Below are 72089 nucleotides of genomic sequence, written 5' to 3' on the forward strand. Positions count from 1 at the left end.
CCTCCCCCCTAATCGCTTATGATAGCCCGCGGAGTGCCAAACCTTGTGAAAATATTCTTGTTCAACAACGCCACCACACTTCTCGCCTCAGTGTTGGGTAGAGCAATGGCCTCAACCCATTTAGACACATAATCAACCGCGACCAAGATGTAGGTATTTCCACAAGAACTCACGAAAGGACCCATGAATACAATACCCCACACATCAAAGATATCAATCTCCAAAATGGTGGTGAGGGGCATTTTATTTTTCTTTGAGATTCCACCGGCCCATTGACATTCATCACATATTTTCACTAAATCACTTGTATCCTTGTAAAGAGTGGGCCAATAGAAACCGCAACTTAGTACTTTGGCCGCCGTTCTTGCTCTACCATGGTGACCGCCATATGGCGAAGAATGACAGGCCCCAAGAATTTCACTTACAAATCCAAAAAAGGTATGGTTTATCCCAATAATAATCTTGACAATCCTGTTTGAGCTATTTCCTTTGGTTTGAAGAGAATTCATCCGGGATGATTCCACACACAAGGAAATTTTCTTGATCTGCGAACCATGGCACCTCCTTCATTGAAATAGCTAAGAGTTACTCATCGGGGAAGGAGTCATTGATTTCAAGGCCACCATACGGCCTCCCCTCCTCCTCCAAACGAGACAAGTGGTCCGCCACTTGATTTTCACTCCATTTTCTATCTTGGATGTCAATATCAAACTCTTGCAACAAAAGCACCAATCTCATCAACCGAGCGTTCGAATATTTCTTGCTCATAAGATAACGAAGTGCCGCATGATCCGTGTGGATAATAACTTTTGCACCCATCAAGTACGGTGAAACTTCTCAATTGCAAACACAATGGCAAAGAGCTCTTTCTCCGTAACGGTGTAGATGACTTGGGCACCATTCATGGTCTTACTAGAATAGTAGACCGGATGAAAAATCTTGTTGATACATTGCCCCAAAACAGCCCTAACCGCTACGTCACTAGCATCACACATGGGTTCAAAAGGGACACGCCAATTAGGAGCGGTGATAATGGGAGTGATTGTCAACTTGAACTTTAACAATTCAAAGGCTCTCATGCAATCATTGAAGTGAAACTTAGCATCTTTCTCTAGAAGCTTACACAATGGGTTCACCACCTTAGAGAAATTTTTGATGAAACGCCGGTAGAACTCTGCGTGGCCTAAGAAACTCTGCACACCATTCACCGAAATTGGAGATGAATGTTTAGAAATAACCTCAATCTTTGCCTTGTCAACTTCAATTCCAATCTTTGAGATCTTGTGGCCAAGGACAATGCCTTCCTTGACCATGAAATGACATTTCTCCCAATTTAGCACCAAATTCGTTTCTTCACATCTTGTTAACACTTTATCTAAATTTGCAAGACAATCATCAAAGGAATCCCCAACTACCGAGAAGTCATCCATGAAAACTTCAAGGTAGTATTCCACAATGTCCGTAAAGATAGGCATCATACACCTTTGAAAAGTCGTCGGTGCATTACACAACCCAAATGGCATCTGGTTGAAGGTGAAAGTACCATAGAGACATGTAAATGTTGTTTTTTCTTGATCCTCTGGAGCAATAAGGATTTGGTTGTAGCTCGAATAGCCATCAAGAAAACAATATAAAGTACGGCCGGCCAACCTATCAAGCATTTGGTCTAGGAAGGGATGTAGAAAATAATCCTTCCTTGGGACTTTATTGAGCTTGCGATAGTCCATACACACTCTCCAACCAATCACTGTTCTTGTAGGAATCAACTCATTCTTGTGATTGGTGACCACCGTTATGCCCCCTTCTTTGGGACACATTGAACCGGAGAAGTCCACGAACTATCGGAAATGGGGTAGACAATCCCGGCATCCAACCACTTGATAATCTCCTTTTTGACAACTCATCGCATAGCCTCATTTAGTCTTCTTTGATGTTCAATAGATGGTTTGGCATCTTCCTCCAAGTTGATCTTATGCATGCAAAATATGGGGCTTATCCCCCGAATATCCGCCAATGTCCACCCAATAGACTTCTTCCTCTTATGTAGCACCGCCAATGTAGAATCTACTTGCACGTTAGTCAAACAAGAGGAAAGAATAACCGGTAAAGTAGAGCAAGGGACAAGAAATTCATACCGAAGATGTGGAGCAATGGCTTCAACTCCAAGGTATGAGGCTCTTCAATGGAAGATTTGTAGGAGGAGTTTCCTTATTTTCAAGATCCAAGGATAGTTTTCGGGGTGCATAATTGTACGACCACATTCCTTTCAAAGATTTCACATTCCATGAAGCCATCCATCTCGTCATCATCAAGGTTGAGCAAGATGGCCTCCAACATATCACCAACATTGATTGTGGCACTTGTATCATCAACAATAACATCGGTCACCAAGTCCACAAAAGAACACACCTCATTGCTATTTGGTTGACGCATGGATTAGCACACATGGAAAACCACTTTTTCATCACCCACTCGGAATGTGAGTTCTCCGGCTTCAACATCACAAAGAGCCTTCCCCGTAGCAAGGAAAGGTCTTCTAAGAATAATCGGCACCTCATAATCAACTTCACAATCTTGGATGACAAAATCCGTCGGAAGAATGAATTTATCAACACGAACCAAGACATCTTTAATAACTCCCAAAGGTCTTTTCATGGTCCGATCAGCCATTTGCAATCGCATAGAAGTGGATCTTGGTTGCCTAATTTCCAAGGACTTGAAAATCGAATATAGCATCAAATTGATACTTGCCCCAAGATCACAAAGAACTTTAGCAAACTCCGCGCTTCCAATTGTATAAAGAATTGTGAAAGCACCGGGATCTTCCAATTTAGGAGCCATTGAGTGCACAATTGCACTCACTTAATGAGTGACCTTGATAGTTTCAAAATTCATTGATCGCTTCATTGTCACAAGATCCTTCATAAACTTTGCATAACCCGGCATTTGTTCTAAAGCTTCAACTAATGGCACATTGATTGAGAGACTCTTCATCATTTGAATAAACTTCTTGAATTGGTTTTCACCATTTTGCTTGGCAAGCCTTTGAGGGTAGAGGCTTAGGCAATGGTGCCTTAACCTTTTGCACTACCGGTTCCGGTATGTCAATAACGTGATCCCTAGACGTGTTCACTTCCTCTTGAGTCTCTTCCACATTATCATCAATATCAATCCGAACTTCATCATTTGTTTGCACCACATCGTTCGGGACCTCTTCTTCTTGTACCACTTGCTCATCATCCACAAGTTGCCTTTGACTTGAGGTGGGTGCATTCCCACCTCTTCCACTTCTTGTAGCAACGGCCATGGCATGCCCCATATAGTTCCCACTCTTTGGGTTCACCACCGTGTCACTAGGTAGTGCCCCCTTAGGATGAGAATTGAGAGTTTGAGAGATTTGCCCTATTTGCACTTCTAGATTGCAGATCGAAGTGTTGTGTGATGCAAGTTGAGCATCCGAATCGGTGTTCTTTTTCATCATTTGCTTGAACATGTTTTCAATATGCCTCATTTCATTTGTTGAAGTACTGGGACCATGGGAAGGATAAGGAGGCAGGTTGCTCGGTTGTTAATACATCGGGGGCTTTTGAAAGCCCGACCCTCGATTGCCTTGATTAATGTTCCATCCGCCTTGGTTGTTACCTCCCCAATTTCCTTGATTATTGCCATTCTAATTTCCTTGATTGTAATTATGCCAATTTCCTTGATTGTTTCCACCACTTCAATTACCTTGGTTGTTAGAATTCCAATTGCCTTGATTGTTTTGAAGTCGCCATTGTTGTTGATTTGGGCCTTGGAAATTATTTCGTTGCCCTTGAAAGTTGTTCACATATTGCACCTCCTTTTCTTGGTCATTGTAAGAATCATCTTGATCAAACTCATTATCTTCTTGCATAAAATTGTCCACTCGTTGTTGCACTTGTGTACCCTTGGTTTTCTATTTGTTCACATCATGTTTACTCCCTCCATGGCATTGACTTGCCTAGGATTTTGCACCTGTTGAAGTTGAAACTTTGCTAGTTGATTTATTGTGGTAGTCAATTCGGCTATGGCTTGCCCATGGTCATGCAACTCTTTGTGAAGGTGGATCATGTTGGGATCACCTTGTGGAATATTAGCCCAGAATTGCCACGCCGATGATGTTTCTGCCATTTCATCTAAAATTTCACACGCCTTTGCATAAGGCGTAGTCATAACATTTCCACCGGCAAGTTGATTCACCACACATTGGTTGGCCGTGTTAATCTGTGATAACCCGATAGGCCATCTAGAGTTTTCAACCTTAAATCTGTGTTTCAAAGCCTCTGATATCTCCTTTAAGCATTCCTCAATTTACGTGCATAGTCTGGGTATTTTTCCGAAAGGCTTTTATGTTAAAAATTGATAAAAATGTGAAATTTTGCCTTAAAATATATCTGAGTTGAATTCGGTCAATATTTTGAGTAAACGGATCCGGATCCATGTTTTGACGGTCCCAGTGACTCCGTATTGTGATAAGGGACTTGGGCGTATGCCCGAAATCAAATTCGGAGGTCCATAGCTTGAGTTATCACAATTTGTTGAAAATATAAAGTTAAAAGGTTTAAAGAAGTTATAAATTGGACTGATGTTTGAATTATTTAATACAGGGTTCGGATTTTGGTTCTGAAACTTGGTATAGGTCCATTATGATATTTATGACTTGTATGCAAAATTTGGTGCAAAACGGAAGTAATTTGACGTGATTCGGACGTCCGGTTGTTAAAATAGAAATTCTAAAGTTTTCTTGAAAACTTCATTTGATTTGGTGCGTGATTCGTAGTTTTAAGTATTATTTTGGTGTTTTGATCGCGCGAGCGAGTTCGTAGCAGGTTTTTGGTCTTGTGTGCATATTTTGGTTTGGATCCCTGAGGGCTCGGGTGAGTTTCGGATAGCCTACGGACCTTTTAAACTTAGAAAGTTTGCTAGTGTTCCCTTCTTTACGTTCGCAAAGGCACTCCCGTGAACGCGAAGAGTGAACTGGGCTAGGTGGGATTTTCTTCATTGCGAATGCGGTAGCTGGGTCGCGAACGCGGAGCAATGGGGGCCTTACCCTTCGCGAATGCAACCAGCTTCCCGCGAACGCGTAGGCTTGTGACCTGGGAATGGGGGATCGTTGTTTCTTCTATGTGAAAGCGAGCATTGGCTCGTGAATGCGAAGGGCTGGGGGAGCAGCCTTCGCAAACGCGTGGGAGGACTCGTGAATTCGAAGTCCATTTAAGCTGATGCACTTCGCGAATGCGGTAGGCCCTTCGTGAACACGAAGAAGGACTGACGCCCAGACCTTAAAACAGACCAAAAACGGGATTCTTGCATTTTTTTCATAAACTCTCCATTAGAGCTCGGCCTAGAGGCGATTTTTAATGGAACACTCAACACCAATTCATAGGTTTGTACACTTTAACTCATTTTCTTCCATTTCTAACATCACTCATTAATTTCTAGCCCTAATCTTTGTTCTTCCATGGTAGAAAACTAGGGATTTAGGAAGAATTGAGGGTTTTTGCAAATTAGGGATTTAGACCTCAAATTGAGGTTGGATTCCAAAACTAATTACATGATCGGGCTCGGGGATGAATGGGAAAATGGATTTTTTGTCCAAACCTCAGGTTTTGACCAAGCGGGCCTGGGGTCAATTTTTGACTTTTTGGGGAAAAGTGTGGAAATCCTAAATTTATGCATTGTACTTGATTCCTTTAGCAATATTTGACATTATTGAGTTAATTGTGGTTAAATACAAGTGATTTGGAGACGGATTCTAGGGGAAAGGCTCCGGTAGAGCTTTGAGTCGATTTTTGGAGCGATGTAAGTGTCGTGGCTAACCTTGATTCGAGGGATTAGGATTTGTTTGCCTATTTGCTACTTGTTTAAATGTTGGATACAACGTATATGTGAGGTGACGAGTACTTATGCGTTGTTATTGGGTTAAAGCATGCGGGTGGGACTTGTTTCTTGTAATTTCTTTCTTTCTTTGATCATGATATCTATGCTTAGACTAGTTAATTACTAAATTGATCATTCTTTCTGCATTTATGGGCTATCTGGGATAATTGAATATTGTTCCTGAAGAAGAGATTGGTGTTGTGGAACCATTATTGACATAAGATTTGATCTTGCTTATTCTATCTCCCTGTTGTTATATGTTCATTGTTACATGGCAAGGGAGAGTATTAATGCACGAAGGGTGATACTGTGTCGTATTTGAGTGTTAATGCATGAAGGGTAATGTCGTGTCATATTTGAGAGTAGAAGCAAGAAGGATAATGTCGTGCCATATTTCTCATCTTATGGTGAGATTGAGAGTAAAAGCACGAAGGGTGATGCCGTGCTGTTATTACTGTTTCATAGTGAGGCTGAGAGTAAAAGCACGAAGGTGATGCCATACAGTTTTATTCATTATGTTTGTTCATTTTGTTGATTAAAGGTTTATTTATTGTTTCTTATTATCATTCCCTGTTGTAATTATCGTATCTTGTACCCCTTCGCATGTCCCCTCCCACTAGTACTTGTTAATTCTTTATCTGTTGTTACTTTGTACGTATATTTCCATCTGTGAAGGTTTATTTACGTGGGTGCCCTGTAATTGAAGGGTGATGTTGTGCCGTTATTACTGTTTCATAGTGAGGCTGAGAGTAAAAGCACGAAGGTGATGCCATACAGTTTTATTCATTATGTTTGTTCATTTTGTTGATTGAAGGTTTATTTATTGTTTCTTATTATCATTCACTGTTGTAATTATCGTATCTTGTACCCCTTCGCATGTCCCCTCCCACTAGTACTTGTTAATTCTCTATCTGATGTTACTTTGTACGTATATTTCCGTCTGTGAAGGTTTATTTACGTGGGCGCCCTGTCATAGCCTCGTCACTACCTCGTCGAGGTTAGGCGCGACACTTACGGAGTACATTGGGTCGGTTGTACTCATACTACACTCTGCACTTCTTGTGCAGATTTTGGTACTGGTCCCAACTGTCCGTGAGGCGTACCAGCTCGGATTGGCATTTGGAGACTCGAGGTAGATCTGCTGGTGTCCGCAGACCTTGAAGTCCCATTCCATTTCCCCTATTTACTGTTCTTTTCATTCGAGACAGTTGTATTTATTTCAAACCCTATTTTGTAGAGATTCTAGAAGCTCGTGAACTTGTGACTCCAGATTCGGGTTGCACTTAGATATTATTGGTTTTATGTCATTTGTATTCCATTTTAGTTTCTTTTAGGCTTAATTGGCCTTACTTAATTTAATTGAATTGAGAATTGGCTTAAAGATCTTTAACGTTGGCTTGCCTAGCAAGTGAAATGTTAGGCACCATCACGTCCCCAAAGGTGGAAATTCCAGGTCGTGACATAATCCCACGATAGAAGGGTTGTTGAATCATATTTTTCTTCATATCGTTGTTGGGACATTCCTTGACCATTGTTCTATACCGCTTCCATATCTCGTGTAGTGGTTCATTGGGCTCTTGTTTGAATGCTAGAATCTCATCTCGAAGTTGTCACGACCCCAAATTCCCTCTGTAGGATATCGTGATGGTATCTGGTCCTTAAGACTAGGTAAGCCTATCAATGCGGAATAACTAAATATATATCTGAAATTGAATCCTTAACAGTTAAATAGATAAGAACTGCAAATTAAACTAATACAACTCTCAAAACCCGGTAGAAATAAGTCACAATCTTCTAAGAATTTATTTTAAGTGTCTCTATACATCAGAGTCTAAAGAGAATGAGTAAAATAACATAATAAGAATAGAAGGGGACTCCGAGGTCTGCGGACGCTGGCAGATATACCTTGAAGTCTCCGCGTACGGCTAGTTCACTGATACCTGGTATGATAAGAAGTATCTGGATCTGCACAAAAAATGTGCAGAAGCGTAGTATGAGTACACCACAGCGGTACCCAGTAAGTGCCATGCCTAACCTCGGTAGAGTAGTGACGAGTTCAAGTCAAACCCTATTGAAAATAATAAAAGACATGGTGAAAAGTTTAACAATATAATAATAGTAATAAAATGACAATGGGAATGAATCAAGTAAGTAGTATGTCACAATTTAACTACACAGAATAAGAGCAAATAATACCTCGCGGAAGGAAAACATAAATTTACATCTTTAAAGAAAATCACAAAATAACCAAAGGCAAATGCAGTCATAAAGAAATATCAACAAGGGCACTCACAAGGTATCGCCTCGTAGTCCCAAATCATAAATAAATTCACAATATCTCATTTTCTTATATGACCGCGGAAGCCTTCACAATAAATTTTAAAGAAATTATTTTTCCCGAAATAGCATCTTGCCTTTTAGCCACCCTTATCGCACCGCATGACTTCTAGTAGTTTCCCTACTAGCCACGCGTATCAAGCCACCATTATCTCACCACATGCGTTTCAACACCCAGGCCCTATATCACCGCATACGTATCAATATCAAAATATATCACAATTTGCACTTCAAGTGTCCAAATATTTCAATTTGCCAAAATAAATCAACAACAACAATATTTTTCACAATAAGGAGCTTGCGGCTCAATCACAATGAGTTAAAAAATCTCACAAAATATTCGGGAATGAATAACTCAGCAAAAATAATATTTCACAATTTTTAACACGTTGCCTCAATACCAAATTTAAAAATGTCAACTACTTTATATTAATAATAATTCAATTAAGAAATTCAACCGTCGATTAATGCACAGAATAAAAGAAATAAAATTTCAACTAAACAAATAAGACAATTAGCAAGAAAAGGTCAGGTAAATTTTAAAAATGTAAAAATAGTTCAATGATGATGAATATAACATGATGAAATTATTTAATTAATATGCAATAGTGATCTACACAATTTAAAGACATATCTTTCCACATGTAGTCTGTGTACACACTCGTCATCTCGTGTACACGACTTTCAACACATCACATCAATACCAATCCTAAGGAAAATTTCTCCCACACAAAGTTAGATAAGTCACTTACCTCAAACCACACTCAATCAGTCAATAAGAATGTCTTTCCCTCGATTTTCAAACTCAGATCGGCTCGAATCTAGTCATAATTAATTTGATTCAATCAATACAAAATATAGGAATTAATTTCATATAAAAATACACATTTTTCAACAAAAATCCAAAATTTATCTCAAAAATTGCACGTGGAGCCCACATCTCAGAATCCGATAAATATCACAAAATCTGACAACCAATTACGAGTCCAATCATACTAGTTTCACTCAAATCCGACTCCGAGTCGACATTTAAATCCCAAAAAATTATTTTATGAAATTTCTATAATTTTTCCCAAATTTTCATCTCAAAATACTAATTAAATGATGAAAACAATGATATATTCATGTATATAAACCAAATCCGAGTTAGAATCACTTACCCCGCTGAATTTCTTGAAAATCCCATGAAACATTGCCACGAACCGAGCTCCTAAAGTCCAAATATGAAATAATACTCTAACCCTCGTTTATAAAGTACAAAAATCTGACCTCCCATTATGCTGACCGCACATTTTTATTGCGGTCCGCACATTTCCAAGTTCTGCGGTTGCGGTCCAAATTGTGCAGTTGCACTTCAGTGTGACTGCACTACCAGGCTTTAGTAAACTGACTATAACATTATGTACTAATGTCCAAATGATTAATGGTATACCTTTCTAGAAACTAGACTCAAAGGGCTACGACTTTCAATTTTGAATCATCTCTACATTCCTTAGATTAAAAGATATAAGCTTCCAAAGTCGGACCTTCTAACTTGAAAAAATCTCCTTTCTGTGGCCGCGAGAGAAATTCTTTGGACCACACAATTTCAACTGCGGACAGCACAATTTTAACTGTGGTCCGCACAATTACCATTGTCTCCGCACTTTGGGAGTTTGTGGCTGCACATCCGCACTCCAAAATGTGCCCTCCGCATTTCAACTGTCCCAAAACATCATCAGAGTGCCGAAATGCCCAGACTCGCTCAAAACTCACCCCGAAACACATCCGAGCCACTTAAAACCCCGTCTGAATGTACCAACAAGTCCTAAAACGTCATACGAACTTAGTCGAAACCTCAAATCACAACAAACAATGCTAAAACCACGAATCATACCCCAATTCAAGCTTAATGAACTTATGAATTTTCAACTTTTACATTCGATGCAGAAACCTATCAAATCAAGTCCGATTGACCTCAAATTTTGCACACAAGTCATAAATGACATAACGGACCTATTCAAATTTCCAGAATCGGACTCCGACCCCGATATCAAAAAGTCAACTCCTCGGTCAAACTTCCAAACTTAAATTTCTATTTTAGCCATTTCAAGCCTAATTTAACTACGGACTTCCAAATAATTTTCCGGACATGCTCCTAAGTCCAAAATCACCATATGAAGCTATTGAAATCATCAAAATTCTATTCCGGAGTTGTTTTCACATAAGTCAACATTCGATCAACCTTTTCAACTTAAGTTTTCATCTTGGAGACTAAGTGTCTTAATTCATTTTAAAACCTCACCGACCCCGAACTGACTACCCTGGCAAGTCACATAACAGTTATAAAGTACCGAATAAGCAGTAAATAGGGGAATGGGGCTACAACTCTTAAAATGATTGGTCGGGTTGTTATATCCCCCCCCTCTTAAACAAGCATTCGTCCTCGAACGAGTTTAGAATTATACCTGGAGTGGTGAAAAGATGAGGATAGCAGTTGCGCATATCATGCTCGGTATCCCAAGTTGCCTCCTCGACCAGATGACCCCCGTACTCTTACTGAAGCAATGCTCTTCGATCTCAACTTTCTAACTTGTCTGTCCAAAATGGCTACTGGTTCCCCAACATAAGATAGATCCTTGTCCAAATGGACTAAGCTGAAGTCTAACACATGAGATGGATAGCCATGATACTTTCGGAGCATGAAAACATGGGACACTGGATGAACTATAGTGAGATTAGGTGGTAGTGCAAGTCATTAAGTCACCTCTCCAACTCTCTCAAGAATCTCAAAAGGTACGATATACCTCGGGCTCAACTTTCCTTCTTTCCGAACCTCATAACACCCTTCATAGGCGAAAGCTGGAGGAAGACCCGCTCACCAACCATGAATGCAACATCACGAACCTTCCGATCTGCATAACTCTTCTGTCTAGATTTGGCTGTACGAAGTCGATCCTGAATCACTTTAACCTTTTCCAACGCATTCTGAACTAAGTCTGTACCCAATAGTCTAGCCTCGCCCGGTTCGAACCAACCCACTGGAGACCGGCATCGCATGCCATACAAGGCCTCATACGGAGCCATCTGAATGCTCGACTGGTAGCTGTTGTTGTAAGCAAACTCCGCAAGTGGAATGAATTGATCCCATGCACCCCCAAAATCCATCACACATGCACGAAGCATATCCTCCAATATATGGATAGTGCGCTCGGACTGTCCGTACGTCTAAGGATGAAATGATGTACTCAACTCCACATGAGTACCCAACTCTCGTTGTACAGCTCTCTAGAACCGTGATGTAAATTGTGTATCCCAGTCAGAGATGATAGATACCGGTACACCATGAAGCCTAACAATCTCGCCAATGTAAACCTGAGCCAGTTGCTCCGAAGAGTAAGTAGTAACCACAAGAATGAAATGAGTTAACTTGGTCAATCTATCCATAATCACCCAAACTGCATCAAACTTTCTCTGAGTCCGTGGGAGTCCAACAACAAAATCCATAGTGATCTGCTCCCACTTCTATTCTGGAATCTCTAAATTTTGAAGCAATCCACCCGGTCGCTGATGATCATACTTCACTTGCTGGCAATTTAGGCACCGAGCTACATATTCCACTATGTTTTTCTTCATCCGCCTCCACCAATTGTGTTGTATCAAGTCCTGATACATCTTTGTAGCACCAGGATGAATGGAGTACCGCGAACTGTGAGCCTCCTGGAGAATCAACTCACACAAACCATCTACATTGGGCACACATAGCCTGCCCTACTTCTGTAGTACACCGTCATCTCCAATAGTGACTTCCTTGGCATCATCGTGTTGGACCATGTCCTTAAGGACAAGTAGATGGGGATCATCATACTGACACTCTCTGATACGATCATAAAGAGAAGACTAAGAAACTACACAAGCCAAAACTCGGCTCGGCTCGAAAACATCCAATCTAAGAAACTGGTTGGCCAAGGCCTGAACATCCAAGGCTAATGGCCTCTCCGCTACCGATAAATATGCTAAGCTGCCCAAACTCTCCGCCTTACTACTCAAGGCATCGACCACCACATTGGCCTTTCTGGGATGATAGAGAATGGTGATATCATAATCCTTAAGCAACTCCAACCACCTACGCTATCGCAAATCAAGATCCTTCTGTTTAAACAGATGTTGTAGACTCCGGTGATCGGTATAAACCTCGCAATGGACACCGTACAAATAATGCCCCCAAATCTTCAATAGTTGCTAACTCAAGGTCATGGACCGAATAGTTCTTCTCATGTACTTTTAACTATCTAGACGCATAGGCAATCACCCTACCATCTTGCATCAACACTGCGCCGAGACCAATACGCGATGCATCACAATACACAATATAAGACCTTGAACTTGTCGGCAACACCAATATTGGAGTTGTAGTCAAAGCTGTCTTGAGCTTTTGAAAGCTCTCCTCATATTCCCTGATCCACCTGAACGGAACACCCTTCTGGGTCAATTTGGTCATAGGTGTAGAAATAGAAGAGAAACCCTCTACAAATCGGCGATAATACCCTACCAAACCAAGGAAACTCCGGATCTCCGTAGTTGAGGACAGTTTGGGCCAACTCTGCACTGCCTCAATCTTCTTCGGATCTACCTGATCCCCTCGCACGAAACTATATGACCCAAAAATCCCACTGAATCAAGCCAGAATTCACACTTTGAAAATTTTGCATATAATTTCTTTTCTCTCAAGGTCTGAAGCACAGTCCTCAGGTGTTGCTCATGATCCTCTCGACTCTGGGAATACACCAGAATGTTGTCAATAAACACAATGATGAAAGAATCAAGATAGGGCTGGAATACATTGTTCATTAAGTGCATAAATGTTGCTGGGGCATTAGTCGGCCCAAAAGACATCACAAGGAATTCATAATGACCATACCGAGTCTTGAAAGCAGTATTTAGGATATCTAGCTCCCGAATCTTCAATTGGCGATAGCATGAACGCAAGTCAATCTTAGAGAACACTCTGGCACCCTGAAGCTGATCAAATAGGTCATCAATACGTGGCAATGGGTACCTGTTCTTCACTGTAACCTTGTTCAACTGGCGGTAATCAATACACATCCGCATAGAACCATCCTTTTTTTCACAAATAAGACAGGAGCACCCCAAGGCGATACACTGGGCCGAACAAGATCGTTATCAAGCAATTCCTGTAACTGCTCTTTTAATTCTTTCAATTTTGCTGGGGCTATACGATATGGTGCAATAGAAATGGGATAAGTGCCCGGTAACAACTCAATGCCAAATCAATATCCCTATCGGGTGCCATCCCCAGAAGATCCGCTGGAAATACATCGGGAAAGTCCCTTACTACCGGAACTGACTCCACAATAGGAGTATCAACACTAACATCTCTCACATAGTCCAGATACGCATCACACCCCTTTTTCAACCATTCGTTGAGCCTTAAGAAATGAAACAACCCTGCTAGGAAAATAATCCAAGGTACCTATCCACTCTAGCCGCGGTATACCAGGCATCGCCAATGTCACTGTCTTGGAATAACCATAAAGGATAGCATGATAGGGCGACAACCAGCACATGCCCAAAATAATATCAAAATTCACCATACTTAGCAATAATAAATCAGCCCTTGTATCAAAACCACTGATAATAATCAAACACGACCGATACACGCAGTCACAATAATAGAATCACCCACGGGTGTAGATACATAAACAGAAGAACTCAAAGAATCACGGGATACGCCCAAATATGGGGGAAAATAAGATGACACATAAGAATAAGTGGAGCATGGATCAAATAAGATTGATGCATCTCTATGACAGACCGGAACAATAACTGTGATAACAGAATTGGATGCAACTACCTCCGTCCTAACAGGAAGGGCATAATATCTAGCCTTACCTCCCCCTCTAGGGTGACCTCTACTTGTCCGACCTCCACCTCTAGATGGCTATACAGGTGGAGTGGCAATTGGTGCAGTAATCATGGCCTGAGAAGCCTGAGGTCCCTGTGGAATAGGTGGGCCTGAGAAATCTGTGGAGGTACACCCCTCCTAAGTCTGGGGAAATCCCTCATGATATGACGAGTGTTACCACACTCAAAATAATCCCTCGGAGGACGTAGTTACTGAGACTGGCTTGGGCCTATTCGGCTGGGCTGACCGCTGAAAGCACCCCGTGCAGGAGGTATAGTAGACACTGGCAGTGCATAATATGGAACCTGAGGTCTGGGAGTAGCCGGAATACCGCTGGAAGTTAGAAGTGTTGAATAAATACGACGGCTAACATAGCCTCTACCATGATGGGCTGCAGTTGTGGCACGGGAACTATTATACATGTCAGAATCTCGAGGTCTCTTAGCTTCCCTCTCTTCTCTCTCCCAGATCTGCATACCCTCCAATATCCTAGCAATTGACCACCTGCTGGTATGCAATGTCCATCTCCAGCGCTCGGGCCATACTGAATCTGATACTAAGGTGGAGCCCCTCAATAAATCGAAGAACCCGCTCTCGAACCATAGCAACCAAGGCTGGTGCATGTCTAGCCAAATCACTGAATCGGACCGCATACTCTGACACGGTCATAGAACCCTAGTGCAACTGCTCAAACTCTACACGCCATGCATCTTTTAGACTTTGAGGAACATACTCCCTCAAGAACATATCTGAAAATTGAGTCCAAGTGAGTGAAGTTGCCTTAGTTGGACTATCCAACTCGTATGCCCGCCACCACTGGTAGGCCGCTCCTCTAAGATGGAATGTCGTGAAAGAAACCCCACTAGAATCCAAAATACCCATAGTATGGAGGATACAGTGACATTTCTCAAAAAACCCTGAGAATCCTCTGAAGCTAAACCTTTGAAAGTGGGAGGGTGGTACTTCTTGTACATCTCGAGCCTGAGCTGCTCCTCCTCTGAAACTGATGCCCTAAACCTCGGGCCGAACTGGGATAACTAGTTGCTCAGGTATAACCTCTGGGGCATGGTCAACCTAGGCTCGTGGCTCTGGGGTGCGGGCGGCGGAAGTCTGTGCTCCTCCCCCGGCCTGAGATATGGCAGGAGCAAGTGGAATCAACCCTTCCTGAGCTAGAGTGCCAAACATGCTCAATAACTGGGCAAGAGTTTCTTGAAGTGCAGAAGTAATAACAGGCGTCTCAGGTGCCTGCTCTCCAACTGGAGCTACTGGTGGCTCTGCTGCAGCAGCTCGTGCAGGTGCTCTAGCTACACCATGTGGTCTTCCTCGGCCTCTGCCCCGACCCCGGCCTCTTGCGGCTCCAACAAGGGGCGTGGGTGTCTGATCATCAGATCCAGTTGTGTGTGTCTTTACTATCTGTGAGAGAATAGAAAGGCAATGGTTTAGCATTTCGAAGTCAACAATGCACACGATAAGGAATCAAAGAAGTGAACATTTTCCTAAAAGTTCCATAGCCTCCCGAAGATAAGTATAGACATCTCTGTACCGATCCGTGAGACTCTACTAAACCTGCTTGTAACTCATAACACTTACGAACCTAGAGATCTGATACCACCTTGTCATGACCCCAAATTTCCTCTGTAGCATGTTGTGATGACACCTAGTCTATAAGACTAGATAAGCCTATCAATGCGAAATAACTAAATATAGATTTAAAATTAAATCCTTAATAGTTGAATAAATAAGAACTGCAAATTAAACCAATACAACTCCCAAAATTCGGTAAAAATAAGTCACAAGATTCTAAGAATTTATTCTAAGTGTCTCTATACATTAGAGTTTAAAGAGAATGAGGAAAACAACATAATAAGGATAGAAGGGGACTCTGAGGTCTGCGGACGCTGGCAGATATACCTTGAAGTCTCCGCGTACGGCTAGTTCACTAATACCTGGTCTGATAAGAAGTACCTGGATCTGCACAAAATAATATGCAGAATCGTAGTATGAGTACACCACAACGGTACCCAGTAAGTGCCAAACCTAACATTGGTAGAGTAGTGACGAGTTCAAGTCAGGCCCTATTGGAAATAATAAAAGACAGGGTGAAAAGTTTAACAATATAATAATAATAATAATAATAATAATAATAATAATAATAATAATAATAATAATAATAATAATAATAATAATAATAATAAAATGACAATGGGAATGAATCAAGTAAGTAGTATGTCACAATTTAACTACACAGAATAAGAGCAAATAATACCTCGCGGAAGGAAAACAAAAATTTACTACTTTAAAGAAAATCACAAAATAACCAAAGGCAAATGCATCTATAAAGAAATATCAACAAGGGCACTCCCAAGGTACCACCTCGAACTCTCAAATCATAAATAAATTCACAATATCTCATTTCCTTATATCATCGTGGAGGCCTTCACAATAAATTTTAAAATAATTATTTTTTTCCGAAATAGCATCTCGCCTTTTAGCAACCCTTATCACACCACATGACTTCTAGCAGTTCTCCTACTAGCCACGCGTATCAAGCCACCCTTATCTTATCAACACCTGGACCTTATATCACCGCAGGCGTATAAATATCACAATATATCACAATTTACACTTCAAATTCCCAAATATTTTAACTTGCCAAAATAAATCAACAACAACAATATTTTCCACAATAAAGAGCTCGCGGCTCAATCACAATGAGTACAAAAATCTCACAAAATATTCGGGAATAAATAATTCAGCAAAAATAATATTTCATAATTTTTAACACGTTGCCTCAATACCAAATTTAAAAATGTCAACTACTTTATATTAATAATAATTCAATTAAGAAATTCAACCTTCGATTAATGTACAGAATAAAAGAAATAAAATTCCAACTAAACAAGTAAGACAATTAGCAAGAAAAGGCCAGGCAAACTTCAAAAAACATAAAAATAGATCAATGATGATGAATTTAAGAGGATGGAATGATTTAATTAATATGAAACAATGATCTACACAATTTAAAAATATAACCTTTCACATTTAGTCCGTGTACACACTCGTCACCTCGTGTACACGACTTTTAACACATCACATCAATACTAATCCTAAAGGAAATTTTTTTCACACAAAGTTAGACAAGTTACTTACTTTAAACCACGCTTAATCAGTGAATAAGAATGTCTTTCCCTCGATTTTCCGACTCCGATCGGCTCAAATCTAGTCATAATTAATTCGATTCAATCAATACAAATTATAGGAATTAATTTCATATGAAAATACAAATATTTCAACAAAAATTCGAAATTATCTCAAAAATTGCCCGTGAGGCCCACGTCTCGAAATCCGACGAAACTTATAAAATCCGATAACCCATTAAATTACGAGTCCAACCATACTAGTTTCACTCAAATCCAACTCTGAATCGACATTTAAATCCCAAAATTTATTTTTATGAAATTTCTACAATTTTCCCCAAATTTCGATCTCAAAATACTAATTAAATAATGAAAATAATGATATATTCATGTATATTAATTAAATCCAAGTTAAAATCACTTACCCCGATGAATTTCTTGAAAATCCCTCGAAAAATCGCCACCAACCGAGCTCCCAAAGTCCAAATATGAAATAATACTCTAACCCTCGTTTATAAAGTATAAAAATCGGACCTCCCATTGTGTTGACCGCACATTTTTATTGTGGTCCGCACATTTCCAAGTTTTGCGGTCGCGGTTCAAATTATGCGGCCACACTTCAGTGTGACTGTACTACCAGATTTTAGTAAATTGACCATAATTTTTTGTACAAATGTCCAAATGTCTAAATGATTAATGATACCTTTCTGGAAATTAGACTCAAAGGGCTACAACTTTTGTTTTTGAATCATCTCTAAATTCCTTGTAGATTATAAAATATAAGCTTCCGAAATCGGACCATCGAACCTGAAAATCTCCTTTCTGCGGTCACGAGAGAAATTCTGCAGACCGCACAATTTCAACGGCGGTCCGCACAATTACCACTGCCTCTGCACTATGGGAGTTTGGGGACGCACATCCGCACTCCAAAATGTGCCCTCTACACTTCAACTGTCCCAAAACATCATCAGAGTGCCGAAATGCCAGACTCGCTCAAAACTCACCACGAAACACACCTGAGCCACTCGAGACCCCGTCCGAATATACCAACAAGTCCTAAAACGTCACATGAACTTAGTCGAAACCTCAAATCACATCAAACAACGCTAAAACCACGGATCATACCCCAATTCAAGCTTAATGAACTTATAAATTTTCAACTTCTATATTCGATGCCGAAACCTATCAAATCAAGTCCGATTGACCTCAAATTTTACATACAAGTCATAAATGACATAACGGACCTATTCAAATTTCCTGAATCGTATTTCGACCCCGATATCAAAAAGTCAACTCCTCAATCAAACTTCAAAACATAAATTTCTATTTTAGCCATTTTAATCCTAATTTAACTACGGACTTCCAAATAATTTTTTGGATGTGCTCCTAAGTCCAGAATCACCATACGGAGCTATTGGAATCATCAAAATTCTATTCCGGGGTCGTTTTCATATAATTCAACATCCGATCAATCTTTTCAACTTAAGTTTCCATCTTGGAGATTAAGTGTCTCAATCCATTTAAAAACCTCACCGACCCCGAACTGACTACCCCGGAAAGTCACATAACAGTTATAAAGTACCGAATGAGTAGTAAATAAGGGAACGGGGATACAACTCTTAAAACGACTAGTCGGGTCATTACAGATGTGTAACCATGTGCCTTGTAGAGAAGAATTTAGAAATAAACTTTCCCGCCAATCTATCCCAAGTTTGAATGGAATGGTTCAGCAAACGTTCCAACCAATCTAAAGCTTTCCCTCGTAGAGAGAAGGGAAAAATCCTTAGCCTCAAAGCATCCCCGGGGACATTTGTTTGTTTGCTCCCCCAATAAGTGCCCACAAACCCCTTCAAATGTTTGTATGCATTTTGACTTGGAGCACCGGTGAAGAAAACTCATTGCTCTAGCAAAGTGATCATCACGTGTGGAGCACCGGTGATTTGAAAGTTGTCCGCCCAAATATGGGGGAGGGACTATTACACTTGCATTTCTTTCATTGGGTAACACCCGGTGTGGAGCTCCTCGTGGGGAGGTGGGGGTGGAACGAGCATATTGTCATGAGGCACTCGGCCTCTTCTATTGTCTTTAGGTTCAAGAGGAACCTCTTCCACTTGGTTATCCTCAACGTCCACATCCCCCAAAGCAATATTTTCGAGCTCGTTGTTTGCCATGGTTGTACCTATGATTTCTCAAACAAATTAGTAACACGAAAGGAAAAGAAGATACTCTAAAAACACACCCAAATATATCACTAACACCGTTTTTAACTTCCCGGCAGCGACACCAAAAATTGATCACGTCCAATTGTACACCTCGAAAGAAGTGTGAAACGATCGTTTGCAATAATAAAACCCAACTAAGAATCGGGGTCGAATCCATAGGGAGCTAAGATGGGAGTTAGGGGGTATATATTCTAATGCGCATGATTGAGTTGTCTTGATTTGCACTTCCACAAAAGGTTTTGTTTCTATTTCTAATTTTACACTAAAGAATGCAGAATAAATAAAGAAGACTAGGAATAGTTGTTTTTGAGGTTTTTCAAATTGGTAAAAAGCCTAGGGTTGTGATCATTGCCTAGGTGTTTGCCAAAAATTAATGCATGTTTTGTTGATCGGGGTGTATTATAGCTATCAACTCTCAATTACCCATTCAATACCTCTCGGTTAGAGAGTGGTGTTACCCAATTTGGCTTTCTCAAGACCAAATGGGTGTCATACAAAACAGTTGATAAAAGCTCAAGTTGGGTTATTACTATCTCTAGGTTGAACCCTTTAATTGGGTTAATTAATCTCTCGATTGACTTAATTTTTTGTTAGACAAGTTTTCCTAGACTAAGTCTCTCTTTATCAAGTAGAAACTAAGTCAAATAGGCATGAACTAATGTTTGCAACCATTAATTCCACAAATTAGAGCATGAACTAGGCTAAATAACAAACACTCAATCATAAACAAGCACTAATTTAATTACCCATAAGGTTAACACACTAGGGTTGGGTCATACCCCTAGAAAAAATCTAGCTACTCATGCTTGGATTTGAAAAAGAAGAAGAAGAAGAAAGGCTAATTAAACTCATAATGTAAGCTTAAAATAATAAAACCTATTATAAAATACACCAAAATATAGTAAACTTCCAAAAGAGGCAAAGAAAAACGGCTACAGTAATTGCTGATGTAAAAACTTAACCTAATTTCATGAAACTCTTCTATTTATACAAGTCTGAAAATCTCGGATAAAAATACCCCTCGGGAGGTTATGCGGCCGCACAATTCCATGTGCGGTCCGCATACTTCTTCATCTGACAAGAGTTGGGATTTTGCGACTGCATAATTCTGAATTGTGGCCGCGAGGCAACATTTCTACGGTCCGCAAATTATGTCTGCGATCGCAAACCAGTCTTCTGTGGTCAGCACATTTATGTCTGCGGCCGCAAGACACTTTTTCTTCGGCCGCACAATTCTTGTGCGGTCCGTAATTCACAGGGACTTAGGACTTAGACATTTGCACCCTCTAAACTTGAGTCCTAACCCAGCTCTTGCGGCTGCACAGTTCATGTGCGGTCCGCAATTTGCACAAATATCTGCTTAATTTTGCATTTTTGTTTGCAGCCGCAGGTGGAATTCTGCGGTTTGTAATTGTTTCTGCGGCCGCAGAATTCCTTCGGCGGACCGCACATTGTATACTTTTGTGCCCTTTTGTTGCCTTTTCTTGGACTATCCTCTTTGAGTCGGATTTCATCTCGGGAGTCCAACTTCCGGCATTCCTGTAATTTCGCACATTTTATTAGTTTTGGGAACGCAATTCAATCGAGAGATTGATTAACACAATTGACTAAAACAAAGGCTAAAATGTTCTAATAAGTAGTCAAAATCCCCACTTATCACCTGCTCCTGAGTTGGAGCAACTGGTGGATCTACAAGTGCCGCTCTAGCTATCGTATGAGCTGCACCTCTGCCCCTACTGCGGTCCCTACCGCGACCTCAGCCTCTCGTGGCCCTAGCTTGTGGTACTGGTGGTTGTCCATCCTAATCGGTAGCACCTGTCCTCACCATATGTGAGAGAATAGAGAAACAGAAATTTAGTGGCAGGAATCAATAAATCTGCACGGCAAGAATACAAGAATGTGAAGTTTCCTAAGGGTTCGGCAGCCTCTCGAAGATAAGTATAGACGTCTCCGTACCTATCCGCAAGACTCTACTAAACCTGCTCATGACTCGCGAGACCTATGTAACCTAGGCTCTGATATTAATTTGTCACAACCCAAAACCAACCGCCGTGATGGCGCCTATCATAGTACTAGGCAAGCCTACTACTCAGACATTTCCAACACTTTAAATCTTTGAAAGATATGAAAACAACTTAATTAAGATAACTCTTTTAAAAGCAGGATAGGAATTCATAATTCAATACATAATCTCTCCCAAACCCGGGGTGTCATCGAGTAAATGAGCATATACATAAAGATTTAGTTTGGTACACCGTCTAGAACATAAAACTAAAATAAATAAAATGAAAGATAAGGGAGGAGAGTCAAGGTCTACGAACGCCCAACACCTACCTCAATGATCTCCGAATGTCCGGACTCCACAACTCAGCAATCATCGTAGCCGGAAGCACCTGGATCTACACACGAGGTGTAGGGTGTAGCGTGAGTACAACCAACTCAATAAATAACAAGTCTAACATGTGGTCTAAAGACAGTGACGAGCTCAAACAATACAGTAAGAATACAAAATTTAACAATATAGAAAAGTAGGCATGCTTTTAGGTTCAATAGTTAAGTTTAGCAAAGGTGAAATACGCCAAGTATGACTGATAAGAAGAGTATGACATCTTTATAGCTGCATGCCAATGCGAGAATCGTATGCGATGCAACATGGAGAAATCTCAAGTATTCACACTCTCAGAGCACTCAATTTGCCTGTCTCAATTCTCGCTCGCCACGCTCAGCCACTCAGCACTATACGATACCTGTTACGTCGTGCAACCCGATACATATGTAGTCGTAAGGCCCGTTGTGGCGCACAACCCGATCTCTCTCTCTCTCTCTCTCTCTCTCTCTCTCATATATATATATATATATATATATATATATATATCCATAAGGCTTGTTACGTCGTGCAACCCGATCCAAATATATATAGTCGTAAGGCTTGTTGCGGAGTGCAACCCGATCCACATATACATAGATATCACTCACATCACGGCACTCAGGCCCCACTCAGTCACCAATCTTTCCAATCTCTCGGGCTCACAACATTCCTTCTAAGCAGCCCTAATCAATGATACGAGATGTGACAATATACGATAACAAAGACTGAGATATGACACGTAACGATGAATCTGACGGAGTACACGACTGCAAATAAAGACCATTGTGGGTCCCAATAGTACCAGCATATAGCCTAACTATGATTTCTAGCGTGGATCTCAGCTCGAGTGCTCTAAAACATAGAGTACAACAAAATATTCAGATAAAATAGCTACGCAGTTCCAGGGAATCGACTAAATCACAATTTCTACGGTGCACGCCCAAACGCCCGTCACTTAGCATGCGCGTCACCTCAACATGAATCACATAGCACAAAATTCAGGGTTTCATACCCTCAGAACTAAGCTTAGAAGTGTTACTTACCTCAAACTGTGCAAATCTCTACTCCAACACGCCCTTGCCTTGCGAAACGGCCTCTGAATGCCTCAAATCTAGCCACAAATAGTTCGATACAATCAACACGAGCTAAAAGAATCAATTCCATAAGAAAAATACTAAACTATTAATCAAAAATCAAAAACTCGACTCAAAAGTTGGCCCTCAGACCCACGTCTCAGAATCCAATGACAGTCACAAAATCCGAACACCCATTCAACCACGAGTTCAACTATATCAAATTTACGAAAATCCAACATCAAATCGCCACTCAAATCCCCAAATTAAACTCTCCAAATCCCTAACCTCAAACCCCCCAAATTACACCTTAAAACCACACAATCTAAGCGGGAAAATCAATAAGGAACCAAAAAAATTGAGCAAATTAAACCACAAGTGACTTACCTCAAGAAATCCTCTGAAAGTCCTCTCAAAAATCGCCTTAGACCGAGTTTGCAAAGTCCAAAATGAGAGAAATCATGAAACCCTTTGGATTTAAACACTACCCAACTATCCTACATATGCGGTCCAAAAATCCGCTTCTGCGGTCAAAAATCCGCATCTGTGGAGGTCACTTAAGGGCCGATCAACCGCTTCTGCGGTCCCAATTCCCGCTCCTGCAGGTGCAAATGCGCAAGCCCATCCATTTTTGCGGATCAGGGACTTCAAGCCTTCTCCGCTCCTGCGACCAGCCTCCGCATCTACGAGATCGCTGGTGCGAAATTTTCCCTCGCACCTGCGCAAACCTTCTCTTCACCCAGAACCACATATGCAGCCCTTCCGGCCACTCCCTCGTAGGTGCGGTCGCACCAGACCAGAACACACCAGCCTTAAAAAATTCCAAAAAATCCAATCTGATTTCGATCGGAATCATTCCCGAGGCCCCCGGGACCTCAACCAAACATACCCACAAGTCCTAAAACACGATGCGAACTAAATCGAGACCTCAAATCACATAAAACAAAAACAATAACATGAATCACATCCCAATTCAAGCCTATTGAAAGCTACGGAATTCCAACTTCTACAAACGATGCCGAAACCTATCAAATCACGTCCGATTGACCTCAAATTTTGCACATATGTCACAAATAACACCACGGACCTACTCCAACTCCTGGAACCCCATTCTGAGCTCGGAAACCATAAAGTCCACTCTCAGTCAAACTTATAAATTTCCAACTTTCGCCATTTCAAGCCTAATTCAACTACGAACATCTGAATCACAATCCGGACACACTCCTAAGTCCAAAATTGTCACAACCCAAAATTCATTAATGGTTGTGATGGCGCCTAACACCGATGTCAGGCAAGCCAACAATAGTTGATTAACTCGATTATTCATTTTAGTATTTTCAAATCAAAATTTTCCTTCAATTAAATAATCAGAAATAAATTTTACAGAGTAAATGATAATATTTTCCCAATTACAATACTGAACAACTCATAAGTACCCCTAAAATTCGATGTCACGAGTGCATGAGCATCATCTAGGAAGTAAAATAAAATACAGCATATGTCCGAAATACAAATTAGACAGGAAAAATACAAATAACCCTGGAGGAGACTCTGCTGGCTACGGATCGTAACCTGAAATGCAGCTCGCGTCAAGTCCCCGCATCATCCGTGCCTCCGCACCCGAAGGACCACCGGACATAAAAGTACCTGCACAAAAATATGCAGCAAGTGTAGTATGAGTACGTAAATTCACATGTACCCAGTAAGTATCTAGCCTAACCCCGGAGGAGTAGTGACGAGGGGTCGACATCGACACTCACTAGTGGTCCAATAATATCAGGTACAGTAAGGAGGTGAACACAAACGAGGCAAAGTAAATAAATAAAATAATCAAATGTAAATCTGTGGTACAATTATCCTCCTTACAATAAACTCAAGCTCTTAATTAGCAATTTCCCCTCAACCGGAGCGCGCGCGCGCGCACACACACACACACACACATATATATATATATATATATAAAATAGACCTCACCAAATAGATTGTTATAATTCGAATCAGGGAAAGACTCACATATACTTTGGCTTCTTGCCAAATATTACGCACGATTCCATGAGGATATTTTTATAGATATGTTGAGGCGTACGACCCGATCCAACATAAATAAAAAATTGTACACTGGCGAGGGTCGAACAGCACGAACCATAGATGCATCTATTAAACTGTCGAGGCGAACGACCCGCTCCCATGAGAGTGTGGTACATAAATCCTGTCGAGGCAAACGACCCGATCCTATTAGAATAAGAAGTACATAATCTTGTCGAGGCGATCGGCCCGATCCCATTAGAATAAGGAGCTTTGATGGGTCCTTGACCCTACTCACGAATAAACGTGTGAGTTGTAATTTCTTTAATAAAAACCTTTCTATGAAACATATATATCACGGAAACATGTCATAAGAGGAGTAAAATTATTCGGTGACTGATCATGAACTCGTGTAGTCTCTACAATAGCAAGTCTAGTCTCAAGTAGTAATGTAAAACAGAGGAATTTAATAGGCGAGAGACTGCTCAAATAGTACAGCTATAACATGATGTGAACCTAAGCCTACCCGGACAATAACATGAATGTAGCTACGTACGGGCTCTCGTCACCTCGCGCATACGTAGCCCCCACAACAAGTAGCACACATCAATATACAACACCTAGGGGTAATTTCCCCCTCACAAAGTTAGACAGGAGACTTACCTCGCTCCGAAATTCCATTACCGGCTCCAAAGCCCTCTAACACCTCAAACTGATGCTTGTCGCTCCAAAACTAGTCAAATAATGTGCAAACCAATAATAATATACTCTAATACTTATAACAAATCAATTTAGACAAATTTCCAACTCCGCTCGAAAAGCCGATAAAGCAACCCTCGGGCCCACGTGCTCGGATTCCAAAACTTTTCAAAGATAAACATTACCCATAACATTACGAACTTAAATATATGATTTATTCTCGATTCCATGCCCAAATTCGTGATCAAAATCCAAAAATACCAATTTATAGGTTTTCTACCAAAACCCCAAAATTTTCATGAATTTCCATGTTAAAATCTATATATATTCCAAGTATTTAACTTGCAATAAGTGGGAATCACTTACCTTGACATAGATGATGAAAGTCTCCTCTTCAAAAGCTCCAAAAATCGCACACCCAAGCAAAAAATGAGAGGGGATAAGCCAAACCCCGCATTAAAACCAATCTGCCCAGGCCCGCCCTTCTTCGCAATCGCGAAGGCTAAACACACTGCCTCCATATTTTCCTCTACGCATTCGCGACCCAGTGGCCGCGTTTGCGAACCTAGTGACTCCCTACCCTTTGTGTTCGCGGACCCCCAACTCATTTCCTCTTCGCGTTTGCGTTCGCGTGTGCCTACCCGCGTTCGCGTAGGCTTCCACAACCTCACCTCCACGTTCGCGTCTCTCCCATCACATTCGCGATGGGTAAATCCAGCATCCCCCAAAAGTCTATTTCGCGAACGCATGAATCCCTTCGCGTTTGTGAAGAAGGAAACTAGATAGCAGCAATCAACAACAACAAATCATTCCAATTTGGCCCGAAACCACCCCAAAACTCACCCGAGGCCCCTGGGACCCCGTCCAATCACAAGAACCAGTCCCATAACATAACACGGACCTGCTCGAGGCCTCAAATCATCTCAGACCACGTCAAAACCATGAATCGCACCCCAATTCAAGCTTAATGAACTTTAAAACTTCAAACTTCTATATTCGATGCTGAAACCTATCAAATCACGTCCGGCTAGCCTCAAATTTTGCACACAAGTCACATTCGATATTACAGACCTACTCCAACTTTCAGAATCGGAATCCGACTCCGATATCAAAAAGTCTACTCCTGGTTAAACTTCTCAAAAACCTTCAAATTTCTAACTTTCGCCAAATGACCCCGGAATGACCTACGGACCTCCAAGTCCACATCCAGACGCGCTCTCAATACCAGAATCACCATACAAAGCTATTCCTAGACTCATAATCCCAAACGGACATCAATAATATTGAAATGCACTTCAACCCAAATTATAAAATTCTTCCAAAATGCCAACCTTCCACAATCAGCGCCGAAACACTCCCGGGTCATTCGAAACCCGATCCGGACATACGCCCAAGTCCAAAATCATCATACGAACCTGTTGGAACCTTCCAATCCTAATTCCATGGTCGTTTACTCAAAAGTCAAACCTTAGTCAATTCTTCCAACTGAAAACTTCTGAAATTAGAATTTTCTTCCCAAACTAACTCCGAATTTCTCAAAATTCAATTCTGACCATATATGCAAATCATAATACCTGAAGTGAAACTATTCAAGGCCTCAAACTGCCGAACGACACGCTAGAGATCAAAATAACAGGTCGGGTCGTTACAAAAATCACCCAACGGAGCTAACGAAACCATCAAAAACCCCTTCCGGAGTCGTTTACACATAAGACAACATCCAGCCAATCTTTTCAATTTAAGCTTTCAACCTTGAGACTAAGTATCTCAATTCATTCTGAAACCTCACCGGACCCGAACCAACTACCCCGACAAGTCACATAACAGCTATAAAGCTAAATGATCAGTAAATAGGGGAACGAGGCTACATCTTTCAAAATAACCGGTCGGGTCATTACACTAACCTTCTTTGGGGACCCATCTTGGTGCGATATGGCTGTGTTATATGCATATATACTGCGCACCCAAATTTTTTTAAATGTGATATATTAGGTTCATGACCCAAAACTAATCACACCGGGGAATATTTATGATAATTTATCGGTTTGAGGCGAGCTAGCATTGCTGCATGCAAAATTGCATGACCCTAAACAGAAATGGGTAACCTCGTTTTCATGAGTAACAGTCTTGCTATCAATTACAGACGTTTAATCAAAGATTCTGAAAGGCCATTTTGAGTGTGAACATGAGCTACATGAAGTTTCACTTTTATCCCAATTGATAAGCAATAATCATTAAGTGCTTGGGATGAAAACTCAGCAGCATTATCAAGTCTAATAGACTTAATTGGATTATCGAGGAATTGTGCCTGTAATCGAATTATTTATGCCATTAATTTTGCAAATGCTAGGTTGCGAGATGACAATAGGCACACATGAGACCAATCTAGAAGATGCATCTATTAAGACTATAAAATATCTAAATGACCCACTAGGTGGGTGAATAGGTCCATAAATGTCCCCTTGTATACGTTTCAAAAACGTAGGGGACTCAATCACAACCTTTGTTGGTGATGGTCTAATAATTAACTTATCTTGATAACAAGAAGTGCAAGAAAATTCATTATTTAAAAGAATCTTTAAATTCTTTAATGGATGCCCATTTGAGTTCTCTATAATTCGTCTCATCATAATTGATCCAGGATGTCCCAATCGATCATGCCAAGTACAAAAGTATTGGGATCAGTCCTTTTGGTTTATGATAGAATGTGCCCTTAATTGCACGAATTCTTGTCCAATACAGGCCACAAGATAAAGATGGGAACTTCTCAATAAACCTTTTCTGGCCAGAGACATTCTTGGTAACGATGAGATATTCAAGATTATTCTCATCTATTGTCTCAATATGATATCCATTTCGGCGGATATCTTTACACTTAACAAGTTCCTCTTGGACATGGAGGAAAATACTGCATTATCTATGATAAGTATTGTTCCCCTAGAAAAAGTTATAGTAGCTCTTCCAGAGCCTTCAATTAGATTACTACAATCAGAAATTGTAGTAACATCTGCCTTACACATATTTAAATGAAAGAAATCTTTTTTCTCTTTTAATATTATATGTGTCGTACATGAATTACTTAAACAAATATTTTTACAATTAAACTTTGATCCAAGTTTGCTTTGTGAGGTATCCATATTTGCTTCCCATGATTTGACATACAAAAGAAATATACGAATAAAAATTAGTATTTTCAGAGAAAAAGGCAAAAGAAACAAAGTTAAATTAATGATTCAATAATGACCTTTTAATGCAATTTTGAGAAACTCTAATTATGATACTAATTGATACTAATAAATACTACTCATGTAAAGAACTATGATATTCAAAGAAATCTGCCACATCCAAGTGGGTGATGTCAAATTCATTGTCAGAGACAAAATTGGCTTCTGGGCCTTTATTCTTTAGAGATGCTTGATAAAGCTCACCCAAATATTTTGGTGTACGTCAAATATTTTCCCAATGGCCTTTTCTACCGCAACGATAATATTCAGTTTCTGAACCCGTTGCCTTTGGCTTCTCATTTTTTTTCTTTTCACTTTTGGTAGTTATTTTTCTTTGAGGGATGATTAACACCAGAAAAATTTCTTCCTTGGCTACGGCCATGGTCATGACCACGAACATGGCCACGACCTTTTCCATGCTTAGCATAATGGGAATACACCTCATCCACTTCAGGCAATGGTGTAGACCCAATTGGTCGATTATCGTGATTTCTCATGAGCAAGTCATTATTTCGTTCAGCCACAAGGAGAAGAGAAATCAACTCAGAGTACTTCTTAAAACATTTCTCTCTGTACTGCTGTTGCAGGACCATATTGGAGGTATGAAACACTGTGAATGTTTTTTCAAGCATATCATAATCAGTAATACTATATCCACTGAGTTTCAATTTATAAGTAATTATGAACATTGCAGAATTATATTCAGAAATAGACTTAAAGTCTTGGAGCCTCAGATGAACCCAATCATATCGTGCTTGTGGAAGTGTGACCAACTTTAAGTTATCATATCTTTCCTTTAAGCCATTCCACAAAATAAGTGAATCTTTGACTGTGAGATATTCTTTTTTCAACCCTTCATCAAGGTGATGACGCAAGAAAATCAAGGTCTTAGCACAATCTTGGGTAGATGCTTTATTTTTATCTTTAATGGAGTCTTCAAGACCCATTGCATCTAAATGGATTTCAGCATCCAACACCATGACATATAGTTCTTGCCTGAAATTTCAAGGGCAACGAACTTTCTTTTCATAATATCAGTCATAATTAAAAGAGGAGAAAAATTATACCTTAGTCTTCTCAAAAAGTTTCTTGAGATGGTAGAGTCTCGTGCTAATAACGTGTTATGGAATAATAGAAAATAAAGTAAAACAAGAGGAATTTAGAGAGAGATAATTAATAAACTTTTCTTGATGATATTCTTCAAGTGTTTGGGCCTATTTATAGGCACTTTTGCATGAAAGGATTTGGCCACTTGTCCAAAGTCTTGACACTTGTTGAAAATGCTTTGTCACTTGTTGAAAGTATTAACATTTGTTGAAAAGGTTTTGCCACTCGTTGAAAGTCTTGACATTTGTTGAAAGGCATTGTCACTTGTTGAAGGCCATGCCACTTGGCCATAATTTGCTCCTAAGTAATTTCATAATACATGGACATTCACTCTTAATATTATTTACGAAAAAAGGTCCAAATATGCCCTTGTACTATACGAAATTGAGCACATTTGCCCTTCGTTAATACTTTAGCTCAAATATGCCCTTACCGTCACATAGTTGGTCCATATATGCCCTTAGAGTTACACAGTTGGCCCATATATGCCCTTTTCAAAATAGAATCCACCCAAACTAATTAGCTCTTTCGTTAATTGTATTAAAGTGTATTACAAACACTATTTCCTTTTTATTAGTACTTTTTTTCTTTACCTTTCTCTTTTCTTTCTTCTTTTTTCTTTTCTTCTTTTTTTTTTCCCTTTTTCTTTCTCCCTTATCCGATCTCCTCCATTACTGATGTCTTCTCCATTTTCATCACCAATTTCACTTGACAAAACTCATGAATTCCAATTACTAAGAAAATTCTCCCATAAGAATATATTTATAGATCATATGTTTGCTAATTTTTAAATTTTTACTGAACATATATTTAGTTCTAAAAAAATTAACAAAGTAAGATTGAAATAATATTTATGTAACAAAAAACCCAAAAATCCAACAAAACCGAACAATCCAAACCGATATAATTGGTTTGGTTTGATTTTGATAAAAATCAAACCAACCCGTTCCATGTACACCCATAATTTACATAGTTAATAAAAAAATAAAAAATGTCCATCTGAAAAAAGACTAAAAACTCAAATTTATAACACTATAACTTGAACTCTAGGCTTTTAATCATTAAATTATCTTTCTGAAAATAATTTAAATATTTTGGTCTTTTGAGTATTGTTAAAGGTTGAGATATTTTTATTATCTTAAAGTTTAAACTATAATTTTTAGAACAATTTAATTTTGTTTATTTAGAGGGCTAGTGAAATTGGAACTTGATTACCTTATGAGAGAATTTTCTTAGTAATTGAAATTCATGAGTTTTGTCAAGTGAAATTGGTGACGAAAATGGAAAAGACATCAGTAATGGAGGAAACGGATAAGGGAGAAAGAAAAAGGAAAAAAAAGAGAAGAAAAGAAAAAAGATGAAAGAAAAGAGAAAGGTAAAGAAAAAAAATACTAATAAAAAGGAAATAGTGTTTGTAATACACTTTAATATAATTAACGAAAGAGTTAATTAGTTTGAGTGAATTCCGTTTCGAAAAGGGCATATATGGGCCAACTGTATAACTCTAAGGGCATATATGGACCAACTATGTGACGGTAAGGGCATATTTGAGCTAAAGTATTAACGAAGGGCAAATGTGCTCAATTTTGTATAATACAAGGGTATATTTGGACCTTTGCCCTATTATTTATAACATGTATAACATTTTATATAAGAGCATTTCATTAAAGGATAAAAAAAGAAGGCGTGCTATTCTTTTTTGAATAGACTATTGCTATATCTAGCCTCTCGCTTCTGCCACTAGTAAGCCGCACTTACAAATTAGCAACGTATGCTGGTTCATATTACATGATTAATATAACTATAATTCCAATAGTCTGAGACTTGAAAGAATTTTTTGGAAAGAATGTCTACAGTTCATGCGAAAAATTTATGTGCTATATCTCAAAGAATGTCTTTTTATGTTTTATAGTTATTTAACATTGCCTGACGGAAAGAAACAAAATTTGATAAACTCAACTCTGAATTCTGCTTAATGTTTGAATGGTGGATTGAAGTTAATATGTGTATAATTATAGTCTAATCCATCTATACCGGTTAGAAAAGATAAATAGTGAATTTTTACCGGCTTTTTTTGTAAATATCTCAAAAATATTTAAAGCATATATTTGAGAGATTATTACACAAATAGCCAGTCATATTCAAATATTTACTTTTTCTAATTGATATACATAGATTATGCATTAATTATATATATATTCCTGATTATTTTTAGTTTAAGAGATTAAGTGGATGGCTATTTGGGTTAATTCTTCTATATTTGAACGGACTTGGCCCAAAGCCTTGCCTATAGCGGGTTGTATGTGAAACAAACGACTGGAGCCCAAATTCGAACAGTCCTTCTACCTAAAACCCAGTTGCTAAACCCTCCCCCGCAAACTTCCTCTTCCCCTCTATTTCTACAGAATCGAACTGTTTTTTTTTTTTTCCTTTTCTCCCTTTTAGCTCTGAATGATATCTCCTTTGTCATAAACCAAAACAGAATTCAATTCAAAGTTATTAAGCTATATTTGCTTCTCATAGCTCAAATTTGCTACACTAATTTGCATTTAAGAAGCAGCAAACCCATTCCATGGCTTCTTCTACGTTATCAAAGAAGCAGAAAAAGAGAGACAAATACTCACTTGCCGAGCTCAAAACCCTAGGTCATCAGCTTCTTTCTTCAAGAGCTCACGTTAACAATCTTCCTCTCCTCCTCTCATTCATCACCCCCACCACTCGACCCCAATACGCCCTCGAATCTCTCCTTTCTCTTCAATCTTTCTTCACTCCTTTGCTTCCTCAACTCCCTTCTTCTTCTGTCTCCTCCTCCGACTCCCAAAATGATCCTGAGTTCATTTATCGAATATGGGTTCGTTCCAAGTTTGACGACTTCGTTCAATCCCTACTGGATATTGCTATCTGTTCACAATCCGATGAAGCACTTAGAGTAAGGACAAGCTCGACTGTTAACTTTTTTTTTTTAAATTGTCTAATTTCAGTTGATTGTGATATGTGTGTTAATTGTATATTGGGTGATTAGGAAGTTGTGTTGGACACGTTGATGGAGTTTGTGAAAGTTGGAAATGGTGGAAAGTTTCACTCTGCTATTTACCACAGGCTTCTTCATATCTTTGTAAGTTACAGCTTATTTGGATGGTGGTTACCCATCATTTCATAATGTATAGTTTTGTACTGTATATTAATTTGTGAATACAACGTTTGATTAAATATAGTGGCCTTAACTGCTTTGTTGTTGCACTGGTTCTGTTATTTTTTTCTGCAAGGAACTTGATTGAAGATAGTTTGTTTGTCTTAAAATGTTGCAGGTTCATTCCTCTCTCGGGGTGGATGATATTTTGCCTGAATTGCTGGCATCAAAGTATTTTAAGTACATTGATATCCGGTATGATGACTATATCCTCAAATGATTATGTTTTCTTGCGTGTGAGTAAAAGTAGGAGATTTTAAGGAGAAGGGAAGTAGGGGAATTTCTTATTTAGCATACACTCCCATATTCAGAGACTTCAATAAAAATTCATATAATTCTGTCTGTTTGCTCCCTTGATCCTGTTGGTTGCATTCCTGTTTTCCTGTTCTAATCAGCTTAGCATTTCAAATTTACGATTAGCAGATACATTTTACATGCTATTCTGATTTGTTGGCTTCTTTCATCAGATATTTTACTTATATCAGCATGGAGAAGCTTTCTCGAACTATAGAAGCCAAAGATATCTCTGGTATCACTACATTATCTTATTCCATATTGACTTCCTGTCTTTACCTCCTTTGTTTTTCTTGAACTTGTTTTCATGCCTTTTTTGATGTTTCCACCGTCAGACGATAAAAATGAGAGCCCAGACACCATCGACGCGGACAAGCCAAAATCAAGGTTGGTTTTAGTTATCTGAGTGATGCTGATTGCCTTCAATGAGGAATTACTTAATGGACAACACACTCTTTTATCACTTGGACAATGCAACATTTTTTCCTACACAAATAATGTGTTAACTATTTTTCTTTTTATTGGGTGCTGATTGTTTCAACAACATTTCATTAACTATGGTAGATAATTGAGCTACAGAAAGTAAAGGCAACTAATGTTGTTGCACTATGATTATGTTACCTGCTTTTGATGCTTCCGGTTGATTTATTTATCCAGAAACTGTTTGTTCTTTGATCGTTTTATTTGTTTAAAAGAATAAGTTTAGAATTACTTTTCATTTTTCTTAAATTTTAAAGAGGCACCCCTAAACTGAATATACAGATAGCTAGGACGGTAGAGAAACGTAGGTCTGACAAAGGATCAGCTAAATTATAGTATTTGCCAAGTTTATCTTCATGACACAGTATTTGCAGAACTTAGAGATTTGGAAAATGTTGCTTTGGCAAGCTGTTCAAGTTTTTTTTTTTAAATTTATTTTTGGCTTTGTACACTGTGTTTTATCACCTTTTTAGATTCAGGATATTTTTCTAACTATTTAGTTTACTGTAGAAGTCTTTTCTTTTTAATCCTTCTCCTGAAATGTTTCTAAACTCTACTGCATATTAAATACTTTGCTAGTCAATTTTTATGATGGTTTTTTCTTTTGGTTCAGTGTGCCACATCTCTTTTCAACTTATAGAAGCAATTCTTCCTTTTAGTCAATACCCAGGAAGTTCTAGTTTTTAGTGTCCAAATGTTGTACTCAACATTCTCCTTTTTTAACTTTGCTTTTCTTGATTTAATTTAAAGCTTGGCCCTCTCAACTCACAAGTTATATCATCTACTCTCTCGTATCCCTCCTCTGGAAGGTTCAGATGGCAAATCAGAATATGATATGTGGAATGGTGCAGGTTAGTAACTTAACCAATTGTTGAATCCTGACTTAGTGCTTCATCTGTATTTAACATCTGCTTTTGATATATGGAAGAATGTTTGTCCTAGCAAATTTCACAACGGATCTTTGCAAATGTTGTTTTTGCTAATTGTTGTTGTTCAATCACTTCTTGCGAACAAATAATTTTTTGTAAGTTTTTACCAATGTATGTCAACTGTTATTATGGATTGAAAAGATTCAAAAAGGTCAAATTTTTGATGATTCCATCATCTATGATTGAGTTGCGAAAACTTCTGGATAGGTATCCTACATCTGAACCGAATTCGGGTATTTGCAATTTTTGTTTTGCTTTATATAGTTTCCGAAGTAAGTCGGTCTGAAGACCGTATAAAGGGTGGGGGTTGTGATGGGTTGACGATCTGGGTAAAACAATCTAATTATGATGAATCCTCTGAATAGAATATATGGGTCTAATAAACCAAAATGGACAATAGTGGATTTATATGGTAGACCCCAACTTGTTTGAGTTTGAGGTATTTTTGTTTGATTGCATTTTGAGTGTACGCGCTTTTAGCCCTCTGTTTTAAAAAAAGGTGTTTCTTTTATCATGTGCCTACATAATGTATCCGTTCTATTGGCTTTATGGGAAATAGCAGTCTCAGTAGGGTTTCATCGGAAAAGGTAGTAGCAATCCTCGTCTAATATTGGTATTTGAGCTCCCAATAGATTGAAAGGATAAAATGACTCTTGATTGTCCAAAAGAATTTTATTACGAGAAGTAGTTGAAGGAAAAGAAACAAACAACCATTTCAGCTTGGTCTTTGTGGTATTTCAATTTTTTTGGGTTTAATTTCGTTTGTTGTCTAGGAGGTGTGAGCGGCTGGCTTTGGTAGGTACGAGAACAGGTAGATGGCGGCCTAAGAAGTATTGGGCAGAGGTGATCAGGCAGGACATAGCGTGGCTTGAGATTACCGAGGACATGACTCTTGATAGAAAACTGTGGAGGTCGAGTATTAAGGTTGTAGGTTAGGAGGTAGTTGAGCATATTTCTACTTCGTACCAGAGTGAGGCTAGTATGATAGGATTTTGTCTTAGACTGCTAGTGGTAAATGTTGTGTTCACACTACTCTTCCGTTTTTCATAGTGCGGGGTCTTATTTATTGGTTATTGTTTTGCTTTTCATCTATTTTGTGGTTCTTGTGATGCTGTTATTTTTTTATGGTTTTCGTTGATGGTACTGATATATTGCCTCTTTTCGTTTTCTTGAGCCGAGAGTCTATCGGGAATAACCTCTCTACTCCCTTTGGGTAGGGGTAAGGTCTGCGTACACACTACCTTTCCCAGACCCCACTAGTGGGATTTTACTGGGTTGTTGTTGTTGTTGTCTAGGATAATTGCTATACGTCCAAGCTTTCTCATCGGTAGTTGGAAGCAGAACTTTGGGAACTAGGAAGTTTGGTGAGCCTCTTAATTAGAATCCTCTCTCTTATTAACCTAGCTACTAAAATCCAAAGCTCGTAGTTTGATGAAAGATCAAATCTTTCTAGATTAAATGCCTCACATTGTTTTCTTTCGGATAAGGTAAATAAATATACTAATTATGGGGAAATCTCATATACAAGCTGTATTCTGAAAGGCAGAGAACCTGCACAAATGGCTTCACATTATATTTTTTATAATACCCGAATACATAGCTACGATACATATAAGATGCATATATCACTCTATTTGATTTTGATTTTTGAAATATCCCTTAGGCAGGATTGTCCAATTTCAGTTTTAGCAGTTTTTAGTTCTTACAATTTCAGACTTAAAGCAAGCTGTTCGTATCATTTTCTTTGCAATGATTGCAATATGTCCTATACTAAATGTTTGTGTCTTATTGCCTCTCTTTGCTGTGATCTTATATTTACGTGGATTTAGGTATATTTGCTGGGAAAGAGAATGACAAAGGACATAGCGGAAAGCAATGCAAGGATGAATCCTCTAATATCAAGGTATCTAGTGAAACACCTTGTGATATTTAAAAAAAATGAAGAAAAAAGGACATTTTCCTCTGTGTACCGCACATTGTTGGATTGTTCTTTAAGGACATCTGCTGATTCTTTGCGTTTTCATGCAAGCTAATGTTTTAAGTACTTTGTAATCTTCAGGTTTTATCTCCAGCCAATATTGCAAAAAAGATGAAACTGAAATTTACTAAAGCCTGGATATCATTCCTTAGATTACCACTTCCTATTGATGTTTACAAAGAGGTAAATAAACAGTTCCATTGGCTGGATATCCATTTTATCTGTTGGAACAAGGTGTTGTGCTTGTATTGTCTTTTGTACTTCTTATGATCTCTGCTCTTTCTCTTCTTATCCAGTATCTCTTGATTCAAGTTGTGGTAAGTGATGCTGTCATATTACACTTGATTTTGATTTGACCTTTAAAGTTTTACAGTGCAGAGCATGTTTAAGTGAAGACATAGATATTCGTCCTATGGCTAATAGTCCCTCTATATGATACTAGCATATTTCATGAATGTATTTTTATCATGAAACTGTGCAAAGTTGTGAAATTTTATGTAAATATGGCTTTGAACAACCTCAACCAGCCTTTGATGGGGGAAAAATTATGAGACGGTGGAGTAAATCTATTTCACATTTAATTCTGCTTTAGATCCTCTAAAAGATTTGGTTGAAGTGGTAGTAAAATTTTCATTTTTGCATCTGTAACTCCTTTGCTGGTACCGTCTACCTATTCTTTTGTTTATAAGGTAATGAATTCTTGATTACTCCCAAGCAAGCTTTTGTTATTAAATTCTGTTTTTTTTACTCCTGAAACACGATAGTTATGACGATATCGCTTCTATACCATTCTCTTTTGCTTTCTGATCTCAGGTTCTGGTGAACCTTCATCAAGTAGTTATTCCGTATCTGTCTAATCCTCTCATGTTGTGGTAATACGTTGTACTTTTTTCTTGTTCTTGTACTAATTCTATTCTTTCAGACTTGATAATCCTTGTTGAGTGACTGCAGTACCTTTTCATATGCAGTGATTTCTTAACACGGTCATATGATATTGGAGGGGTAGTCAGTGTGATGGCTCTTAGCAGCTTGTTTGTTCTCATGACACAACATGGTCTTGAATACCCCAACTTCTATGAAAAGCTTTATGCTTTATTGGAACCCTCCATTTTTATGGCAAAGCATAGGGCTAAGTTCTTTCAGGTAATATCAAAAACTTTGCTTTCCCCTCTTTGTATTGGTTTACTATTCGGACTATCAGACTATCATGTCTGTTTTGGGGGATTATAATTTATGCTTAGTAGGTTTTGGTTTAAGTGCTGATTGACTTAAGCTGCTATATATCTCCCATATGTAACATGAATTTCCCCGAGTGCAAGTGCTTTCGGCCGAAATGAAATGTATCTTTTGTTGTACACTTCCATGGAAGTGTTAATTACTGTCTACTTGTAAGTGATGTTTTCCTGAAGAGTACAATTAAAACGCAAGCAACCACAATCTCTCTTGGAAATGTTCTGCATATGCTACGTTTTCTGCATATGGTTTTAATTGGATAACTGTCATTTCTGTAGTTTGGGAAGTTGAAGTCTGCTCTTTCAGGTTCATAATGTTCATCGTAGTTTCGTCATTGCTTCTATCAAGTATGCATACTGAACTGATGTTATCAAGCAGAAAAAAGAGATATCTGAACTATGTGATATTTTTGTGTATTGCTCATTGAAAATTCAGCTGATTCCTGAGCAATAAAATGTTCAGAAGCTGTCAGTACAATATCATTTACTTGTCAAATAATTTACTTTATTGATTTTGATGGAATATCTTTTTCAGTATGCTGTAATATGGTAGATCTAGTTATTATGTTTATGGACACTAACTGCAAAATGTTACTTGCAGCTTCTTGATTCGTGCCTGAGATCACCACTTCTTCCTGCATATTTGGCGGCTGCATTTTGTAAAAAACTCAGTCGGCTTTCGCTCGCTGTCCCTCCTTCAGGAGCATTAGTCATTGTTGCTCTAATTCATAATCTCTTAAGGAGACATCCTTCAATAAATTGCTTGGTGCACCAGGTAAGACTATGGGGTCTTGCCCTTTTTTCTGCTGAAGTCATTCTTTGAGATGCCGTATCTATGTGGGACAGTGAGGAGATAAGGTGAAACTTAGAGCCCGCTAGTTCGTGCAAATGACAAACTATTTAGTAGTGGAGTGAAACAGATCTAAATAGAGTGGGATGGATGTACAACATTCATATAGTTGACCCCAACTAGTTTGGGATTGAGGAATAGTTATTTTTGTTGGATGACACTCAAAAGTGCAAACCATTTCTGGCTGGAAAATGTCATAGTAAAGTTTTCTGCCTGCTTCCTTACCACTGTTAAAATTGTACAAGTGTTCCATTCATGCCTCTAGAGGATCAAAAGCATATATTTGAGATAAAATTCTTTGTAGGAGGATGGTGATGAGACTACGAAAGACATTACAGAAGCAGAGAGGGAGACTGATGACAGCATCGAGGACTCCAGTGCCAGCAGAGAAATATCAAACATCAATCCTGGCATTGATCTTTTTGATGACAAGCAGACTGATCCGTTGAAGGCTAACGCAATGAGTAATTTTCTTGTTTCATGAGTTGCCGTACTTCTAAAGTTCAATCATTCAGCTGTCAGTCTCATGCATTTCTCCTATATCTCTTCTTGTTTCTTTCTAATTGAGTTGAAAAGGCATTGGCAAGACTTTACAACTGTAAGCTCCAGTCATTCAACCAGTGTAGTGTCAAGCATTTTGCCATCTCCTTTTTTCTTTCTAATCAGTTAAAGGGCTTTTCAAAGTCCCAAGTCAACTCAAATTGGTACTTGTCTATTTATTCGTTTGTTATTATTATTATTTTTAATTTTTTTTTTCCGGCTGAGAATACTTTTCTATCTTCTTTGGGTGAAAAGGGGTGGCCAAGGAATTACTTGGCCTTTCTTAGATACATACCTTTGCAATTGTGTTGAGAATAATTTTCTTTTGGCATTTCAACTTTTGTTTATTAGCTGTAACTTTAGGTGGATGTTAAGTTTTCTGGACCTTCAATCCCAGTGTTTTTGCTTTAGTCATTTGAAATGTTTTGGTTATTGGGATATTTGTAAGGTATAAAAGTGGGCGCTTCCTCAGTGTAAAGTTTTGATTTCCTTGTTTAAAACAATATTCTTGGCAAAGGTGATGTGTTAAATTCTCATTCCACAGGGAGCTCTCTATGGGAGGTTGACACTCTCCGTCGTCACTACTGCCCGCCGGTTTCAAGGTATGATAATTATAGTTTTCGCTGTGTTAATATGCATTTCTGGTTAGTTCAATTGTGCTTTTCAACTAAGTCTTCCTTTTTTCTTTCATGTGTTAGATTTGTTTTATCCCTTGAGAATGATTTGACGATCAGAGCTAAAACTACTGAAGTGGCAGTCAAAGATTTTAGTTCTGGTTCATATGCGACGATTTTTGGTGACGAGGTAATGCTCATTATGTAACTATATTTGTTTTGGTTTTAATCATCCACTTATTGGTTGACAACACTTTTTATTTTTTATTTTTTAAATTTGCTGCAATTGGTTGACATACCATCTTCACTATTATGTTTGCTTCTTTAACCAATGAAGTTTCTCGCTTGGCCTTAGTTGCTTTTCTATTTCTCTTTTGAATTCATTTTGGATTAAATCTCTTCTAGTATTTTAGGTTTTTGACATTCCTTTTGCTGGTTTAAGCATTTTTAACTCCCTGTCTCATTGTATGCTGGCCATCTGCTGCCTTTTATTGTATCCGTTAATGTTCCATGTAATGGCATTCTAACATTAATACTTATGTTGCAGATTAGGAGACGAGTTAAACAGGTTCCCCTTGCGTTCTACACAGCAACTCCAGCTAAGTTATTTTCGGAGTCAGATTTTCCGGGTTGGACTTTCAAATTGAAGGATGAGGATAATACTGCAGTGCTGGACAACACATCAAAAGAAAATGGTCATATTTCTGCAAAACGAAGTCGAGTGGAGAGCTCGTGATTTTATTGAACCAAAAATGGTTCTTAACCTTTGTTTGACTCCTGTGAATGTTTATTCAATTTTTTGTTCTTTCTAATTTGTATCATGATTCATTCAAATTTCTCATTTCTTCCTCTGAGGCGGCAATTTTTTTCGACATTTTCACTAAGCTGTACCTTAATGCTGACTACTGACTTGTTCGCGTCTGCCGTTGATAAACTCTTGTATCTGGTTACTGTAGAATAGCCTAGATTATAAATTTATTTACAGTGAACGTAGAATCAACTATTTCACTCGAAACGCCAACCCTTCCATGGCCCACAAATCTTATTTGCCCCTCCATTGCTGAGAATCTCATTGTCCCGCCTTATTGTCACGTCCTTAGTCGTTAACTAAGTACACACGTGCGACACTTAACAACTCGTTCACGATTTTACATAATTTGCTCACGTTTTTGCTATGCCAAGGTAGTCTTACTATACTCAAGATCGCTAAGAAAATATTAGAAAGAACACAAGATAATTGTTAAATGAAGCTTTGTATTAGAGAGAACTTGAATTGTTTGCTTGGTGAATTACAAATAAATGACCATCTTTATATACTAGTTTCCTAGGGGCTAGTGTGTAAATATTAATTGTTACACAAGTCCTTAATATTTACAAGATAATGGCTTTATCTAAAATTCTCTACAAACCTAGAAGATTCCAATGACTTTCCTAACAAATCCATAAGGATCTAGGGTCTTTCACAGGAAATGTTCATACTTCTCTAGAATCTTCTCACAAATGCTAGCCTTTATCCTATGTAAGCTTCCACATGGCATTAATATATGCCAAATGGCACCTATGTGGCATGATGATATGGCGGGTCATCACACTTTCCCCCACCTAATATTGCGACGACCGCGGCGCAATGCTGCTGCATAAACTCTCGGATCTTATCTTTTAATTGCCATAAGTCTTCGTATCGTTCCCACGTGGCCTCCTCCAGTGATTGCCCCTTCCAATGGATGAGGAACATAGCGGTGGCTTTCTGCCCTTGTTTTCGCCTGGCCTGGTAATCAATGATAGCCTCAATCTCCCAATCATGCGAGGCGGTGATAGTAATAGGCGCTCGACTTGATTGGCCCCTGCTCGGATCATCCTTGTCTTCATGATATGGCTTAAACATGCTGGCATGGAAGGCATGGTAGATCTTAAGATACGATGGCATGTCAAGCTTGTATGAGATCTTGCCTACCTTGGCGACGATCTTAAATGGCTCTCATACTTGCGAATCAGATTCTGATGCATGCCCTATAGTGCCTTGAACTATCTTGGGTTAAACTTCACCATGACCATGTCCCCAACTCTATAATCCCTAAGGCGTCACTTACGGTCCGCAAACTTCTTCATCTGCTTAGATGCCTTGTCCAAGTAGGACTTAGCAGTGTCAAGCTGCTCCTCCCATCCTCTAGCCTTATGATAAGCCCCCAAACTCTTTCCCTCGAACGCGGCTGGTAATGAATGTGGAATTTGTGGTTGTTGGCCTGTGGCTAGCTCAAATGGTGTCTTCCCTGTGGACTTACTCCGCTGCAAGTTATACGAGAATTGGGAGATGTCCAGGAGCCTTGCCCAATCTTTCTGATGTGCACTATATATAATGCCTCAAGTAGTATTCCAGTAAGGCATTGATCCCTTTGTCCATCCGTTTGTGGGTGGAAACTAGTGGAAAAGTGCAGTTCTGTGCCAAGTAAGTCGAATAACTCTCTCCAAAAATTCCAGTGAAACATGGGTCTCGATCATTGATAATATGCCTTGGTAAGCCCCAATACTTCACCACGTTCTTAAAGAATAGCTTGGCGGCTTCCTTGGCTGTGCAACCTGGTGAGGCGGGCATGAAGCTGGCATATTTGGAAAATCTATCCACGACCACCATAATAGTACCATAACCGTCAGACTTCAGTAGGCAAGTGATAAAGTCCATAGTCACGCTCTCCCATAGACGCTCTGCAACTGGTAGTGGCTCCAAAAGTCCTCCAGGTTGCTGTTACTCAACCTTGTCCTGTTGACACACAAGACATGTCTGCATATAACACTCTATGTCATCTCGCATGCGTGGCCAATAGTAGACTGACTCAACCAAAGCCCTAGTGCGACGTTGGCCTAGATGACCAGCCCACATTGTGTCATGACTCTCCCTTATGATCCGCTGTCTAATGTCTCCAAACTTAGGCACGTAGACCCGCCGACCCGTGGTAAGCAATAAACCGTCTTCTACCTAAAAACGTCTCGTCTTGCCCTAGTTAGCTAACTCGATAAGTTGTTTGGCTAATGGATCATGTTGCATGCTTTCTTTTACAGCCTCACGAATGTCATAACTTGCTGAAGTGATGGCAGCAAGCTCGGTTTTCTGGCTCAAGGCATCGGCTACAATGTTACCTTTACCCGGCTTATACTCCATCACATAATCAAACTCGGCCAAGAAATCCTGCCACCTAGCCTATTTTGGTGTGAGCTTCTTCTGCGTCTAAAAGTAGCTAGTAGCCACATTGTCAGTCTTGACCACGAACCTCGACCCGAGCAAATAATGTTGCCATGTACGAAGGCAATGCACAGTGACAATCATCTCCTTCTCTTGCACCGTGTAACGCTGCTCCGTCTCATTTAACTTGCGGCTCTCAAATGCTATGAGATGCTTAGCCTGCATCAAGACACCCCCAATGGCAAAGTCTGAGGCATCTGTATGCACCTCAAATGTCTTGGCAAAGTCAGGTAACGCCAAGACTGGCTCCTCTGTTACAGCTGCCTTAAGGCCTTCAAATGCCTTTTGACAATGCTCTGTCCAAACCCATGGCTGTTCTTCTTTAGCAACTCAGCCAATGGTGCGACCTTTGATGAGTAGCCACTGATGAACCGACGATAGTAGTTAACAAGGCCAAGGAAGGATCTCAACTGAGTTTACCTTTATATGTGCCTCCCACTCCTGGATAGCACGTACCTTAGCCTCGTCCATGCGTAGCTCGCCATTGCTAATGACATGGCCTAAGAAGTGCACATTTGATTGTGCTAACTCACATTTCTCCCTCTTGATGTATAGCTCGTTCTCCCGCAAGACATGGAAAACCTTCCTTAAGTGCTCCATGTACTCCTCCAAGGTGTTGTTGAGACTACCAAGAACTGATCAAGGTAGGGATGGAAAATCTTGTTCATAAGGGTGCAAAATGTGGCCGGTGCATTGGTTAAGCCGAAGGCATCACCAACCACTCAAAGGCTACATATCTCGTCACACATGTTGTATTCGGCCCATCCCCTTCTGCAATGCGAATTTGATAGTAGCCCTTGCGAAGATCCACCTTGGTAAAGTACTTGGCTTGCCAAAGTCTATCGAACAAGTCAACAATGAGGGGGATTGAGTACTTATTATTCACGATGACCTTATTAAGTGCTCGGTAGTCAATACATAAGCGCAATGATCCATTCTTCTTCTTCTGGAACAATACTGGTGCGCCGAAAGGTGCCTTTGATGGGCGAATGTGGCCAGCATCTAGCAGCTCTTTCAATTGTTTCCTGAGTTCCTCTAGCTCAGGCGGTGCCATACGATATTGGGAAAATGAGGGTGGCTTAGCCCCCGGCTCCAACTCAAAATTGTGATCCACCTCTCGCCTAGGCGGCAAGTGCTTAGGCAACTCCTCGGGCATGGCATCTTTGTTTTCCTCAAGTAACTTCTCTATGCAAGGCGGCACTGTCTCTTGAAAACCCTTGTCTTCCTCCAGATTTGCAATGGTTGCCACGAATGTCGGCTCCCCCTTTTTGATCCCTTTGACAACCTGCATAGTTGAAAGTTGTGCTTGGCTCTATCCGTATGGCATAGTCACTGTAGGTACCATGCAAGAACCTTCTCGCTCCATAACCAAGAGACGTTAGAGGTAAGGGTCAATCAAGGTATGGAAACGTCTAAAGAACTCTTGTCGCAATATGATGTCAAAGATATCCATATGTGTTATTGTAAAGTTTGTCATACCTTTCCAAGTTCCCAATTTGACACCAACTCCATTAGCTACCCCACGAGCATTCTGTACCTCGGCATTCACGATCTTGACGCAAGAGTTAGTTGGATCAAGCTTCAATTCTAATCTCTTTGCAGCAGCCTCAGTCACAAAATTATGAGTTGCTCCAGTATTCACCATTGCATGAGCGGGCTTGGTGTTGATGGTGAGATCCTCATACTGATTGCCATTATCGGTAGGTTGGATAGCTTGATTTGTGACATCACTACATAATCTGATCATACCCAACTGTGCGGTTCCCAAACTCTCTCCTTGTGGCTGCTCCTTCCGTTCACGGATTATGGCGCTGATGCTCTTTAGGTTGGGACAATTCCTAAAGTCGTGCGACCCTCCGCATATGTAGCATCCCTTTTTCTCGGCATGCGCATTCTTCTCGGTGTAGCCCTGATAGCCACTCGACTTTTTGGAATCTTGAGTCTTGGAGTATTGTTGTTGTATCTCCTTGCCTTTGCCACGGTCTCCCCCACCTTTGACATTGCTAACCTTTAACTCCTTGCCTTTGTCTTTGTTGTGCTTGTCATGCCTGAAATTCATCAATGATTTAGCCTCCACTATGGCTTGGTCTATATCCGCGACTTGCCGGTGTTGCAACTCCTATTTAGCCCAATTTTGCAACCCATCCATGAAGTGGAACAATAAGTCATCATTGGTCAGGTTGGGGATTTGAAACATAAGGGTGGTGAACTCCTTGACATAGTCACGTATGCTCCATGTTTGCTTCAACTCTCTAAGTTTGCACCTTGCCTCGTACAAGATATTGTTTGGAAAGAACTGTCGCTTGAACTCGGTTTTGAACTGATCCCACGTGCTAATAGTACATAGACCTTTATCCACGCCGGCCATCTTCCTTCTCCACCATAGCATGGCAGTATCTAAGAGGTACAACATGACATTGTTGATCTTGGCCTCGTCGTCCCTCACTTTGCGTGCCTGAAGTAGTTCTCTAAGTGCCATAGGAAGTTTTCCACTTCTTATACATCACGAACACCTTTGAACATCGGGGGTTTGGGAGCCTTGATCTTGGCCTCACTCATTACCACAACATTGCTGGTCAGCTCAGTCACGCCAGCGTCGACATGATCCTCGAGTGACTATATCTTTGCCTTTATAACATTGATAGTACTCAAAGTCTCCATAAGTCTGCACTCCAAGGCAGTGATGGTTTACCTTAGTTCCATCTCGGTCTGTGTACGTCCCTCCAAGTCATTTCAGATACTCTCAATCTCTTCAAGAGTGTGCCTCTCAAGAACGCTAAGGGTGCCTTCCATCTTACCTAAACGTTGGCCAAAGATATCCATGGCGTCCATCACCGCATTCATCTTCATCACCCACTATTTACCGAGCGAGACGTCCTCGGGCAGGACCTCAACTTCATCCTCTCTCGCCTTAGTGGATGATGGTTCTTGGGATGTAAGCCCTTCGTTTGACACAACCTCGGGTGGCACTTCCTGGCTCCTGTTGGTGGCATTCCTCTTCTTGTTATGACCCTTCTTGCCAACAGTATCCTGGATGACGTTGGCTTGGGTGTTGACAGTGTTAATTTTTCCGTCGTTCGTCATTCCCTAAGTTGTAACCTTTGCTCTGATACCACAATATTACGTCCTTAGTCTTTAACTAAGTATATGTACGACACTTGACAACTCGCTCACGATCTTGCACAACTTGCTCACGTTCTAGCTATGCCAAGCCAGCCTTACTACACTCACAATCGCTAAGAGGATGTTAGAAAGAACACAAGAGAATTGTTAAATTAAGATTTGTATTTGAGAGAACTTGAATTGTTTGCTTGGTGAATTACAAATGAATGGCCCTCTTTATATAGTAGTCTCTTAGAGGCTAATGTGTAAATATTAATTGTTACACAAGTCCTTAATATGTACAAGATAAGGGCTTTCTCTAAAATTCTCTACAAACCTAGAAGATTCCAAGGACTTTCCTAGCAAACCCATAGGGATCTAGGATCTTCTAAAGGAAATGTCCATACTTCTCTAGAATCTTCTCACAAATGCTAGCCTTTCTCCTATGTAAGCTTCCACATGGCATTAATATATGCCAAATGGCGCCTATGTGGCATGATGACATGGCGGGTCATCAAATTATGCTTTAGTAATTCTGGAACTGGTTTTCTGATTATAAGGTGTCTTTAAGGCAGGCCTAGTAGTTATTAAAGTTGGAGGAGAATCATTAGGTCATAGGTTCAAATTTTATTAGGTATTTCCTCTAATTTACTTAAGTTTTGGTGGTCAAAGTTATTCGATACTTAATTGGATATATCTAATAGAATTAGTTGAGATGTGAGCAACTCAATTGGGACATATCTAATTAATCACGGATATAGTGTAAAGGTTATCTCATGATTTGCTTAGGACGCAGTAGGACCAACCAATATTAGACTTTTTAGGTTGGTATGGTCTAAAACAAAGTTATCCTTTGCCCCACTTTTTAGGTTAGATAGTACTATACATTACTAGCAAATTGCAATACCAATCCTTTTTCGTGGATGTTATTGGTCCCATAGTCTTGGTGGCATTCATTATAACACGCTTGTATATTAGAGACATATTTGGTGAATATCCTTATTCATAACCGAGATGCTCCTACTTTGGTTTGACATTCTTGGAGTTAGCCAAAAGCATGGTCTCAAAATTCACTGCTTCAGAAATCTATGTTGCTCGGACTCTCTGTGATAAGTTATGTGCCTTTTTGTATTTTGATGATCTAACAAACTTTATGATAAGAACCAGATCGGGAACCTGTTACACATACTCAACGTGCTCAAGAACAATAAGTCTCAAGTCTGCCATAAGTTCCAATAACTAGAGTCAAAGAGACAACAGAGGGAACAGATGGACATCAGTTCCCTTACTGACAGTACAAGTCAATTTTCCACAGCTGTAAAGTCGTTGCACTGTTTTCTCTACACACACGCAACAGTGCAAATAGTGTAGCTGACACTTTATGAAGCATGCCTTGCACCATATAATTTCTTGCATCATCCAAGTGATATCACTTGTATATTATCAACATGAAGCAAGGGAAAAACACACGCTTGAATAATTCGAAAATGATTAAGCTTTTATTTCAAGTGTGCTGTCATCTTGGAAGTGACTTCAAGGCTTCAAGAACGAAGAACAACAGAATAAAGGACCAGTTTCCAGCACTATGTTACCATATGTCCTTAGTTGTGTTATACCTTTGTTAGAGTGATCTATTTGTAATTCCTACTTAGCTTAGCTAGAAGCATTGTGTAGGAAACCATTTGTAAAACAATAAACCTTGTGTTTGTGTCTTGGCTAGAGTTAGTCGAGTTGTGAGCTTTGTAATAAAGTTATTACAAAGAGGCTTGTAATAGAGTTATTACAAGTGAGTGAGAGATTAAGAGTTTAATTCCTAGGTTACAATAGTTTGTAATCTGAAGTTTGCTCAGTAGTGAAGTTGAAATCCTACGAGTTTAGGTCGTGGTTTTTAATCTCGTGAGCTGGGAGTTTTCCACGTCAAACTCTACTGTGTCATTTTCTTATCTGTGATTGAGTGTGTTATGTGGGAACTGATAGAGAACCAGGTTCTCTATACAGTTTGGTGGGCCCTAAGTTTACATCAATTGGTATTAGAGCATGTTCTTTCTACAAGGCTAACACCTAGAGAGGATCCACATGGCTGCTCCACCAAACTTTGAAGAAGGTCAATCAACCTACATACCACCAAGATTCAATGGACAGTATTACGGATGGTGGAAGATAAGGATGCATGATTTTATCATAGTTGAGGATTCTGAGCTCTGGGATATCATCTGTGATAGCCCCTTCATTCCCATGAAGGCCATTGGGGAGCCAACAATGACAGTTCCAAAAACAAGGAAGGAGTACAATGATGTTGATCGCAAAACTATAGAGAAAAACCTCCGAGCAAAAAAGATCCCCGTCTGTGGTATTGGTCCAGACGAGTATAACAGAATCTTTTCCTGTCACTCTGCCAAGGAGATCTGGGAAGCTCTCCAAATAGCACATGAAGGGACAACTCAAGTTAAGAAGTCAAAGATCGACATGCTCACTACTGACTATGAACTATTCAGGATGAAGGACGATGAGTCCATTCAGGACATGCATACTCGATTCACCCCTATCATCAATGAGCTCCACTCTCTAGGAGAAATTATTCCAAGAAACAAATTTGTCAGGAAGATACTTAGTGTATTACCTAGCTCTTGGGAAAGCAAAGTTAATGCCATCACAGAGGCAAAAGATCTTTAAAAGCTGACCATTGTTGAACTCACTGGCAATCTGAAGACTTATGAAATGAAGAAGAAAAAGGACCATGAAAGAAGAGAGCCCAAAAAGGAGAAGAACATGGTCCTCAAGGCTGACAACAATGACTAAAGTGGTGAGGATGCTGACATGGCATACGTGACGAAGAGATTTCAGAAAATGGTTCGCAGAAATAGAGGCATTCCAAAAAAGGGTAGCTCCAACAAACCAAGAGTTTATGACTTGTGTCATAAATGTGGGAAGCTAGGACATTTCATCAAAGACTGTCCTCTCCTCAAGCAAGACCAGTACAAGCACAACACAGACAAAGCAGCTAAGAGGAACCCGGTTCCTGACAAGAGATTCAAGAGAAAAGATATCGCTGAGAATGTTGTGAAACAAGCTCTTGCTGCATGGGGAGATTCTTCCAGTGAATCTAGGGAAGACGATGAACAAAGTGACACCTCCATGATGGCAATTGAAAGCGAAGCAGCTGAATATGACTCTATCTTTGCCCTGATGGCAAAATATGACGATGGCAAAGATGATGATGATGATGAGGTAAACTTTCTAGACGTTCAAAGAAATTTGAAGTCTTACTCTCAAAAGAAGCTTATATCCTTGCCAATATTTTAATTGATGTTTATCGTAATCTTATAAACGATAAAAATATGTTAACTGTAGAACTAGGAGAGGTAGAACATGAGAGAGATGATCTGATAGTTGTAGTGGTTGACCTAAAAGAAACCATTGAGGTTCTAAAAAGAGAAAAAGATATTCTAACTGAAAGAATTGAAAATATAGAGCATGAGAGAGATGACCTCTTGGTAGTAGTTTTGGATCTAAAAGAAACAATTGAGGAATTAAAAAAAGGGAAAAAGTTCTGAGAACATCCAAAAGGGAAAGGAAGTTGCAAGTGAGGCACACATTAAGATTGAAAATTAACTCAAATTGGTGAAATCTAGTCTGCGTGCTGAACTTGAAAGAAACAGACAACTTCAAGAAGATCCAGGCAGAGTTAAAAATGACCTAGAAAAATCTCTAAAATAGACTTGGTCCTCTGATATAATCACTACCATGTATACAAACAATGGTGGTAACAGGCAGGGAGTCGGGTTCCAAAAGGAAAGGACTCCCTGCAATCCACATAGCAAGTATGTTACTGTCCCTGATAATTGGCTTTGCACTCACTGTGTTAACACTAGGCATTTTAAAGAAAACTATAAGGCTAGAATTCAGTCCCAATAGAAAAATAAGGTTTTTGTTGAAAAGGTAACTATTGCTAAAGAACCTGGTTCCTCTATTAAAAAGCGTATAATGCCTGCTTGGACAAAAAGAAGTTTAATTCGCCCTTTTCCTTACTACAGTCTACAAGGGACCCAAACTTGTTTGGGTTCCTAAGTCTAATCCTTGATTTTCTTGTGCAGGGAGTGGTGAAAGGAAGCAACCAAAATGGTATATGGATAGTGGCTATTCTAAGCATATGACTGGAAGTATTGATGATTTTCTTTCACTCAAAGCCCTGCAGGGAGGGAGTGTGTTCTTTGGCAATGGCAGAAAGGGATACATTCTGGGAGTAGGAAGAGTTGGGAAGTCGCTCACTCATTCAATTGAGAATGTGTACTATGTGAATGGCTTGAAATATAGCCTACTGAGTGTCTCTCAAATCTGTGACAAAGGAAACAAAGTGGAATTCTTATCAAAAACCTGCACAGTCACAAATCTCGTGACTGGTGAAGTGGTTCTATTGACAAAAAAATTCAAAAATATCTATGTTGCTGATTTTGAGTCTGTGCACAATGGGGATCTTATATGTCTGAGTGTTGTTGATGATGATGCTGAGTTGTGGCACAGAAGATGTGAACATGTGCATGATCAGGTCCCTCTTGAACAAAACCCCGTATGAACTGCTGAACGGAAGGAAACCCAAGTTAACCCACTTAAGGACATTTGGCTGCAAATGTTTCATTCTCAATAATGGTAAGGAAGCACTCAAAAAATTTGATGCCAAGAGTGATGAAGGAATGTTTCTTGGTTATTCATCACAAAGCAAAACATACAAGGTCTACAATAAAAGAACTCAATGTGTTGAAGAAAGCATATATGTGATCTTTAATGAATCACAACACTTATGTAGGAAAGATTCACATGATAAGGTTGATCTAGACGGAGATCAATCAAAGGTTCCTGGTGAAGTCATTGATATGGCAAATGGAAAGGCTGACATAATGAGTCAAGTCAAGGAATCCAAAGAAGATGATATAGCTGAATCTCCAGATGATATAGAGGAACTTGGTTCCTTCATCACAACAACTGAAGTAGAGAACAAAGTTGTTAATGCCATGCAAGGAACTCTTGATGCTGAGTTGAGAAGTGGAACTCACTCCTCCATCAATGCCAACAATGGATCCCATTCAGAGGAACCTAGGTCTTCTCACAATGAGATTCAGGTGTCTAACTGGAAGCACAAAAGTTCATATCCTCTCCAAAATGTGATCACTCCTCTTGACTCAAGGATTCAAACCAAATCAAAGACAAGAAGTTCACTTGCCTTCTCAACTTTCCTTCTCAAATTGAGCCCAAAAATATCAAGGAAGCATTGAAAGATGCTGACTGGATTACTGCTATGCAAGATGAACTCCATCAATTTGAGAGGAACAACGTATGGCACCTGGTTCCTCGGCCCTCGGACAGAACTATTATAGGAACTAGGTGGGTGTTCAGAAATAAGCTTGATGAATTTGGGAATACAACAAGGAACAAGGCTAGGTTAGTAATGCAAGGGTACAATCAAGAAGAAGGGATCGACTATGATAAGACTTTTGCCCCAGTTGCTCGAATGGAAGCCATCAGAATCCTCATTGCCTTTGCATCTCATATGGAATTCAAATTATTCCAAATGGATGTCAACAGTGCATTTCTGAATGGATACTAAAGGAACAAGTTTTCGTCAAACAACCACCTGGTTTTGAGTCTCATGAACATCCTGAACATGTATTCAAACTTGACAAGGTATTATATAGACTGAAGCAGGCCCCTCGTGCATGGTATGAGAGATTGTCCAAGTTCCTTCTTGAAAATGGCTTTACAAGAGGAAAAATTGACAACACCTTATTTCTGAAGAAACGGGGGAGGAACCTGCTCATTGTGCAAGTCTATGTTGACGACATCATCTTTGGTACAACAAATGATTCCTTGTGTGAAGAGTTTGCAAAGCTTATGGGAAGCGAGTTTGAAATGAGCATGATGGGGTAGTTGAATTTTTTCTTAGGGTTGCAAGTTAAGCAAACCCCTAAGGGAACGATGATAAGTCAGCAGAAGTACATAAAGAGCTCCTAAAGAGATTTGAGATGGAAAGTTCAAAGACCATTGATACCCCTATTGCCACTGCCACTCCTCTGGACATGGATGAACCTGGTTCTCTTGTGAACAAAACCATGTACAGAGGTATCATTGGTTCACTCTTGTATCTCATAGCTAGTAGACCTGATATCGTATTCAGTGTGAGATTATGTGCTAGATTTCAATCCAGTCCAAAAGAATTTCATCTGAAAGCTGCCAAGAAGATTCTAAGATATCTCAAAGGAACGTATGATCTGGTTCTCTACTATACCCAGGAGACAATTTTGACTTAATTGGGTTTGCTGATGCTGATTATGTTGGTTATCTGGTGGATAGAAAGAGCACATCTGGCATTGCACATTTTCTAGGATCGTGTTTGATTTCATGGGGTACAAAGAAACAAAACTGTGTGGCTCTTTCAACTGCAGAAGCTGAGTATGTGGCAACTGCCTCTTATTGTGCTCAACTTTTGTGGATCAAGTAGCAACTGGAGGACTTTGGTGTATTATCTGATTGTGTGCCATTACTATGTGATAACACCAGTGCTCTCAACATGGCAAAGAACCCGGTTCAGCATAAGAGAACAAAATACATTGATGTGCGACATCATTTTCTCAAAGACAATGTTGAAAAAGGTCTTATCTGCATGAAGTTCTTCAAAATAGAAGACCAAGTAGCAAATATCTTCACCAAAGCACTGCGCAGAGAGAACTTTGAAAAGAATCGATTGGCATTGGGGTTGATAAAATCAAACTGAGCACCAGGGCACTCAATGATTGGCTATAAAAGAATGAACAGGTAAAACAAATAAAAAGTGTTTTATGGCAAGTTCTAACACATCTCTATACCGTTACAGGTAAACACGCATGGCAACCACAGAGCAAACAAGCAGCTAATAATGTTGCATCTTGGTAAAATGATGAGGTTCACATTTACAAAACCAAGTCAGGGAACCTGGTTCCCTTGACTCAGGTTAGTAGTTCCTTTGTACTCTCATGCATATTTTTAACGGCTATGAAAGTGCCACGTCATTAAATGTTTCCAGTCTCTCTCTCATCTCTTTAGAACTCAAACGTCACACTCGTTACTAAATGACCCGTTTACCCAGTAATTTATACCCGTTTGTAACCGGTCCCTCACTTTCTCTGAATAACCCCAAACGCTGTCTCTTTCCTCACTATCCACATCAAAACCAAAAATTCTCTTTTCTCTCTCAAATCAAACTCTCTTCTTCTCGTGTCTTTACTTACAATCCCTACTATGTCTCAGAATCCATAAATTCCAAACACTTCCAGTGTCGTCCCCACTATGTCTTCGTCTTATGAAGAACTGGAGCGAGAGTCTAAGTCCCAACAATTGACCAGTCAAAACCCCATATCAGACCAACAACCACCTACTGCTTCCTCTCTAACCCAATCGAGTTCTGGTTCTCATCACAGTCGTAAGACTTAGAACACCAAAAGGTTCGTTGTTGCGACATCTCCTTCTGCCTCGCCAAAAAAATGGCAGAAGACGAAACAGTAGACGGAGACGAAGGACAAGAAGTTTCTTGTCAGAAAGTTGGGGAAAGTTCTGATACCTAATAAGATGTGGTTCGTAGTGGCAAAGTTTCAGCAGTGGCCGTTCCAAGCTTTGATCTGAATATTGCCAATCCTACAGGTAATGTTCCTCCTGTATCCTCTGATTCTATTTTGGGGGTAAATGAGCAAGAAGCTGTTGAGAACATGTTACTAATTACTACAGAGGGAGGTTTGGTTGGTGGTTATGAGGGAGATAGTGAGACCATTGGGTCTCAGGGGGAAGGTGAAAGTCACAAGGATGAGGGTAGGGAACTGGTGCCCCTTGAAAATTTGGCACCTGTCAGTACTACTGGGAAAACAACAGAGGGACCTGATCCCTCTGCCCAAGAAGAGCACTCTTCTCCTACTTGAGATGAAACCCCTTGCTCCTCAAAAGAGCCCCAGGTCAGTACTGGTCCTGCCTCTTCTCCTCACTTCGATGCTGAGCCGATGAACTTCGTCATTCCTGAGATGAGATCTCTATCTGAAGAGGAAAATGAAAATAGTAAGGAAGAATATGACAACATGACTGTAGTTAGCTTCATTGTTGCTAGAAGTGGAAGGGTAGCTCCTAAGAACCTACTCTTAAAAGACCCATTACCAGGCTGCAACAGAAGGAAGCACTTGAATTTATTCTAAAGATAAACAAAGAAGAGAAGAAAATGAGGAGGCTGGTGAAAGGTGGAAAGCTAGTGAATGAGGAGGAAGTGCCTCCAGCACTTGTGTTGATGTCGACAATGAAGAGGTGAAAGGAACCTGCTTCCTTAATTAGTAAGTCCTCTAAGAAAACTATGATTCCAAAACCCAGGAGAGAGTCATCTGTGAAAACTGTGGATGTGAAAAATGTGGAGGGAGATAAGTCTGGTGAGAAATCTTGTGAGAAGTCTGAAAAGATGGTGAAGAATGTGAGGAAGTATGTGAAAAGAAAGGCCGGTGACACCGAGGAACCTGGTTCCTCCAAGAGGGACAAAGTGATTGTGTCAAAGGATAAAGGCAGAGAAAACCTCAGGAAGCAGAGTACTGTGGGGCAGAACTTTTACCCCTGACATTCTTGACATGACATGGATACGTCAACTGGTTGATATTTGTGAGTTTCAAAAATGGACACACTTGTTCACCAATGAGAGCCCCAAGGTGTTTGAGGAAGAGATGCGTAGCTTCTACGCATATATGTTTACAGTGGAAGATGATAACATTTGCTTGAAGGTCAACAGAGTAGATTTTGTGATGGACGAGGCTGTGTTAGGGAATATTTTGGGAGTGCCTACTGGAGGGATCTCATCCATTGAGGGGACATGTTCTCCAAATTTTAGAAGTGCCATTCTGAAGGATGATGTTGTGCAGTAAGGGGAACGGGTACACAAGAAGGCCCTCCTTCTAGTGTATCAACTTCTATTTGAAACAGTGAATAAGTTCTTGCTTCCACGTGTAGAAAGATGTTCGATTACTTCAAAAGCAGACCTATTCCTCATGGAAGCACCGGATGCCTACACCACTATCAATCTGCCTGGTCTTATGATAGAGCATATGAAGAAAGTGACAGACTTCAAGGATGGTAATCATGGTTTGCCCTATGGGTTCTTGCTCACTAAGGTATTTAACTTCTTCAAAGTCCCTTTAGGAAAAGCAATAGTGGGAACTCGCAAGCAGACCTTCTCAAAGACCACCTTGGAGGAATGCGAGTGTATTGATAAGAAAGGAGGTATTGGCAGCAATTCCACTATCTCTCAGCTGATTGATGCTCAGAATACTGCAAATGAGGAGATAAGGAGGTTGAAGGCACAAAATGCCATTCTTGAAGGGCAGCTTAGTTAGGCCCAGGAGGTACCTGGTTCCAGCAGTGCACAAGGCACAGAGGTTGCTCGCCTGACCAAAGAAAATGCAGATATCAGGAAATAGGCCGAGGACCTGAAAGAGCAGCTGCTTAACGAACAAGTGTCTGTAAATGCTCGAATGGATATTCTCCTTAGAACCCTTGCCTCCTCATCCCTGCCTCCCCCTTCTAGTGTTCCTTAAAACAGTTTCCTTCCTAGTGTCCAGTTGAATGGCGTCTGTCCTACCTTAGTCTCTATTTTGTTTTTTCGATGACTGGTACTTTTAAGTTGTTTTTTTGTGAATGGTTGTGTAACAATGGTACTACTATTTTTGTTCTCTTTTCTTTCAAAATAATGAGCATCTCGTCTTTTGCAAGCATGTTATACTCTTGTGCTATGTTTTTAGCCATGTTGTGTGCACACATGTGACATGAGTTAACTTTGCTAGACTTCTTTTTGCCTATTACTTGTGTATAATCTTTTTACGATGCCAAAAGGGGGAAGAAAAATTGAGAAGGGGAACATGGGTTGGAACAGGTTCTGAGGGGGAATAAGAGTCTTGTTACAGGAAATATTGTATGGAGATCTGGTTCTCAAGGGGACTTCAAATTATAAGTTTGTCATCATCAAAAGGGGAAAATTTTGATAAGTTATGTGCCTTTTTGTATTTTGATGATCTAACAAACTTTATGATAAGAATCAGATCGGGAACCTGTTACACATCCTCAACATGCTCAAGAACAATAAATCTCAAGTCCGCCACAAGTTCCAACAACTAGAATCAAAGAGACGACGGAGGGAACAGATGGAGATCAATTCCCTTACTGATAGTACAAGTTAACTCCCCACAGCTGTAAAGTCGCTGCACTATTTTCTATACACACACGCAACAGTGCAAACAATGCAACTGTCACTTTATGAAGCATGCCTTGTACCAGATAATTTCTTGCATCATCTAAGTGACATCACTTGTATATTATCAACATGAAGCAAGGGAGAAACACACACTTGAATAATTCGAAAATGATTAAGCTTCTCTCTCAAGTGTGTTTCCATCTTGGAAGTGACTTCAAGGCTTCAATAACGAAGAACAACAGAATAAAGGACCAGTTTCCGACAATGTGTTACCATATGTCCTTAGTTGTGCTGTACCTTTGTTAGAGTGATCTATTTGTAATTCCTACTTAGCTTAGCTAGAAGCATTGTGTAGGAAACCATTTATAAAACCATAAACCTTGTGTTTGTGTCTTATCTAGAGTTAGTCGAGTTGTGGGCTTTGTAATATAGTTATTACAAAGAGGCTTGTAATAGAGTTATTACAAGTGATTGAGGGATTAAGAGTTTAATTCCTAGGTTACAATAGTTTGTAATCTGAAGTTTCCTCAGTAGTGAAGTTGAAATCCTACTAGTGTAGGTCGTGATTTTTAATCTCGTGAGTTGGGAGTTTTCCACATCAAACTTTGCTGTATCATTTACTTATCTCTGATTGCGTGTGTTATGTGGAAACTGACTATACAGTTTGGTGGACCCTAAGTTTACATCACTCTGAAAATATAGATGGGTGCATGTCGGATCCTTCAAAAATAGTGTATTTTTGAAGGATCTGACACGGGTGCGACAACTGTTTTGGAGAGTCCGCGCAACATATATAATCATAATTGCCATATTTAGACTGCTTTAACTATATAAGGCACTTTTGGTTTCGCGCAGTTATCGTGAATAACATCAATGAACTCCTACTTTGTTTCTTGTAAATTTTCTCACATCCTTTACATTGCTAAAATTATTAAATCCCAAAAAAGTTTGTTATATATGACTAAGCACATTCATTCTTCATTGTTAGTATGTGTGTTTTTGATACTTTATTATATGAAAAAATGTTCCATTTAGACTCCTTCTAAAAGTATATATTACTCTTAACTATTTGAGTAACTAAAGGTACAATTTTCTTACTACTAGTTTCAGTATACGTGTGTTGCACATGCGTATAGTGTCTATCAATTAAAAATATATACATTGACTTTAAAATAAAATACATATTTATTTAAATGATAAAAATAATTTTTCTCATAGTAATTATATTAAATATCTTCTGAATATGCATAAATGATGAATTTAGTTAAATTAGTTGTACATTATTTTATAATTATACATATCTTTAATATGATTTACAAATATGTTAAAGTCTATCTGGCATCTTTTTATGAATACATTTTGGCTTCTGTTATTTCATCTTTATTTCTTAAAGTTTGTATTTAACCAATTTAATTCTTAATACTACATTTGATTTTATTTTATATTCATATTTATTTTATCGCTAATTGTACCTATATGATAAATTTAGAAAGGAATAAAATTAGATTATCTTTCTAGTTAGTTAATTCAAATCTGGGAAAAAAAGTCAATTCAAATACTTAATTATCTTTTTTAATCACTAATAGAAATAATTTATTTTTTACGGATTTAAATTATTAATATTAGCTCACATGCATAAAATAAATATTTAATTATAACTATATATTTATCAGCAAAAATTCTTTTGTCAAATGATAAAACAATTGAACTTTTGCACTTTATGTTTGTCGTAGCGTTAGTAAATGACTTTTGTCAATCACTTTTCTCTCTCTTTCTCTTGCTATTATTAAATATTTTTGTGATTATTTTTTCTAATTAAGTTTTAAAATCTATATTAATATTTATATCTAAGTTTATTATTGATCGAAGAATAAAATTAATAGTCAATGGCCCAATCTCACATAAAATATTCATAGCATTTATAGGTTAATCACTGATTTGTTTACATCATAATTGATCACCTAAAATTTAGCATGATTATACAATTTCTTTTGAGCTAAAAACGTTCAATTGTATAAAATTCATATATAAGGTAAAACATATAAATATTTGGTGTTATTTAATTATACTTTAATTTTAGAATTCATATAAAATAAAACTTTAATAATTTTGAAGTCCTAAATATAAGGACCCCTTGCTTAATTCAAATAAGGAAAGGTATAATAAATAATAAATCCTATTTAATTTTAATCTTCTAAATATTAAATAAAAAAATCAAATACTTATTTTATATAGTATAAATTCTATTTTAAAAGAATAAAAAATACGAAATAACTTTAGTTCGTGAGTCTTATTATATGTAGCTAGCCGCCTAGACGAGACAACAGTCTTTGGGAATCGGGATGTTTCTTGGCAATGCCATAATTGGACTAGTTTAACTTGCTCTCACTGTACTCTTTATAAAATTAAATATTCATAGTTTAAGGTCTATATATTTTATGAAAGAAAAGTAAGGAGACCGATGTATTAAAATAATTTTGCAACTTTGTATACGCATATATTATATCCTATTTTTTCTTTTTACGCAATTTTAATTAATAGAATTATAGTTACTCTTTTGGTTTCATGTTATGTGATGTTTGAGGATGAAAGAAATTTTTGTGATCTAAAATAAACTATAAAAAAATTTATAAATATTTTATTAATTATAAATGAAAAATAAAAGATTAATAATTTTTTATCTTTAAATATAAAAAAATATCATTGGACCATTTAATTGAAGCTGACCAATGTTGGAGTTGGACCTCCATTTATTCTTTTTCTGCCACGGCTTTTCCTCTTCCTCCATTTTCTTCTTCTTTTTCTATAGCTTCTTTCTTTTTGTTTTTCCTTTTTTTAGATCCAAGACATCTGCATTTAATACTTCCCCTCTGTAAGTTTCTTTTCCTTTTTCTCTATATATTGTCCAAAAATTTTCTATGATCTTCATTTCAGTTTTTTTCCCCTAAACTTTGTTTCTTTTTCAGCTTATTGAAGAAAAAAAAAATTGTGGATGAGGAAAGCGTTATCGAGCGTGACATTACGGAGCTGAAAGGCGCGTGATTTGTGATTGTTTGATGGGCAATACATGCCGTGGATCTATCGGAGGCAAAACTTTTCAGGGCTACGCTCAGCCCGAAGATAGTTCTAACTCCAATTCCAATCGCGAACCTTCATCTGCCCATTCTTATTCTTCCTCTGACAATTTCTCACCTTCTAATCACAAAAAGGAACAAAAATCATTATCTCTCGTCAGCCCTAGAAAAGCAAGTATGAATCGTACGGGCAGTAATCAAGCTTATTACGTTATGGGGCATAAAACCCTTAATATTCGTGATTTTTATACTTTGGGTCGTAAATTAGGACAAGGTCAATTTGGTACAACTTATTTATGCACTGAAAATTCTACGGGAAATGAATATGCTTGTAAATCTATTTCGAAGCGAAAGTTGATTTCGAAAGAGGATGTTGAGGATGTTAGGAGAGAAATTCAAATAATGCACCATTTAGCTGGTCATAAAAATATTGTTACAATTAAAGGAGCTTATGAGGATCCGTTATATGTTCATATTGTAATGGAGCTATGTAATGGTGGCGAATTGTTTGATCGAATTATTCAACGTGGACATTATAGTGAGAGAAAGGCAGCTGAATTGACTAGAATTGTTGTCGGGGTTGTAGAGGCGTGCCATTCGCTTGGTGTTATGCATAGAGATCTTAAACCTGAGAATTTCTTGTTGGTTAATAAGGATGACGATTTCTCTCTTAAGGCCATTGATTTTGGACTCTCTGTTTTCTTTAAACCAGGTAAATAATGATGTTTCAGCTTACTTTTATCTATAACTTCAGCTCCGGCTTATTTAACTGAATATTTAAAATGAACAATTCATAAAAAAGAAATCTTTCTGTGAGGTTACGTGTATTCTGTATTTACTTAAGTTACCAATATTCAAATGTTGTTTATTGTCAATTTGGATTAATATTAGGTATCGATAATACCTCTTTTGTGCTCCTTTCAAACAAATAAAAATGATTGATGCTTTTCTGTTTGTATTCGTCTTAGGTCTAATTCTTAATACTTTGGCTGGATTATTTGTGACTGCATATTTATACAGGCGTGGCCTTTTATTTCCCTCTAGAATAGTTTATGCATGGCTGTATTTTCTATGTTGATGCGATATCCATTACTAAAGTGCATTCTTCGAGATGCTTATATCCCTAACTTGTCACTCTTTGGGAGATCCGTAAATATTGGTTTATGAGACATTGATTCGTTAGCATACACTTATTCTATCATTTCCTTATATTGTTATGTTGGTTGAATGGTACTTGTGTTCGCTCCCGCAGGCCAAATATTTAAGGATGTTGTTGGTAGTCCATATTACGTGGCTCCTGAGGTGCTTTTGAAGCATTATGGTCCTGAAGCAGATGTGTGGACAGCAGGGGTCATACTATACATACTGCTAAGTGGTGTTCCACCATTTTGGGCTGGTATGTAGTAGTCCTAAAGTGTATGTTATCCATTTTCGGATTTCCATCTCCATAAAAGTCACAATCTGAATTCTACAGAAACGCAGCAGGGGATATTTGACGCAGTTCTGAAAGGGCACATTGATTTTGAATCAGACCCTTGGCCGTTGATATCTGAGAGCGCAAAAGATCTTATCCGGAAGATGTTGTGCATGCAGCCATCGGAGCGGTTAACTGCTCATGAAGTATTGTGTATGTTTACCTTATTAAGTAATAGCAACCTTTCGTTTTTTCAGTCGACGGAATATTTTTGTTTAGCTTCATTTATTCTCAAATTGCATCTGTATAGTATACCTGTGCGTACATGTATGTCATTATGCAGGTGAATGAACTAATGTTTACATTACAATATCCTCTAACTTTCTGCAGGTCATCCTTGGATTTGCGAAAATGGTGTCGCTCCTGATAGAGCACTGGATCCTGCAGTACTTTCTCGCCTTAAACAGTTCTCTGCTATGAACAAGTTAAAAAAGATGGCTTTGCGGGTATGTGTTCTAATCTGATTGTAGATCTATGCTTAAAGTAATATTGTAAAACTCAGGTTCTTTCATGTCCAATCAAACCCAATATAATATTTGTGACAGTTTATTGTGTTCCCTCTGGGTTGCTGGATACAACAACAACAACCAAGTATAATCTCACTAGTGGGGTCTGGGGAGGGTAGATTGTACGCAGACCTTACCCCTACCCTGGGATAGAGAGGCTGTTTCCGATAAACCCTCGGCTCCCTCCCTCCAAGAACTCCACCTTGCTCTTGGGGTGACTCGAACTCACAACCTCTTGGTTGGAAGTGGAGGGTGCTCACCACTAGAGCAACCTACTCTTGGTTGCTGGATATGTAATTGAAATATTTGTGAAGCTTCACATATTCTTTCTGCTTTCAGGTGATTGCTGAAAGCTTGTCAGAAGAAGAGATTGCTGGTCTGAGAGAGATGTTTAAGGCCATGGATACAGATAATAGTGGTGCAATTACATTTGATGAACTAAAAGCTGGGTTGAGAAAGTATGGCTCTACATTAAAGGATACAGAGATACGGGAACTTATGGATGCGGTAAGGCAATCTTTATTGCAAAGTGATTGTATATGTTTCCAGCATCTTTCTCAAGTTAATGATGTGACTATCTGCCAAGGAAGATTATAATCTTCTTCTATGTAGAATGGCACAGGGTAATGATGGTAAATTCGATCTGTTTGGAAAGAGGAGAGTTCAATTGGAATTTTGGCTCTTTCATGTGTTAAATTATTTGAGTACTTCTGTAGTTACTGATGCTCATCGGCAAGGTACTCAGCGTTTCTTTTGTGTGACAAGATCCTGAAAACTGTTAGGCCTAAACTCTGACTTGGACTCACTTCATATGCCTCATTATAAACACCATGACTTTATTGTACAGTCCCTTGTTTCTGTCCACATGATTTATCTGTTGATCTTTTTATTGCCTCTCAACTCTAAACATGCGTTTCTATGAGGTTCATGCAAAGCTCCTTTTAAACTCTCTAAGGCCGTTGATGTAGCTATAATAATACTCACAATTTCAGGCTGATGTGGACAATAGTGGGACTATTGACTACGGAGAATTCATTGCGGCAACTGTTCATCTTAATAAATTGGAGCGCGAGGAACATCTCATGGCAGCATTTCAATATTTTGACAAGGATGGAAGTGGTTATATAACGGTTGATGAGGTGCAGCAAGCTTGTGTAGAGCATAACATTACAGATGTTTACTTTGAGGATATTATAAGAGAAGTCGATCAGGATAATGTAAGTCGAGAAACTTTAGAACATAGATATGTCTTTTGGTACTAAATATGAAGCTGAAGTGCTTTTTTTTTTATGAAATATGAAGCTGAAGTGCTTTAATAGCTTACGAGACATCTCTGATTATTCAATATTGCTTTTTTTAAGAAGTGCCGTCAATGGTCAAACAATGAAAAAACATGTACAAATTTACTTCACAATTAATATTATTTAAAAAGAAAAATGGTTTTAATTATTCATTATTGGAGACTTTGATTAAGCTTTTCAATTTTATTTAATTAAAATATTTCATCTTTTGTTCGAGATTTGGTGATATTTGCATAAAGGAGTTGGGGAGAAAATGGTGAAAATTCCTTCATCAAAAAGGATAAGGGACCTCGTTGTAGTAGTTGATTTCCTTTTCAAAATCAATAAGGGGTAATTTTGTGAATCTTAATAAAAAAAGGGTAGTTTTGTGAATAAAAATTGTTGATAAGGATATGTAGCTCCTTTCCCTACAACAGGAAAACTGCTTTTGTTGCTGCTCAAATAGTTTGGCCAAACAAACTATACAACAACAACAAACCCAGTGTAATCCCACAAGTGAGGTATGGGGAGGATAGTGTGTACGTAGGCCTTATCCCTACCTTGTGAAGGTAGAGTGACTGTTTTCGATAGACCCTCGGCTCAATTCCAATAAATATTTTTTGTAAATTTTGTGCCTCCATGCAGTCTCATGCAGGCAAAACCCAATAATATAATCCATTAGAGTTTGTGCCTCACTGTAGGCAAAATCATCTCTGAAAAATCTGTGATTTATATGCATGGAATGGTTCTTTTTGTATTTATATTTGTCCCTCCTCATATATAATAATCTGTTTCCTGGTGCACTTCTTCAGGATGGACGAATTGATTATGGAGAATTTGTTGCTATGATGCAAAAAGGAAATCCGTGTGGTGTAGGGAGACGAACAATGCGAAATAGTCTGAATTTGAGCATGAGAGATGCACCGGGAGCCCATTAGCTTCTCAGACAGACACATCTCTGGTAGGTATGTTCCTGCCATCTTTTTGAAGTAACCCATTTGGTGGATGCGCAAAACTTGTGACAATTAGGAACTTATACCACATAATAATGAAGGTGCATCATATTACTGCTTGCCTTGTGTTTGGTGAACTTATGAAAAATCTTTAAATGTTCTTTTCTACTTAAGAAATGAATTGGACAGGCATGTACTCATTTTACCTTTAGGGTTCTTTTAACTTTTGGATTTAAATCTTTTCTTCCACCAATGATTTTGTCGTCTTCAGCAAAATTAAGTTTGTGCACTATGGTTATACTGTCCTACATAAATTTGCAAAAGGATTGGGTAGATATTTGGGGTTGAGACCTGAAAGAAGAAGAAGCGTTAGTGGGGAATTTCTTATTGACTTAATTGATTAACAATGCAACAGGGGCTGGTTTTATGCTATTTGCAATGGCTCTCTCATATTGAGAAATTCTGTCTAGTGGCATTTGATCACAGAATCCATGGTTGGCTGCATAAATGTCTGGAACTTGTTTTTCAATTGGCAGTGTTGCATATTGTGGTTGTTTTGTTACTTCTGTCAGCCTTGCACCTCCTTTGATAATGCTTGAGTCACTGCATCAAGGTCTGATATAGGAGTTCCTAGGGCCAAGGTTTGACAGCTCTTTGGTTCGGTTATTCACTATATTGTAGTGGAAGTTGCCAAGGAAATTTGATTGAACCTTTGAAGTTCTGTAAGGTGTACGTTTTAATATGGTGTGCTTCCTAATTACGAGATTATACTGTTCCCAGTATCCCAATTTGGATATTCAATTGAAGTGACCACGATTCTGATCAGTATTGTTAGACCTATGGTTTGTTTAGTTGGCTTCGAACAGTCACCATGTGGAGCTCATAATTGGACAGGGAGAAGAGAAGGTATGGAAAGTGGGTAGAAATCAGCTAGTGGGGAGAGTGTAGTGGGATGTATCTTGATGTTTCATTTTGAGACTGGAGAACAAATGACACAGTTCAGACCAGGAATAGTGCAATATGAGGCAAAAAAGGGCAGCCCAGTGCACGGAGCATCCCGCGTTTACGCAGGGTCCGGAGAAGGGCCACAACCTAATGGGGTGTAATGTAGGCAGCCTACTCTAATGCAATATGAGAATACATGAATTAAAGGAAGATACAGTGAGGATGGGACTTTAGGGCTGAGATTGGCTTTCTTTCTTTCATCTTAGGCGAGACTACCCCAAAAAATGTTGTGATTTATCAGGAGCTTAACCGCATTTTGGGACTGACTCAGGCTTGTAGGTGGCTTCGGTAGATGTGGAAAAGAACAGTTGCTCCAATTTCAAGAGTGTAAAAGAAGAGTGATGAGAACTTTTCAGTAGATCAGTTAATCAACTATGGTTCAATCTCAAACTAGTTGGGGTCGGCTATATGGATTCTATATATCGATCTGCTATATTCACCCTCTTATCGAAAAGGAAAAATTTATTGGTTCTTCTCTCGGTAGATGATGATTTGAAATGTAACATCCTGTATCATCCAGATTTCCAACTTAACATGCTTGGTGGAGCATCCATGAGGTATGAGTGAGAATTTGAGAATAGAACCCGTGTGGTGGTCTAGGTTTCTACAGAGTTTATATTATTGGAGGCATCAGAAAACTCGGTGTCTTGGAGAACAGTTATGTTTGATCTTGAATAAAACTGCTTCTAGGCTTATGCGCATATACTGTGCTATCATGTCAGAAATACATTGGATGCAGCAAATTGGTATTTTGAGCTGTAGATTCAGTTTTCTTAGATTGCAGCTTTTCTTATGCATTTGAATGTTTTCTTTAATAAAGACATCTTCAATATTTTCTTAGCCAGTTTCCAAAAAAAGATCGAGTATTTGTGAAAAGCCCTCTTGTATTCTACCTCAAAATTGATAGAATTGATAGGTTTACAGGTTTCAATTAGAGCAAAATTTCCCGCGCTTCTTTGAGCCCTGATTGAATTGTTGAGATCTAAGTCCATTTGGCCTTTACAAGAAGCAATGAACAATTATCTCCTTCTTGGGAGAACTACATAATATTAACTTTCTTAGTTCTCCTAAAAGAAGTACTGAATATTAAGTCATGTATTTCTTTGGGTTCTACCACGGACAACTCTTCTTCTCTTAGGTAATTTTTTGAAGATTTTGAAAAAGATGCTTTTATGGATATCTGGACTTGATTGAATTTTGTAGAACATGTTGCATTGCAAATAAAATGAAGATTGGTGTTGATCATGTATTCTGTAAAAGAAGATTCAAATTTCTGGTACTGGCTAGTTCGCAGGTTGTGTACAGAGAAGAGACCAGAGGCAATAAACTTTCATGATAACATGGTGTCCCCTATAACATCCAGTACCTTCGAGTTTGAGTAGAAGAAGATGAGTCAATGACTGTCGGACTGCTATTTGCCTCCACGAATTTTTGTGAGATTTATAGTCGTTAGTGTGTGAAAATGATCCAACTAATGTGTATTTTAGTTGATGAGTTTCATTCTTGCTTCAAATTATTAAACTAGGTTTTTTTTCTTATATATCTTATTCCGTGAATGATTTTCGCCCTTTGTGTAATTTATGTTATTTATTTTGAGGCTTGTTTATAGTAATACTGGAATCTGTATGTTGTTCTTTATGGGAGAATTTTTAATTTGTTCAAGGTAGGCGTATTCTTTGGTATAAAGAACTAATAGAGAAGTCCTTAGCAAAGAATAATTGTGCCACAAGACTTGCATCAATAGCAAGTTGAAATCGGCTATATGATTGTCGCTCGTGAATAAAATCATGTTGATCATACAATTATATATTTCCTATTATGTCGCCTTTTTTAAGTTCATCTCGGACCAATACTATACAGAGAATGGTTGCCACTCATGAGTAAAACTATGTTGAAAATGCGCATATACAATTAAATGAATTCTGGGAAAGGACAATTGAACAGTAACTGGTGCCTACTCTGCGGATGCAGCACTTTCACATGCTATAGCAATTTCCTGAAGAAAAACAAAATTAAGTGTCAGATCGAGCAAGTCATTGGAATTTATGGTCCATTTCAATTAAAGAAAAAGATTTGTTAATACACTATTCAGTGGAGCAAATCTATTCAAAATATAACCTCTCAGAGCATGGTTTTCAACAGAGGCCTTTGCCAATAGAAAATAGAGAACAAAAAGCAGGCTGATTCTGTAGAATCAGAGGCGCCTGGTCTTTCCTCTAATAAATTTCACAAATAGGCATAAGATGTGGTGACGGACTTGAATTATATTCAGATTAATATGCCATCATAAAATATCAACCAGTATAAGCGAAAACCGAGACTGAGAATAAATAAGCAAAAAATTTCCTTATTAGGAGAAACAATAAGAAAGCTACTTGCCTTCAACTTCCCATCATCAGAGAATATGCATTTGGATGTCATGGCACGTCCCTTGTCGAACAGCCAGCCAACTTCGCAGCAAGTTTCGCCACCTGCAATGTCTTTCAAACAACACCAGAGTTGCCTCGGGAGCAAAACAAGATCTAATTCATCTCTTATTGTCTTCCTGCTGCTGCCATCGACAAGCTCTTGAACTTTCTGGCAGTGTAATTCAGAACTCTCCATTACTTATTCCTTCTGATGCTGACATGCTAACATGCTATTAATTATTTAACACAGACATTGCAAGTTATTTTTCCAACATTACTAGTTCCTAGCAAGCAAGTCCAATTGCAGTAGATTGAAAGTATGAAACTGCTACAACTAAATTAGAAACGGGGTAAGCTGAATAGTCAAGTCAATAAGATGCTGTTTGTGCACTATTCAATTTGTCGATTTTTACTTTTCTATACGGTCAAAACCGAGTTTGCCATTCGTGTAATTAGTCAAGATTGGAACATGATGGACCGAGGGTCGTCATTATAATATCGAGATGTGATGTGAAGCCGGGTTATCGAGCTCAAGATTCAAGGACCGATCAATACCGAGCTCGAGTCAATATCGAGCTATGATGTGAAGTTGTGTTATCGAACTCAAGATCCAGAGTCCGATCAATACCGAGCTCGAGTCAATATCGAGTTCGAGACCCAGAGACCGACCAAGATCAAGCCAAGAGACAAAGAGTCGTAACCGCACTAGGGGAGAGAATCACGGCGGGAATCAAGGAAAAGCTAATTAACTAATCTATCATGGGATCCCCACTATGTATTTTTAATTATATCCAAAGTAGGATTCCTCCACTATATTAAGAGTGGTTATCATTCATTCAGGCGGACAGACTCACTCCTTCACAGAGATCCAGACATTCATGCACTACATTTCAGAGATTATTGAGATTTACACACATATAGTAAATATTATCCTTTTTTGGACTTCAGACATTGGTTCATCTTGTTTATTTATAAATCACTCTCTACTCAATTTGGGTTTGTATTTATTCCTTTTTTTACAGTCAATATTTGATATATTTTTACTTATTTTTTCAATTTGTACCAAGTTATATCACGTATCCTTAGAACTACGTATAAATTCAACTATATCCATTTTTCGGGTAAACAGTTTGGCGCCCACCGTGAGGCTAAGGATAACAGTGGTTATTTGGTACGAATCTCTGCAAAACACACCATTTTACACTTGCTCTTGGAAGTGTCTTTGATTTCAGGTTAAAATGACGAACTCTCAATTAATGGCCCTACCTATCGACAACGAAGTTGGCCTTCAAGATGAGAACAACAACCTCACGATCGGGGATGAAAGGCCACTCGTTGATCCCGTTGGAGCTCGGGCCGTAGATCCCATTGACGTTAATTCACATGTGGCCATCGAGGCGAACCAACGTTCCGACCCCGAAACAACATTCATGGTGGAACTCGATCTGCAGTTCGAAATACCCAAAATATTGGAGAAGACGGGATCAGCCTGCGTATGATTTTCGAAATGTTGCAAGCTCAACAGGTAGCAATAGCTTAGTTGCAGAGCCAAACCCATGCACCGAGCAGGGCCGAGCCCGGTCCACCCCGAGAAGTCACCCGCGAAACGGGGCCAGTTGTAGTAAGATCAAATAAACAAAAGTCGGGGACTAATCCCGAAATTGTTAGGATGCTCGAGGAACTGACAAAACAAATTGAGTCAGGAGAAAAGAGGATTAAAGCAAACGACAAAAAAGTAAAAACTTATAACTCCAGGGTTGATCAGATCCCGGAGGCACCACCGGTATTGAAGGGCTTAGATTCCAAAAAATTCGTACAAAAGCCTTTCCCCCGAGCGCGGCTCCCAAACCGATCCCCAAGAAGTTCCGCATGCCCGAAATTCCTAAATATAATGGGACGATCGACCCCAACGAACATGTCACCTCTTACACATGTGCCATTAAAGGGAACGATCTAGAAGACGACGAGATCGAATCCGTATTATTGAAGAAGTTCAGGGAAACTCTGTCAAATGGGGCAATGGTATGGTATCATAATTTACCGCCTAACTCTATCGATTCTTTTGCTATGCTTGCAGATTCTTTCGTAAAAGCACATGCCAGAACCATAAAGGTCGAAACCAGGAAGTCGGACCTTTTCAAGGTAAGGCAAAAAGATAACGAGATGCTAAGAGAGTTCGTATCTCGTTTTCAAATGGAACGAATGGATCTACCACCGGTCACGGACGATTGGGTTGTTCAAGCTTTCACTCAAGGACAGAACGAACGAAGCTCGATGGCTTCACGACAGTTGAAGCAGAATTTGATAGAATACCCTGCCACTACATGGGCCGATATGCACAATCGGTATCAATCGAAAATCAGAGTCGAAGATAGTCAGTTCGGAGCCCCTTCGGAGTCTATTTATCCAGCCGGGAACCTCGAAAGAACCAAGAGAGACACCGATCGCGAGCCAGGGTCAAGCAGGGATCGATATCGGCCATATAATGAAGATCGGAGGAGCAGCGGACCCGGTCGGAACTATATGAGAAACGAGAGAAGAAATGATCAAGGTCGAAATAATCAGGGGTCATGACCAAAAACGACTTCGATAGGCCCATCAGGCCTAAAGAAGCACCGAGGCTATCGGGCCAAGCAAATGGAATGTAACTCACCTAAAAGCGATACTATTGCTGAGGTACGACCCCCATTCATTTCTCTTTTTGATGCTTCAAAACTAACAATTGTAGGTAACGAGGCGGCATCGGATCGTGCTAACTTAGAACAGCGGTTCGGTGTTGAATGTTGTGTCATCAGTATCTTAGGCTACTCTATCTGATCAACCTCGAATACTGGGGGGCGTCACCCTCGGATATCAGCTGCAGCAAAGAAAATGATTCGTGTTAAAAGGTACTCGAGAAGACAAGATTATTGTATGGGCCAAACGGTCAAATGAACCGTGCCCGCGTAGATTGCTCAAGCCTTAAGCATAAAACATGTACGCATGTAAGATTATGTCGCACAATAATGAAAAGAAGTCCCTCCAAGAATTTATTGCATCCGATTTCTATGGATATATCGAGCCCAAGGGCAACTTTACTTCGAGTTCGGGATATCATTCTAACTCGACTACAAAGCCCAAGGGCTATCTTGATTCAAGTTTAAAACCATTACCCCAATCAAGGATTACACACCAAGCCTAAGGGCTACTTTTAATTCGAGTTCGAGAAATCATTCTCACTCGACCATAAAGCCTAAGGGCTACCTTAATTCGAGTTCGAGAAATCATTCTCACTCGACCATAAAGCCTAAGGGCTGTTTTTTACTTCGAGTTCGAGCAAACCCTCACTCGACTACAAAGCCTAAGGGCTACCTTAATTCGAGTTCGAGAAATCATTCTCACTCGACCATAAAGCCTAAGGGCTACCTTAATTCGAGTTCGAGCACACACTCACTCGACCATAATAGCTTAAGGGTTGTTTTTTACTTCGAGTTCGAGCCACTCACTCGACCATAAAGCCTAAGGGTTGTTCTTTCTTCGAGGTTAAGCAAACACTCACTCGACTTTAAAGCCTAAGGGCTACTTTTACTTCGAGTTCGAGCAAACACTCACTCGACCATAAAGCCTAAGGGCTGTTTTATACTTCGAGTTCGAGCAAACACTCACTCGACCATAAAGCCTAAGGGCTGTTCTTTCTTCGAGTTCGAGCAAACACTCACTCGACCATAAAGCCTATGGGCTGTTTTTTACTTCGAGTTCGAGCAAACACTCACTCGACCATAAAGCCTAAGGACTGTTCTTTCTTCGAGTTCGAGCAAACACTCACTCGACCTTAAAGCCTAAGGGCCACTTTTACTTCGAGTTCGAGAAATCATTCTCACTCGACTACAAAGCCCAAGGGCTACTTTTACTTCGAGGCCCAAGGGCTACCTTATTTCGAGTTTGAGCAAATCCTCACTCGACCTTAAAGCCTAAGGGCTACTTTTACTTCGAGTTCGAGCAAATCCTCACTCGACCATAAAGCCTAAGGGTTGTTTTTTACTTCGAGTTCGAGCAAACCCTCACTCGACTATAAAGCCTAAGGGCTACCTTAATTCGAGTTCGAGCAAATACTTACTCGACCATAAAGCCTAAGGGCTACCTTAATTCGAGTTCGAGCAAACACTTACTCGACCATAAAGCCTAAGGGCTGTTCTTTCTTCGAGTTCGAGCAAACACTCACTCGACCTTAAAGCCAAAGGGCCACTTTTACTTCGAGTTCGAGAAAACATTCGAGAAATCATTCTCACTCGACTATCGGCTGACGCGCATATAATGCCTTGGTAACTGGACCAACAAGACATTTGTCACATACGTCACAATCGGGCTCGACGCAGACGTCAGTATGTATCTAGTCAGAGGTTGAAAAATCACATCGTTTCTCATCACTTTCTTTCCGAGAAACGGGGGGACTATCTCTATATGCTCAAAACCGAGTTTGCCCTTCGTGTAATTAGTCAAGATTAGAACATGAGGGACCGATGGTCGTCATTATAATATCGAGATGGGATGTGAAGCCGGGTTATCGAGCTCAAGATTCAGGGACCGATCAATACCAAGCTCGAGTCAATATCGAGCTATGATATGAAGTTGTGTTATCGAGCTCAAGATCCAGAGTCCGATCAATACCGAGCTCGAGTCAATATCGAGCTCGAGACCCAGAGACCGACCAATACAAAGACCGACCAA

General features: G+C 39.2%; 6 protein-coding genes across 16 annotated transcripts in view; 4 read left to right on the forward strand and 2 right to left on the reverse strand.

Annotated features, from left to right (window-relative positions):
- Positions 1 to 29202: 29202 nt before the first annotated feature.
- Positions 29203 to 29871, reverse strand: LOC138900623 (uncharacterized). The gene has a single exon (XM_070187726.1). It carries the CDS (start codon positions 29869 to 29871, stop codon positions 29203 to 29205), a length of 669 nt encoding a protein of 222 aa, XP_070043827.1.
- A 2558-nt stretch (positions 29872 to 32429) lies between these two features.
- LOC104107993 (protein NUCLEOLAR COMPLEX ASSOCIATED 4) lies at positions 32430 to 41094 on the forward strand. 2 transcript variants are annotated; one of them, XM_009616942.4, is made up of 15 exons: positions 32430 to 32927; positions 33021 to 33113; positions 33307 to 33383; positions 33656 to 33717; positions 33818 to 33869; positions 34713 to 34813; positions 36721 to 36794; positions 36951 to 37052; positions 37683 to 37741; positions 37838 to 38012; positions 38703 to 38876; positions 39256 to 39415; positions 40036 to 40093; positions 40190 to 40295; positions 40653 to 41094. In XM_009616942.4, the coding sequence occupies exons 1-15, from the start codon at positions 32571 to 32573 to the stop codon at positions 40839 to 40841; spliced, it is 1839 nt and encodes a 612-aa protein (XP_009615237.1). In that variant the 5' UTR covers positions 32430 to 32570; the 3' UTR covers positions 40842 to 41094. The 2 variants fall into 2 exon arrangements, with proteins under 2 accessions (XP_009615237.1, XP_070043369.1); XM_070187268.1 differs by having other exon boundaries at positions 36721 to 36795; positions 36955 to 37052; positions 40653 to 41039.
- Positions 41095 to 48521: 7427 nt separating this feature from the next.
- Positions 48522 to 49118, forward strand: LOC117279578 (uncharacterized). Its single transcript, XM_033659131.2, has one exon. The coding sequence runs from the start codon at positions 48522 to 48524 to the stop codon at positions 49116 to 49118; it is 597 nt and encodes a 198-aa protein (XP_033515022.2).
- Positions 49119 to 49262: 144 nt separating this feature from the next.
- On the forward strand, positions 49263 to 49748 carry LOC138900624 (uncharacterized). Its single transcript, XM_070187727.1, has one exon. It carries the CDS (start codon positions 49263 to 49265, stop codon positions 49746 to 49748), a length of 486 nt encoding a protein of 161 aa, XP_070043828.1.
- A 9651-nt stretch (positions 49749 to 59399) lies between these two features.
- LOC104107994 (calcium-dependent protein kinase 4) lies at positions 59400 to 66636 on the forward strand. Of its 8 annotated transcripts, none has more exons than XM_070187249.1 (9): positions 59400 to 59554; positions 59649 to 60468; positions 61009 to 61152; positions 61231 to 61383; positions 61561 to 61676; positions 62076 to 62243; positions 62729 to 62953; positions 63829 to 63981; positions 66178 to 66636. In XM_070187249.1, the coding sequence occupies exons 2-8, from the start codon at positions 59739 to 59741 to the stop codon at positions 63952 to 63954; spliced, it is 1662 nt and encodes a 553-aa protein (XP_070043350.1). In that variant the 5' UTR covers positions 59400 to 59554; positions 59649 to 59738; the 3' UTR covers positions 63955 to 63981; positions 66178 to 66636. The 8 variants fall into 8 exon arrangements, with proteins under 8 accessions (XP_070043350.1, XP_018630282.1, XP_018630283.1 ...); XM_018774766.3 differs by having other exon boundaries at positions 66262 to 66636; XM_018774767.3 differs by having other exon boundaries at positions 66269 to 66636.
- A 56-nt stretch (positions 66637 to 66692) lies between these two features.
- Positions 66693 to 72089, reverse strand: part of LOC104107995 (uncharacterized) — a 9807-nt gene continuing 4410 nt past the window's right edge. Inside the window, exons 4-5 of one of the 3 annotated variants that reach the window (XR_011411466.1) lie at positions 67354 to 67612; positions 66693 to 66970 (exon numbers count right to left, since the gene is read on the reverse strand). Coding sequence is in view for 2 of the 3 variants with exons in the window: in XM_009616949.4 (XP_009615244.1) it covers positions 66929 to 66970; positions 67354 to 67551 (240 nt within the window). In the remaining variant the exon portion in view is untranslated. Of the gene's footprint in view, positions 66971 to 67353; positions 67613 to 72089 lie in introns of those variants that run through there. The other 2 variants (XM_009616949.4, XM_070187251.1) reach the window with 2 other exon arrangements.

Source organism: Nicotiana tomentosiformis, chromosome 10 (genome assembly GCF_000390325.3).
Source record: "Nicotiana tomentosiformis chromosome 10, ASM39032v3, whole genome shotgun sequence".
Taxonomy (NCBI): domain Eukaryota; kingdom Viridiplantae; phylum Streptophyta; class Magnoliopsida; order Solanales; family Solanaceae; genus Nicotiana; species Nicotiana tomentosiformis.

Coding starts and splice junctions, on each gene's coding strand:
- LOC104107993 (XM_009616942.4), top strand. CDS start 32,571: ATGGCTTCTTCTACGTTATCAAAGAAGCAGAAAAAGAGAGACAAATAC. Junction 33,870..34,712: donor GCGGACAAGCCAAAATCAAG/GTTGGTTTTAGT, acceptor TTTAATTTAAAG/CTTGGCCCTCTCAACTCACA. Junction 37,053..37,682: donor CTATTGATGTTTACAAAGAG/GTAAATAAACAG, acceptor TTCTGATCTCAG/GTTCTGGTGAACCTTCATCA.
- LOC117279578 (XM_033659131.2), top strand. CDS start 48,522: ATGGCTGCTCCACCAAACTTTGAAGAAGGTCAATCAACCTACATACCA.
- LOC138900623 (XM_070187726.1), bottom strand. CDS start 29,871: ATGGTGTTGGATGCTGAAATCCATTTAGATGCAATGGGTCTTGAAGAC.
- LOC138900624 (XM_070187727.1), top strand. CDS start 49,263: ATGGCATACGTGACGAAGAGATTTCAGAAAATGGTTCGCAGAAATAGA.
- LOC104107994 (XM_070187249.1), top strand. CDS start 59,739: ATGGGCAATACATGCCGTGGATCTATCGGAGGCAAAACTTTTCAGGGC. Junction 61,384..61,560: donor AACTGCTCATGAAGTATTGT/GTATGTTTACCT, acceptor AACTTTCTGCAG/GTCATCCTTGGATTTGCGAA. Junction 61,677..62,075: donor TAAAAAAGATGGCTTTGCGG/GTATGTGTTCTA, acceptor TTCTGCTTTCAG/GTGATTGCTGAAAGCTTGTC.